Here is a 69,288-nt window from a genome sequence, read left to right as displayed (position 1 = left end):
TTATCGCTCTTGATGTTTCAACAAGAAACATCTACACTTGCCGCTGCCTCGGAAAAGCAGACAGCATAATTAAGCATGTACCCCGGACATACTCTCTTTCATCTTCTTCCGTATGGGAAAAAGCTATATAAATCTGAGAACACGTGCCAACCGACTCAAGAACAGCTTCTTCCCTGCTGCCATCAGACTTTTGAAAGGACTTATCAAATATTAAGCTGAGCTTTCTCTACACCCTATCTGTAATTGCAACACTATATTATGCACCCTCTCCCCTATATACTCTATGAACAGCATTAGTGGGACTTTGCGGCCGTGCTCGTCCCAAAAACGTAAAATCCCGCCCGAGGTTAGCAGACCTTCCCATGCTCCGCCCCTCGCCCGCTCCGATTTCCGTGGAGGGCGGGACAGTAAAATTCGCCCCTATGTTTTTGTCTGTCTAGCGCACAAGAAACAATACTTTTCACTGCATACCAATACATGTGACAATAATAAATCAAATCTAATCAAATCAAAACTGTGACTGTTAATCTTGATCTTTCATAATGTAGTTTGAAGTCAGTCTGTTTCCTTCAACGTATGAAAAGTCCATCGCTACTGAGCCTTTTTTCCAAAAAAATATTCAGAGTAGAAATTACATTCTCTTCTTTCACCGTCTGTCTCATGGAATGTTCAGCTGCTGTCACTGTTGCCAGGATTGAAGTGTAAGAGTAAAGATGTCTTGCTACAATTATATGGGGATCTTGGTGATATCACATCTGGAATATAGTGTACAGTTCTTCTCTCTTTACCTGAAGAAGGATATACTTGTCTTCGAGGGAATGCAATAAGGGTTCACCAGACTGAAACCGCACAACCTTCTGGACTCAACATTAAGTTCACCAGCTTTAGAGTGTGAAATTTCCCCTCCATCTTGACTCTCCCTCCCTCCCCCATTTTGTTTTTCGATCCCCTTGTCTTGCCCCAACAGAACCCCATCCCGCCCCCGCATAAAATTATGAAGAGAAATTGCATCAACGCTTTGAGTTTAGAAGGTTGAGGTTGAGATATTTAAAATAAAACTGAGGTCCGAGCGGGTAGATACAAGATTAATGATTTCCTCCGGTGAGAGTAATTCAGAAGGAGGAATCATCATCAAATTGGAACTCGGTCAATTCAAAGAAAAATCAGAAAGTACCTTTTCACACAAAGGGAGTGGAAATCTGGAACATTCTCTCCCAAGAAACTATAGGTGCTGGGGCAATTAACATTTTCAAGAATAGGATTGATAGACTTTTGTTGTACATATGAATTAGGAGCAAAAGTAGGCCACTCGGCCCCTCAAACCTGTTCCTCCATTCAATAAGATCTTGGCTGATCTGATTGTAACCTCAACCCCACATTCCTGCCTCTCCCCAATAACCTTTCATCCCCTTTGCGAATCAAGAATCTACCCAAGACCGCAAGGAACTGCAAAAGGTCGTGAATGTAGCCCAATCCATCACGCAAACCAGCCTCCCATCCATTGACTCCGTCTACACTTCCCGCTGCCTCGGCAAAGCAGCCAGCATAATTAAGGACCCCACGCACCCCGGACATTCTCTCTTCCACCTTCTTCCTTCGGGATAAAGATACAAATGTCTGAGGTCACGTACCAACCGACTCAAGGACAGCTTCTTCCCTGCTGCTGTCAGACATTTGAATGGACTTACCTTGCATTAAGTTGATCTTTCTCTACACCTTAGCATCCAAAGATGTGCGGGTTAGGTTGATTGGCCAGGTTAAAAATTGCCCCTTAGAGTCCTGGGATGTGTAGGTTAGAGGGATTAGCGGGTAAAATATATGGGGGTAGGGCCTGGGTGGGATTGTGGTCGGTGCAGACTCGATGGGCCGAATGGCCTCCTTCTGCACTGTAGGGTTTCTATGTTTCTATGTTTCTATGACTGTAACACTACATTCTGCACTCTCTTCTTTCCTTCTCTATGAACGATATGCTTTGTCTGTATAGCGCGCAAGAAACAATACTTTTCACTCTACGTTAATACATGTGACAATAATAAATCAAATCAAATCAAATCAAATCAAACCTAGCTTTGCTTTAAAAATATTCAAAGATTCTGCTTCCACTGCCATTTGAAGAAGAGTTCCAGAGACTTACGACTCTCTGAGAGAAAAAGAATTCTCCTAATCCCTGTTGTAAATGAGTGATCCCTTATTTTTAAACAGTGACCCCCCGAGTTCTAGATTCTCCCACAAAAGGAACCATCTCTCCAGATCCACCCTGTCAATACACCTCAGGATCTTAAAGGTTTCAATCAAGTTGCCTCTTACACTTCGAAACTCGAGTGGATACAAACCTAACCTCTCCAATCTTTCCTCACAAGACAACCCACCCATTTCTGATATTTCTCCAGTAAACCTTCTCTGAGCTGCTGCTAATGGATTTACATCTTTCCTTAAATAAGGAAAGCAATATTGCACTCATGAAGGTCGGCACATTTGACCACAGGATGAGGACACACCAAATAAGCTCTTCCTCTGGATTTATTTTCCACTGTTGTGTGGAATATTTTGCTCATTCACAGAGCTGGCAATGGCATATATGTTTGGAATTAGACAAAAAAAAAAAATTTATATAGCATCTTCATGAGTGCTATACTCCAGATGTGGTCTTACCAAAGCATTGTACAACTGGAGAATAACATCACTAGCTTTGTAGTCAATTCCCCTCACAATAAATGATAACATTCTATTAGCTTTCCTAATTACTTGCTGTACCTGTATAGCAGCCTTTTACGATTCATGCACTAGGACACCCAGATCCCTCTGCAATTCAGAGCTCTGTAATCTCTCACCACTTATATAAGAAACTTGTTTTTTGTTCTTACTGCCAAAATGGACAATTTCACCTTTTCCCACATTATACTCTGTTTGCCAGACTTTTGCCCACTCATTAACCCACTTTTATCCCTCAGTAGCCTCCTTATACCCTCTTCACAATTTACTTTCTTACTTATCTTTGTCTCATCAACAAATTTAGCAACTGTACCTTCAATCCCCTCATCCAAGACATTTATAGAAATTGTAAAAAGTTGCCCACACTGATCCCTCACCACTCATTACATCCTGCCAACCAGTAAAAAACCCATTTATGCCAACTTTCTGTATCCTGTTAGCAAGCCAATCTTCAATCCATGCCAATATATTAATTAATTAATTAAATTTACATTTTATGGTGTTTTTTATGTATTTTATTAACTTTACCACCAAGTTGTTCTGTTTTAAACCTTAAGGATGGAGTAGAACTTATCCACTTACCAGAATAAATACATGAAGTTTCAGGACCGACTCCAAGAAGTCCTCTTTTAAAGTTTTAAGTGGCTTTGGCTGCATCCTGAGCCAGACCAGTTGGACGTTCTGACTAAACCGACATGCTTATTCCACCCTCATGTTGCATTCATCTTTTTAAAAAATGCTTACTATGAGCTCTTATGGAGTGGCACGGTGGCACAGTGGTTAGCACTGCTGCCTCACAGCAACAGGGACCCGGGTTCAATTCCAACCTTGGATCTGTGCGGAGTCTGCCCGTTCTCCCCGTGTCTGCGTGGGTTTCCTCCGGGTGCTCCGGTTTCCACCCACAGTCCAAAAGACATGCTGGTTAGGTGCATTGGCCATGCTAAATTCTCCCTCATTGTGCTGGAGTGTGGCAACTAGGAGATTTTCACAGTAACTTCATTGCAGCGTTAATGTAAGCCTACTTGTAACACTAATAAGTAAACATAAATTTGAACACCCAATTAGATCTTTTTCAAATGTAATGTTGCAATGTAAGAAGCTGCAGCAACGAATGTGCACACAGCAAGGTCCCACAAACAGCAGCGAGATAAATGGGCGGCACGATGGCACAGTGGTTAGCACTGCGGCCTCACAGCGACAGGGACCCGGGTTCAATTCCCAGCTTGGGTCACTGTCTATGCTGAGTTTACACAATCAACCCCGTGTCTGCGTGGGTTTCCTCCGGGTGCTCCAGTTTCCTTCCACAGTTCGAAGATGTGCAGCTTAGGTGGATTGGCCATGGTAAATGTGTGGGGTTACGAGGATAGAGCAGGGGAGAGGGCCTGGGTAAGATGTTCTTTCAGAGAATCGGTGTAGACTTGATGGGCTGAATACCCTCCTTCTACACTGCAGGGATTCTATGACTCCAAAAATAAGCCCTAACTATTCTCACCATCCCATTGATGACTCCTACTTGCACACTTACTTTACCATTCCACTGCCAGTCTGACCTCTCTGCCCTTGGCCTCCTACACTGTTTCAATGCATCTCGACAATATTCTCGAGGAATCAATTAGGCACTTAACAGCCTTCCAGACTTAAGACTGGGTTCAACCATTTCAGATCCTATTTTTATTCCTTTCTTTTGCTTTTGGATGGCAGCTGTTGGTGATGATTCTGTTTTTCCCATTTACGCCTCCTCTAAACCCACCTTTATTTATTTACTTGCCCCAGTACCATCTCCTTCTGCCTTGCACCATCATCCCTTTTGTCATTTATTCACTCCCGCCTTCTGCCCCACCTACCCCTTTGTCCTTTCCTCCCCCACCCCTCACCCTTGCCCTGCCTCTGTACCTGTTCAACAACTGTCACGTCCCTGTTTGCAGTGAGAGATTATCAAACCATAGCTCTGTTGTACCTCCACGGTTGCTGTTTGACCTGCACAGTATTTCCAATATTTTCTTCAGGTTTTCAGCATCCACAGTATTTTGTGCTTGTCCTACTTGTACATCACGGTTTCCCTTACCTTAACCATTGTTTGCCATCCAATTAAAGAAATTTAAATGACCATAGTTCATATGAAATAGGAGCAGAAGCAATCCATTCGGCCCCTCGAGCTTGCTTCGTCATTCCATAAGATCTGTTCGTGTTGAGTTCCATATTCTCCACCTACCCCCAGTGACCCTTGATTCCCTTGCCCAACAGAAATCTAGCCACCTCCGCCTTAAAAATATTCAGAGAACCCCGCTTCCACCGCCTTCTGAGGCTTTACACCCTAGCTATGACTGCTACACTACATTCTGCACTCTCTCCTTTCCTATGAATGGTATGCTTTGTCTGTATTGCCATGATGTGGAGTTGCCGGCTTGATGAAGGAGCGGCACTCTGAAAGCTCGTCCTACCAAATAAATCTTTTGGACTTTAACCTGGCGTTGTGAGACTACTTACTTTGTCCGTATAGTGCGAAGAAACAATACTTTTCACTGTATATTAACACGTGGCAATAATAAATCAAATCAAAAGAGTTTCAAAGTAACACAACTTTCTTAGAGAAAAAAAAAATCCTCTTTAACAGGATAGTGGGGACAGCACAGTGGTTAGCACTGCTGCCTCACAGCGCCAGGGGCCCGGGTTCAATTCCCAGCTTGGGTCACTGTCTATGCGGAGTCTGCACGTTCTCCCTGTGTCTGTGTGGATTTCCTCCGGGTGCTCCGGTTTCCTCCGGTTGATTGGCCAGGTTAAAAATTGCCCCTTAGAGTCCTGAGATGTGTAGGTTAGAGGGATTAGCGGGTAAATATGTGGGGATAGGGCCTGGGTGGGATTGTGGTCGGTGCAGACTCGATGGGCCGAATGGCCTCCTTTTGCACTGTAGGGTTTCTATGATTTCTATGATTGCAGTGTTAATGTAAGCCTACTTGTGACACTAATAAATAATTTTAAACTTTAAATAAATCCATCTGCTCCTAAACATGCTGCTAATTTTAGAGCTCTGCATTTAAACATTTATGCTTATTCTGTTCAAGCTCTTCATAAAATATTAATTTGGAATGTTTGTTATTTTTGCATATTTGTACAGTGAAGCAAGTTTCGTTGCAGGTCTAGGTTTTCTTTGTAAAAAGGCAAACATATGATAATTTCATTAACATATGAAATCTGCAGGCTTGTCAGTAATGGTTAAGAGTGCCATCCATTATTCATGGCATCAGAAGTTTGATTCCTCACATTTTTCACTACAGACTGTTTGAAAATGTAATTAGTTGAAACAGATATAGCTGGAGCTTCAAGATATCCCCAAGCTTCTGGTCATTTGACTGCATTATTGATCTACGGGTATGTAGCAGGAAGCCAGCAGTTGCTACATGAGTGTATATTATGTAACATGGTGAAGAAATACAGTAAAAGTTTTTATAGAATCCCTGCAGTACAGGAGGAGGCCATTTGGCCCATCGAGCCTGCACCAACAACTATCCCACTCAGGCCCTAGTCCCGTAACACTGCATATTTATCCTGCAAATTTCCCTGACACTAAGAGGCAATTTAGCCTGGTCAAACAACCTAATCTGCCCACCTTTGGACTGTGGGAGGAAACCGGAGCACCTGGAGGAAACCCATGCAGACACGGGGAGACACAGTAAGTAGTCTCACAACACCAGGGTTAAAGTCCAACAGGTTTATTTGGTGGCACGAGCTTTCGGAGTGCCGTTCCTTCATCAGGTTCCTTCATCACTCACCTGATGAAGGAGCGGCGCTCCGAAAGCTCGTGCTACCAAATAAACCTGTTGGACTTTAACCTGGTGTTGTGAGACTTCTTACTGTGCTTACCCCAGTCCAACACTGGCATCTCCACATCATGGCCACTGGGAGAACATGCGAACTCCACACAAACAATCACCCAAGGCTGGAATTGAACCCAGGTCCCTGGCGCTGTGAAGTAGCAGTGCTAACCCCTGTGCCACTGTGCCGATAATCACGAACTATGACAAACCAGTGATCTTGTTGGCAAGGTTTAGGTGTAGTCTTCCTGAGCAGCTCAAAACATTATTGCCGGAATTTGACCGGCACGGCTGCCCCGGAATTGGGGCAGGTGAGGCTCACTGAACTGTATTCCCCGTTGGCATCGGGCGGCCTCTTACGAGCCTCGGGCGGATGAGGCGGTAAAATTCCGGTATATATCTTCAGCTGAACCTCAGCACAGGATTACAAGCCTTGAAATCACTCCAAGCCTTTAATTTTATATTAATTATTTATTCTGCCAACTATCTGAAAGTCACCTCATCCTTTGGCATATTTTGTTGTTGTTGCAGGCAGTAAGGACAAGCTCAGATCCCGGTGCCATGCATTCCATGGCACTGACACAATTCATCCATTCAAGGATAAACATTTGCATTGTGTAATTTACTGAAAAATTAATAATTGATTGGCATGGTGGCACAGTGGTTAGCACTGCTGTCTCACAGCGCCAGGGACTCGGGTTCAATTCCAGCCTTGGGAGACTGTCTGTTTGGAGTTTGCACATTCTCCCCGTGTCTGCGTGGGTTTCCTCCGGGTGCTCTGGTTTCCTCCCACAGTCCAAAGATGTGCGGGTTACGTGGATTGGCCATTCTAAATTGACCCGAGTGTCAGGGGGAATAGCAAGATAAATATGTGGGGTTATGGGGATAGGGCCTGGGTGGGATTGTGGTCGGTGCAATCTCGATGGGCCAAATGGCCTCCTTCTGCACTGTTGGGATTCTATGATATGATTCTATGGAATATTCAGGAATTTGTCGGGATCTTTGGAAATAGATCAGGGAATAGGGCAGAAAAGTGGCAAATGGATTTAATCTGGAGCAGTGTGAAGTGATGCATTTGTGGAGAACAAAGCAAAGGAATTTTAATGGATGGTAAGATATTGAGAAGTGTGGAAGAACTCAGAGTCATTCAGCACAGAAATAGGCCCTTCAGCCCAACATGAAACAATGCTGCCCAATGTGGGACTTGAACCCATGACCCTGAGTCTCATGCTCTACCGACTGTACTCCTTGGAATGCACGTCCACAGATTCCTGAAAGCGGTTAAGAAATCAAACTGTATATTTTTTTGATTTTTTGTTTTCATTCAGCATTTATTGCCCATCCCTAGTTGCCCTTGGAGGGCAGTTGAGAGTCAACCACGTTGCCATGGCTCTGGAGTCAGTCACATATAGGCCAGACCGGGTAAGGACGGCAGACTTCCTTCCTTAAAGAACATCAATGAACCAGATGGGTTTTTCCGATAAGTGGTTTCACGGGCATCAGTAGATTCTTAATTCCAGATACTTTTTATTGAATTTAAATTCCACCATCTGCTGTGACGGGATTCGAATCTGGATCCCCAGAGCATGAATTGGGTTTCTGGATTAATAGTCTAGCAATAATACCCATTGGCCGTCACCTCCTATCATGCATGGGATGTGGGAATCACTCTCAAGGCCAGCATTTATTGCGCATAGCTGTCTTTCAGTAATTAGTAGTAAGCCGCCTTCCTGAACTGCTGCAGTAGGTAGACCCACAGTGCTGTTAGAGAGAGAGCGAGAATTCCAGGATTTTGACCCACCAACAGTGAAGGAGCGATGTTATGGTTCCAAGTCAAGATGATTGTGATGTGGAGAGGAACTTGCAGGTGGTGGTGTTCCCATGTATCTGCTGCCCTTATCCTTCTACTAGAGGTTGCAGGTTTGGAAGGTGCTGTCGAAGGTGGCTTGACAGTTTGCTGGAAGGTACACACTGCTGCCACTGAGCGCTGGTGGTGGAGAGAGTGAATGTTTAAATTGGTGATTGGGATGCAGATCAAGCAAACTGCTTTGCCATAGATGGTGTTGAGCTTCTTGAGTGTTATTGGAGCTGCACTCGTCAGGCACGTTGAGGGAATTCCATCACACCCTGACTTGTATCTTGGAAAGGTTTTGGCGAGTCAGGAGATGAGTTACTCATTGCAGACTTCCCAGCCTCTGACATGCTCTTTTAGCCACAGTATTTATTTTTTGATTTGATTTGATTTATTATTGTCACATGTATTAGTATACAATGAAAAGTATTGTTTCTTGCACACTAAACAGACAAAACATACCAGACATGGGGAAGGAAAGAAGAGAGTGCAGAATGTAATGTTACAGTCATAGCTAGAGTGTAGAGAAAGATCAACTTAATGCAAGGTATGTCCATTCAAAAGTCTGATGGCAGCAGGGAAGAAGCTGTTCTTGAGTCGGTTGTTACGCGTCCTCAGACTTTTGTATCTTTTTCCTGATGGAAGAAGGTGGAAGAGAGAATGTCCCGGGTGTGTGGGGTCCTTGATTATGCTGGCCGCTTTTCCGAGGCAGCGGGAAGTGTAGACGGAGTCTTTGGATGGAGAGGCTGGTTTGAGTGATGGACTGGGCTTCGTTCATGACTCTGTAAAAGTTTTCCAGGTCTCGCTGCAGACAGGTACAAAGTGCTTCATTATCTGAGAAGTTGTGACTGAATACTGTGCAATGATCACCAAATATCCCACTTGTGACCTTTTATTTATCAACTGAGGCACAGAATATAAGAGCAGGGAGGTTATGGCAAAACAACTCCACGGGCTCGATTCTAAATGCTGGGCGGACTTAAAACTGGGAGTGTTTCAGATCCGACTTTTAGACCCGTTCTCAGGCACCCCCATACGCACTCTGCCTGCAAAAATATCAGCAATTCCAAATCGCGCTGCAGAAGCCTGTGGGCGGGGCTTAACGCGCCCGAAACCCTGCAGCTCCGATCAGCGCCTCCAACAGCACATGCGCAGAAAAAAAATGATAGAATGTGGCTCCCCTGCCACATCGCTCCCGGGTTGGCTAATGCCTCCCCCTGGACCCCACAGACAATGCCCCACCCCCCAACATTACTGATCCCCTTTCCCTCCAGCCCCCCCCGCCACCCAGACCAATCGCCAACCCCTCCCCCTCCTTTCCCCCCCCACTGATTTCAGGCAGAGTGGCAGCGGACCCCCCTCTTCCCCCCACTGATCTCAGGCAGTGTGGCAGTGGACCCCCCTCCTACCCCCGGCTGATCTCAAGCAGAGAGCCGTCGGACACTCAGCACCTATCTCCTCTCTAACTGGAGCACCCGAATTGGACTTCTTTGGAGCATGTCTGTTTCGTGCCGATTCTGGATGGGCGAACGTGGTGGTAAAGGGGGAAGTGCCGGTAAGGTTGGGCGTGCAGCCCATTAAGTCAATTTAAATGCATGCAAATACAGACAATGGCAGTCGCGCCCATTTCAGGGGTGGTCATGATCACGGCCATTTTTGGGCCTTGGTAATGGGGGAACCGACACGGAGGCAGTCATGGATCATGCTACTCACCTCACGCCTGAAAACGGGCACAATGCGATGGTAAAATCGAGCCCTATGAAGCACTAATTAGGCCACAGCTAGGGTACTGCGTAAAGTTTTGCTCAGCGTATTATAGGTAGGATGTGATCAAACGTGAGAGAATTCTGAGTGTTGCCAGGAATGGTAAAGTTTAGCATTAGGAAAGACTGGATAGGTTGAAATTATTTTCTTTAGAACAGAGGTGGCTGAGGAATTTTAATTGAGGCGTATAAAATTCTGAAGACACTGGATAGAGCGGATAGGAAGGATCTATGTCCCTTGGCAAAGAGATTAATAACTAGGGGCACAGTAAGTAATTGGCAGAAAAATTAGGGGGACGTTGAGAATCTTTTTCACCCAGTGGGTGGCAGGATCTGGAACCCTCATAACATTTAAAGAAATACTTGGATATGCACTTGAAGTTCCATAGCCTCTACGGCCATGGACCAAACTGGAATCATAGACTCACAGAATCCCTACAGTACAGAAGAGGCCATTCGGCCCATTGAACCTGCACTGACTCTCTTAGTAAGAAGTTTAACAACACCAGGTTAAAGTCCAACGGGTTTATTTGGTAGCAAAAGCCACACAAGCTTTCGGAGCTCCAAGCCCCTTCTTCCTCTCTTCCCCACCCTATCCCCATAACCCCACACAACTCCCATGGCTAATCCATCTAACCTACACATCTTGGGACATTAAGGGGCAATTTAGCATGGCCAATCCATCTTTGGACTGTGAGAAGAAACGGGAGCACCCGAAGGAAACCTACACGGACATGGGGAGAATGTGCAAACCCCACACAGACAGTCAGCCAAGGCCAGAATTGAACCCGGGTCCCTGAAGCTGTGAGGCAGCAGTGCCACCGTGCAGCCCATGTTGGATCAGGCTGGAGAACTCCTTTACAGCCAGCATAAACAAAATGAGACAATTGATCTCCTCTGGGCCATAAATTTCCTGTTTCTAAACTATAAAATGCATGTTTCTTCCTCCGTTCCTGGAGGCGATATGTGGTGCTGGGGTAAAGTTCTATAAGCATCAGTCACATTTTGGTCCTATTCCTAAGCAGCTGTTCTTCATGTTTCAGCCAAGATAGTGACAATTATTAGATTAGTTCACCATGGGAAGGAATCATCACAGGAATTAATTACTTTGTCCTTGCCGAAGTCCATACAGTTTTCATACAAACATATGATTTAGGAGCAGGAGTAGGCCACTCGGCCCCTCGAGCTTGGTCCCCCATTCAGTAAGATCATGGCTGACCTGATTGTAACCTCAACCCCACATTCCAGCCCCCTCAATAACCTTTCACCCCCCTTGTTCATCAAGAATCTATCTAGCTCTGCCTTAAAATTATTCAAAGACTCTGCCTCCACTGCCTTTTGAGGAAGAGAGTTTCAAAGATTCACGACCATCTGAGAAAACAAAATCTCCTCATCTCTGTTTTAAATGAGGCACTCCTTATTTTTAAACAGTGACCTCCTAGTTCTAGATTCTCTAACAGGAGGCGACATCCACTCCACATCCACCCTGTTAAGAACCCTCAGGATCTTAAGGTTTTGATCAAGTCATATAGTCATAGAGGTTTACAGCATGGAAACAAGCCCTTCAGCCCAACTTGTCCATGCTGCCCAGTTTTACCACTAGTCCCAATTGTCCGCATTTGGCCCATATCTGTCTATACCAATCTAACGGATGAATGAACTCCGCTTGACAATCACCAGGCAAGACTGTTCTCTTCCTGTGGGGGAGCACTTCAGCGGTCACGGGCATTCAGCCTCTGATCTTCGGGTAAGCGTTCTCCAAGGCGGCCTTCACGACACACGACAGCGCAGAGTCGCTGAGCAGAAACTGATAGCCAAGTTCCGCACACATGAGGATGGCCTAAACCGGGATGTTGGGTTTATGTCACACTATCAGTAACCCCCACAGCTTGCCTCCTGGACTTGCAGAATCTCACTGGCTGTCCTGTCTGGAGACAATACACATCTCTTTAACCTGTGCTTAATGCTCCCTCCACTCACATTGTCTGTATCTTTAAGACCTGGTTGGCTGTCGAGATTCACATTCTAATCAGTATTCTGTAACTTGATTTTCATAGAATCATAGAAATGATTCTATGAAAATCAAGTTTTGTGTCTCTGTGCCCTGTTTGAGAGCAGATTTCCACTCCATCTGATGAAGGAGCAGCGCTCCGAAAGCTAATGGCATTTGCTACCAAATAAACCTGGTGTTAAAACTCTTACTGTGTATACCAATCTTACCCATGGCTAAATGCTTTTTAAAAGACAAAATTGTACCCGCATCTACTACTACCTCTGGCAGCTTATTCCAGACACTCACCACTTTCTTTGTGAAAAAATTGCCCCTCTGTACCCTTTTGTATCTCTCCCCTCTCACCTTAAACCTATGCCCTCTAGTTTTCGACTTCTCTACCATTGGGAAAAGATGTTGACCATCTACCTTATCTATGCCCCTCATTATTTTATAGACCTCTGTAAGATCACCCCAAAGCCTCCCACACTCCAGAGAAAAAAATACCAGTTTATCCAGCCTCGCCTTATAACTCAAACCATGAAATCCCATAAATCTTTTCTGCACTCCTTCTAGTTTAATAATATCCTTTTTATGTTAGGGTGACCAGAACTATACACAGAATTCCAAGTGTGGCCTTACCAATGTCTTGTACAACTTCAACAAGATGTCACAACTCCTGTAAGTCCCCTCCTAACTCTTCTAAACTCTAGTGGATACCTCTCCAACTTTTCCTTCTAAACTCTAGTGGATACCTCTCCAACTCATTCCTCTTATTACTCTAAATGGGGAGTTGCCGATGTTGGACTGGGGTAGGCACAGATATGGGGAGAACGCTGCTCCTTCATCAGGTGAGTGCCTGATCGGGTGATCTGGTACCTAGGGGTACTAGCTGATCAGGTACGTAGGCACTCACCTGATGAAGGAGCAGCGCTCCGAAAGCTCGTGCTACTAAATAAAACTGTTGGACTTTAACCTGGTGTTGTGATACTACTAACTGTTATTAGTCTCGTAAATCTTCTAACACATTTGCATCTTTTCAGGAGTGAACATATATAGCAACGAGGGACTGAAAGCTTTGCTGATCGTATCTCCCTCCTTCCCTGGCCATGAATGTGAAGATCAATTGTGGCATTCCTAATTCCATCCTAACTGAGAACAGTTAATTCAGCAAAGACCAAGAGTCACAAGGGCAAGTGAACATTAATGGGAAGAATGTGGCAAGAACAATATTTCTTTTGAATTAAAAGGTTTCCACCAGACCGGCAGTGTAGCATGCACATGGAATGAAACCAATGTGTCCAATTATTCTGTGTAATTGGCATTTGCTCACACAGCATTTGAATTGACTTCAGAGATTGTTAACTTTAAAACATATGCAACAGCTTGGATAGTGATTTGGCTCCGTGAATGCTGTTTTCTCAATGGACTGGCTTCTCATTTCAACACTGATAAACAGTAACAAAAAGCAGCCAAGAAAACATACAAAATATACACCAGAGAGGTAATTACTTACCTACATGTGCAGTAGTCAGCGTTTTATAAAAGGTACCCCATTTATCAAGAACACCATGGCCAACCTAGGCCAAGATACTACTGGGATACTCGTGTCCTGAAAAAACTTGCAAGCCAGAATTATACAGCTTTCCCTTTCTACATATAGCAGTACCAGTGCAAAAAGTTAACAGTAAGGCCTTCAGTCCCTATTTCCCCAGGACTTGAAGTGTGATTTTACTGTTTCAGATACGTAAGACAAAGACTTCTTTGACGTATATAACACAATACATAAGTAAGGAAAAATAAATAATAAAATGAATGCACAATATTTGAGTGCAAAATATTTTTTGCAGGAGGAGGCACATTTTATGTAACTAATCATAAAAATGGGCTTTAGAAGAAGAATCAATACAGTGCAGAAGGGGGCCATTTGGTCCATTGAGCCTGCACTAGCAACAATCTCAACCTGGCCCTATCCCCATAACCCCATGTATTTACCCTACTAATCCCCCTGACATTAATTTAAAGTTTATTTATTTGTGTCATAAGTAGGCTTACATTAACACTGTAATGAAGTTACTGTGAAAATCCCCTAGTCCAGCGCCTGTTCGGCTACACTGAAGGAGAATTTAGCACGGCCAATGCACCTAACCAGCACGCCTTTCAGAGTGTGGGAGGAAACTGGAGCACCTGGAGGAAAGCCATGCAGACACGGGGAGAACGTGCAGACTCAGCACAGACAGCGACCCAAGCTGGGAATTGAACACAGGTCCCTGGCACTACGAGACAGCAGTGCTAACCACTGTGCCGCCATAATTTAGCATAGCCAATCAACCTAAACTGTACACCCTTGGAGTGTGGGAGGAAACCGGCTTTCCAATTGGGTTCATTACAAATGACACAGAGAACTTCACCTTCCCTCATTTTCCTTCTTTTGTAGAAACTTTCAGTTCGGATGCTTCAAGCTAAGGGTCAAAAGGCAATTCGGCACATTTTAGCTGAATTGAAACATTAACTGGGGTGGTAGCTGGCTCCGACAGCACCTTTCCCACCGACTGGAATAGCGAGGTTACACATTGGATTCTGCACATGGAACCTCATTAATTATGCAAAGTCGAGCTCCCCTCTGAATCACCTGACAGGCCAGCAGCTGATTTGTCTGTCAGCTGGTGGGTTCAAAGAAACTGGTGCAATATTTAAACGTCAGTCCAATGCTCTCATATCATTCTCTCCGGTCCACCTGTCTTCACCAGAGTGTGCAGGGTGTCAGAACAAAGTTTACATAATGATGGGCCCACCTGAAATGTTACGACAGTTTCTGGCTCAACCATGCTTTCAGGCAGTGAGTTCCAGACTCCCACCACCCTCAGAGTGAAAATGCTACTCCTCAACTCCCCTCTTAACCTTCTACGGCTTACCTTAAATCTAGTTATTGAACCCTCTATTAATGGAAAATCTGCCTTCCTAGCCACTCCATTTTTGCCCCTCAATCTTATTCCCCTCTATCAGGACCCCTCTCAACTTCTGCTGCTCCAAGGAAAACAACTCCAGCCCAACCAATCTTTCCTCAGAGCTCAAGCCCTCCAGCCCAGGCATCATCCTGGTGAATCTCCTCTGCACCCTCTCCAGTGCAATCAAATTGTTCTTGTAATGTGGTGAGCAGAATGGCACACAGTACTCCAGGTCTGGCCTAACCAGCATTTTGCTCTTGTATTTTATGTCTCAGCTAATAAAGGCAAGTATCCCATATACCTTCTTAACACCTTATCTACTTGCTCTGCCACCTTTAGGAATCTGTGGATATGCACTCCAAGGTCCCTCTGATCTTCAGTACTTTCCAGGATCCTACCGTCTATCGTGTAATCCTTTACTCCTCCCCAAGTAGATTACCTCACACTTTTATGGACTGAATTCCATTTGCCACTGCTCCGCTGATGTGACCAATCCATTGATATCCTCCTGCGGTCTACAGCTATCCTCATCATCATTTCATAGAATCTATAGAATCCCTACAGTGCAGAAGGAGGCCATTCAGTCCTTCAAGTCTGCACCGACCACAATCCCACCTAGGCCCTATTCCCGTAACCCCATATATTTACCCTGCTAATCCCCCTGACCCAGTAAGAAGTCTCACAACACCAGGTTAAAATCCAGCAGGTTTATTTGGTAGCAAAAGCCACTAGCTTTCGGAGCGCTGCTTCTTCATCAGGTGAGTGGGATTTCAGTTCACAAACGGGGCATATAAAGACACAAACTCAATTTATAAAATAATGGTTAGAATAAGACTTGCATAGGGCCTGGTGCGATTGTGGTTGGTGCATACTTGATGGGCTGAATGGCCTCCTTCTGCACTGTATGATTCAATGACTGAAGCAAACAAAGCATGCATAGGATCTCTCAGACATGGATGTAAAATAGCAACTGGATCAGTCAGCCTCATGGAAGAGATAAACTGGGAAAGAACAATAAAAAGCATGTTGTGAAATGGTACCTTCTTATATACCACAGCACTTTTGAACCATGGAGCTCTGATTTGCAATTGCAATGTCATCTAACCACACAATTTATACTTAATCCCTAGATTTATGTAACAACTCATCCCTCAGTTTTTATACTAGACAATTTCCAATTGATACAATCGCACTCAGTGTGGCAGGTGGAAAACCCTCTAAACATTTATTCTGTATCTCTAGTAAATGCTTCATTAGGAGATTGATAGTTTCACAGAGCAGAAAAACAGCAACAATCAACAATGGGCTTGGAGCCACTTTAAGTCTAACAATGTACCAGGCATCATTATATCAAGACATGTGACATAGCGTACCTTGTCTGTTTGTATAAAGATTATTCAGAACACGCTTTATTTGGAGTTTGAGCGCCATCTTATAAATTGCAATTTCCAGTTAATAAAACGTAATGGGATAAAACTGCTTAAAAGTCCAAAACCAGCAAATGAAGCCATTCATTAGTTTCATTTATATTGAACAATGAGATTAGATTTGGCCTAATGGTATGTAAATCAAATGGCGTTACTTCAGTGGACTCTGTGTATATAATGGGAATAGTTAAAATCAGCTGTTTGTTTGGCTGATTCAAATGCAACTCACATACACACACTGCAGAGCAAGATGTCTAAAATGGTTCTGGACTGGATTGTCAATACGCAGCATGAATGCATGATACCAATGCCTGAATTTCAAGGACTCTTTGCAGCAGATATCTTAGGTGATTGTGATTTACAGTTGAACATGATACCATCAATCACAACTATATGTTTGTACTGAGCAGAGGTCCATTCATGGGGAGCATAAAGACAAACAAAATAAGGGGGCTTATAAAATAAAATGTGCTTGTCGTCCCGTATACCCGCTGAAACACTCGAGAGGCCTCAGCAAGTCAGGGTGGTCAGAAAGCAAAATAATAACAGCTCCTTTATTTGAAAAAAGTAAATTGAAGGCATGTATCGGGTATCAATCAGCTTTTCTTCTTTGGAAGAGAGTGGTAGAGTAGTTGCTCCCCACAGGTCAAAGTTAGTGGGACACTCCATCCACAGGAATTAGGGGCGACACGGTAGCACAGTGGTTAGCACTGCTGCCTCACAGCGCCAGGGACCCGGGTTCAATTCCTGGTTTGGGTCACTGTCTGTGCAGAGTCTGCATGTTCTCCCTGTGTCTGCGTGGGTTTCCTCCGGGTGCTCCGGTTTCCTCCCACACTCCAAAAGACACACTGGTTAGGTGAATAAAAATAAATTACTGCAGATGCTGGAATCTGAAACCAAAAGAGAAAATGCTGGAAAATCCCAGCAGGTCTGGCAGCATCTGTAAGGGGAAAAATGAGCTGACGCTTCGAGTCCACATGACCCTTTGTCAAAGCCGTCCCATAGCTTTGACAAAGGATCATCTGGACTCGAAACGTCAGCTCTTTTCTCTCCTTACAGATGCTGCCAGACATGCTGGGATTTTCCAGCATTTTCTCTTCTGGTGCTGGTTAGGTGCATTGGCCGTGCTACATTCTCCCTCAGTGTACCCGAACAGGCACCGGAGTGTGGCGACCAGGGGATTTTCACAATAACTTCATTGCAGTGTTCATGTAAGCCCACTTGTGACACTAATAAATAAACTTTACTTGCCGACCACCTATTGTTTTATGCAATGCAAAGTACCACAACCTGAGAATATCCATGACTAATAACACGGAGAGCTCACTTATATAAACATTTTAATGGTCCGTTCCATCTTCAGTGGTGTAAATTGTTTTGGGGGCAGTGCGACTATTGTGTGTTATCAATAGCTCCAATGTAACAGCTCTGAAACCAGTGGGAATAAATCACCTGGAGAAACAACTGGTGCACAATCCACAGAGGAACTAGATACATGTGGCATCAGTGCCAGGGATTTCATCCTGCTAAAGGCACCATGAGTACCAACGTCAATGTATATTCTCTCCCTGGATGCTGCCTCCGGTATTTTTGTTTTTGTTACAGATTTCCAGCTTCTTGAGTATTTTGTTCTTTTGAGTATATTTTACAATGATTTGTGCTTTGCACAAATGGGAACACTTGTGCCCCCAGCCTAAATTACACTCTTAAACAACATGCAGCACTGATGCTGCATGTATCTAGTTCCTCTGTGAATTGTGTACCAACCAAGAAGGCACAAAGATTGGGACAGGGGTGGAGGGGGGGGGGGGGGCTGATATTGAGATAAAGTGAAGAACAATAGGAACATATTAAAGGGGCAGTCAGATGGGTTAAAAAAAGGGAAGCAGTATGACTGTAGACATAAAATTTAGTACTATTTTTCAGCATTCAGTAAAACGACTGTCAGACAGAAGAAGTGTGAAGTCTATAGAATGGTCCCAGTACAGGAGGCCATTTGGCCCGTTGAGCCTGTGCCGGTTCTTTGCAAGGGTAATTTAGCTTGCCCCACTTCCATAACCTTTTTCCATTACACGGCAATTCTATTCCCCCTTCTGGCGTTTATCCAATTCCCTTTTGAAAGCCACGGTTGAATCTTCCTCCACCAGCCTTTCAGGCAGTACAATCCAGATCCTAACCACTTGCTGGGGAAAAGTGTCCTCCTCGTTTCGACTTTGTATCTAATGCCAATCGTCTTGAAACTGTGTCCTCCTGTTCGCAAACCTTCCACTAATGAGAACAGTTTCTCTCTACCTACTCTGTCTAGATCTGTCATGATTTTAAATACTTCTATCAAATCTCCAATCAACCTTCTGTTCTCCAAGGAGAACAACTTGCATCCAAACCTTTCCATCCTTCCTAAAACGCAGTGCCCAGAATTGGACACAATACTCCACTTGTGGCCAAACCATTGCTTTGTAAAGGTTTATAATAGAATAGAAACCCTACAGTGCAGAAGGAGGCCATTTCACTATTGAACGTGGATTATAAAATTCTGGCCAAGGTCATCGCCAACCGGGTCAAGTCTGCTCTGGGGTCAGTGATCCATCCTGATCAAACCTGTGCTGTACCTGGCAGGAAGATCTCTGATAGCCTCGCGCTACTCAGGGATACGGTCGCCTACGTGCAGGACAGGCAGGTGGACACCTGCCTCATCAGTCTAGACCAGGAGAAGGCGTTTGACAGAATATCGCACAGCTACATGATGGATGTGCTCTCCAAAATGGGCTTTGGGGAGGGAATCCGCAATTGGATCCAACTGCTCTACACAGACATCAGTAGCGCAGTTTCAATCAATGGGTGGGAATCAGATAGGTTTCAGATCAGGTCTGGAGTCAGGCAGGGCTGCCCTTTCTCCTCCGTCCTTTTTGTGTGTTGCATTGAACACTTTGCTGAGGCCCTCAGAAGCGACCCAGGCATCAAAGGGGTTACAATCCCAGGCAGCGGAGGGACGCAAGTCAAAGCCTCCCTCTACATGGATGACGTGGCTGCCTTCTGCTCGGACCCCTCGTCTGTTTGCAGGCTCCTTCGAGTCTGTGAGCAGTTCGAGCTGGCCTCGGGGGCCAAAGTCAACCAGGGTAAGAGTGAGGCCATGTTCTTTGGGAACTGGCCTGACACATCCTTTGTCCCCTTCACCATCAAGGCAGACTACCTCAAGGTGCTGGGGATATGGTTTGGAGCGGCAGGGGCATCCGCCAAAAACTGGGAGGAGCGCATCGCCAAAGCCAGACAAAAATTGGGATTGTGGGAGCAACGCTCCCTCTCCATCACTGGGAAGAACCTTGTGATCCGATGCGAGGTCCTGTCCGTGTTGCTGTACGTGGCGCAGGTGTGGCCTCTCCCCAAGTCCTGCGCAGCAACAGTGACCTGGGCCATCTTCAAGTTTATCTGGAGATCAAAGATGGATCGTGTCCGGAGGGAGGCGATGCACAAATCTCCAGAGAACGGAGGGAAAAACGTTCCCAACGCTTCCCTCATCCTGATGGCCACCTTTGTGTGCGGCTGCATCAAGCTGTGTGTAGATCCTCGGTACACTAACAACAAGTACCACTATTTTTTGAGGTTCTACCTGTCCCAAGTGTTGCGGAGGATGGGTCTGGCCACATTGCCGCGGAACGCTCCAAGTAGTTGGACCGTATCGCAGCACCTGTCCTTCGTGGAGAAATTCTTCCGGAAACACACCTTTGACCACATGGTTATCAAGCAGTGGTCAGCACGTAATGTCCTTGAGGCCCTGAGAGAAAAGGAGACGGCAGATCCTGTCGGATGGTTCCCTGAGCGGACTGTCAATGTCATTTGGCAGAATGCCTCATCACCAGAACTCACAAACAAGCACCAAGACCTGGCTTGCCTGGTGGTGAGAAGGGCACTCCCCGTCAGCTCCTTTATGCACGCCCGAGGGCTCAACCTCACCGCACGCTGTCCTCGAAGTGGCTGCGGGGCTGATGAGACGGTCGCACACCTCCTTGGGGAATGTGCCTTTGCAAAGAAGGTCTGGAGTGAGATGCAGTGGTATTTGTCGTGGTTCGTCCCGGGCAGCTCGGTGACGCAGGACTCTGTGCTCTACGGGCTGTTTCCGGGGACGCACACCGAGACAAATATCAACTGCTGCTGGAGGGTCATCAACTCGGTGAAGGACGCGCTTTGGTCCGCCCGAAACTTGCTGATCTTCCAGCTGAAAGAATTGTCCTCGACCGAGTGTTGCAGACTGGCACATTCCAAGGTCCAGGACTCCGTGCTGAGGGACGCGCTCAAGCTTGGGGCAGCCGCCGCAAAGGTACAATGGGGAAAGGCCACCGTGTAAAGCGTCTCGACCGAGGGCCAGGTAACTGCAGAATACCCTCGGCCTGCGTAACTGTGTGCCAATCTGAAAAATAACGGCACACAGTAAACTCGGATGACGTATGTACATAGTTTTAAGTAATGAAATGTAATGAATGTAATGTTTTGTAAATAAGCACTGTATTGTAGGGTAAAAATGATTCATTTATTGGACTGTTTGTAAGTATTGAATCTGTCATTTGAAATGTCTTATTTGAGAGTTTTCTTTGTGAATAAAGTATATTTTTGAAATAAAAAAAATAAAAAAACGGTGGTGGGATTAGATTTGATTGTCACATGTATTAGTATACAGTGAAAAGTATTGTTTCTTGTGCATGAGACAGACAAAAGCATACTGTTCATAGAGAAGGAAAGGAGAGAGAGCAGAATGTAATGTTACAGTCATAGCTAGGGTGTAGAGAAAGATCAACTTAATGCGAGGTAGGTCCATTCAAAAGTCTGATGGCAGCAGGGAAGAAACTGTTCTTGAGTCGGTTGGTACGTGACCTCAGACTTTTGTATTTTTTCCCCGATGGAAGAAGATGGAAGAGAAAATGTCCAGGGTGCGTGGGGTCCTTAATTATGTTGGCTGCTTTGCTGAGACCGTGGGAAGTGTAGACAGAGTTAATGGATGGGAAGCTAGTTTGAGTGATGGATTAGGCTACATTCATGACCTTTTGTAGTTTCTTGCGGTCTTGCGCAGAGCAGGAGCCATACCAAGCTGTGATACAACCAGAAAGAATGCTTTCTATGGTGCATCTGTAAAAGTTGGTGAGAGTCGTAGCTGAAATGTCAAATTTCCTTAGTCTTTTGCAGAGAATGGAATGGGCTGAAAGCAGCTAAACGTAACTGTAGGTTTGATAACTGAACATTTGCATTCAGCATTTGAAATGAACTTCCTGTTATGGTATTGGAAACTTACACTCAGGAATAATTTAAGCAGCAGCTGAACGCTATTATTGATGATGGGTGAGCTCCAGTAAGTGAAATGGTCTTAGTCAACTCTATTTTTTTATATAAAGATGCTTAGTTGAAATTTACTGTTAGTAAGGTTATGCGGAGTATATTAGTCAATGAATTTTCACTTGGAGATAAGGCTAGTTTTAAATATCAACCTAGTTATTGGGGAAAAGAAGTTACAGATTGGAGCCAACAGTGGGAGTTTCTTTTATCTTCCATGGGATGTGAGAATTGTTGGCAAGGTCAGCATTTGTTACCCATCCCTAATTGCCCTTGAACGGAATGGCTTGCCTGGCCATTGTAGAGCGCTGTTAAAAGTCAACCACATTTTTGTGGGTCTGGAGTCGCATGTGGACCAGACCAGATAAGGATGGCAGATTTCCTTAATGAACCAGATGGGTTTTTATGACAATTGATGGTAGTTTCATGGTCACCATTACTGAGACTAACTCTCAATTCCAAAATTATTAGTTGAAGTTTAATTCACCAGCTGCCATGGTGGGATTTAAACCCAGGTCCTCAGAGTATTAACCATGGCCTCTGGATTACCAGTCCAGTGAATTTACCACTAAAACACCATCTCCTCCCAATTTAACTGCAGTACCTCCATCTTAATTGATCAAAGGAGACTAAATTTATTTCATTTACAATTAATTGAATATTTTCAAAGAAACTCTTGCATCGAGTACATACTCATCACACCTTAGCTGTCACTTTTTTTAAGGATCGTTTTGGATCCAAGAGATGTATGTCATGTGAAGTCTCTCTCTCTCAACCTTTCTGCACCTAGAAGGTGCATAGGTCAGACTTTGATCCGTTTCTGTAGCTAATTATTCCTGGAACAGGTTACTAGTCTGTCGCTAGGGGTTTATAGACACATACACACAAACTAAGGGACAGTTCAGTCTGGCCAATCCGCCAAACCTGCACATCTTTGGACTGGGAGGAAACCAGAGTACTCGGTGTAAATCCATGCAGACAAGGGGAGAACTCCACACAGACACCAAGACCAGGTCCCTGGCATTGTAAGCAGCAGTGCTATCCACTGTGCCATCTCATGTGAAGCCTGAAGTTTACGAATAATTACATCTGTCCTTTGATTGACACAGGAGGCACAGGTTAGTTTAGCCACGAAATACTGCCACCTGAGAAAACCCATGAATAATATCATGGAAAGCTCACTTATCATAGAATCATACAATGCAGAAGAGGCCCTTCGGCCCATTGAGTCTGTGTCGACACATAAGAAACACCTGACCTCCTACATAACCCCATTTACCAGCACTTGCCTTAAATGTTATGTCGTGCCAAGTGTTCATCCAGGTGCTTTTAAAGGACATGAGGCAATCCGCCTCTATCACCCTCCCAGGCAGCGCATTCCAGACTGTCACCACCCTCTGGGTAAAGATTTTTCCTCAGATCCCCCCTAAACCTCCTACCCCTCAATTTGAACCTATGTTCCCTCGTGGCTGACCCTTCAACTAAGGGGAACAGTTGCTCCTTATCCTCTCAGTCCATGCCCCTCATAATCTTGTACATCTCAATCAGGTCAACACCCCCCAGTCTTCTCTGCCCCAACGAAAACAACCCAAGCCTACCCAACTTCTCTTTATAACTTAAATGTTCCATCCTGGTGTATTTCCTCTACGTCCCCTCTAGTGCAAGCATATCCTATGTATAATGTGGCAACCAGAACTGCACACATAAAATTATTAATGGTCAGATTAACCTTCACTTCATTATATATTTTACCATGCACTCATTCAGCCAGTGAAACCATTACTGATCTGATGGACCACACCCTGTTGGGAGATATGAAATCAACTGCAAACTGGAGGTGCTCATCATTTTAAACCATTTTCTGTACAATCTTAGGATGGAGGTCAGGAAGAGATGTAAGTATGCGTACCAAGGAATCCCAATACAGGACAAACATTTCAAAACAAGATGACTAAAGGGCGACACAGTGGTTAGCAGTGCGCCCTCACAGCACCAGTGATCCGGGTTCGATTCCCGGCTTGGGTAGCTGTCTGTGTGGAGTTTGTATGTTCTCCCCGTGTCTGCGTGGGCTTCCTCCAGGTTCCTCCCAGACTCCAAAGATGTGCAGGTTAGGTTGATCGGCCATGCTAAATTGCCCCTTAGTGTCAGGGGGACCAGCTAGGGTAAATGCATGGGGTTATGGGGATAGGATCTGGGTGGGATTGTGGTCGGTGCAGACTCGATGGGCCGAATGGCTTACTTCTGTACTGTAAGATTTTATGATTCTAAACGGACTTAAAATAACTCATCTGGCAACTAGGGACTGAGGCTATGTCAGATTTTGGACAAGATTCCTTTGCACAGATTTTGCAAGGACAGAGAGAAACAGTTGACTTCTGATCTACTCACCTGAAAGCAGCTGGGAATGTTGCAGTTGGTTATGTTCCCACTGGTGGAACAGGCAGCTTTGTGTCGAGAGAATAGGGAAGGCTGGAAGGGAGGCAGATCTTAAATCACTGCAATGGACTCAGGTCCTGTGTGTGCACAGCTCACCTCGATTCCATCCTCTGAGATGAGCCTCTTCATTCCCATGCTTACTCTGTTCTGGCAGCAACGTCCAACAGAAAACTGTCCGGTTTTTGGATAGCCGGATTTGAGACACTGTACCTGTACTGCACCCGATTTAAGATGGTCTGAAAAAAGCCACAGATTTCTACAAGTGTGATGTGATTTGTAGCTGCAATTTTCCAGAAGGCTTGGAGCCAATGGAGATGCCAGGCTGAGTGGATTGGACTGTTAACGCTTGCCCTGGATATGCTATGCCAAATTTCAGATAAATTCACATAATAACAGAGTCATTATGCCTAAGCAGCTGTAAAGGAAAAGTCTTCAAGAGCTGCACTCAATCCCTGGTGCAGGATAGCTGAATGAGCATGAAGATTAAGTTGAAATATTTTGGAATTAATGGAAATCTCAATTGATATTTATTTCCTTCACATTACCGTGCTCAGAAATTCGTTGGAGGTAGTCAGAATGTGGACAATTTGGCAATCCACATTTATTTTTCATCCCTACAGTATGGTGATGGGCTCTTTCTTACTGTTGTTACAAAAAGAAATGGCTTGCAAAGCCAAGTCATAAAACATTGTCAACCATTGAATGTGGTCTAGACTCACCAATAGACCAGGTCGGGTGACACAATACACAGGGAGGCCATTGGGCCCAAAACACTGGTGCCAACTCTTTAAGCTACTCAATTAATTCAACACCCCTGTACTTTCATCACAGCCCAACAAAGAATTTCTTGTCAAGTATATAACGTTTTAAGTTACGGCATGGTGGCACAGTGGTTAGCACTGCTGCCTCACAGTGCCAGGGACCCGGGTTCAATTCCAGCCACAGGTCACTGTCTGTGTGGAGTTTGCACTTTCTCCACAGCTGTGTGTGGGTTTCCTCCGGGTGCTCCGGTTTCCTCCCACAGTCCAAAGATGTGCGGGTTAGGTTAATTGGCCATGTTGAATTGATCATAATGTCAGGGGATTAGTAAATGAGGGTTACGGGAATAGAGCTTGGGTGGGATTATGGTTGGTACAGACTCGATGGGCTGAATGGCCTCCTTCTGTACTGTCGGGGTTCTATGATATGATTCTGTGATATTTATTTGTGTCACAAGTAGGCTTACATTAACACTGCAATGAAGTTACTGTGAAATTCCCCTAGTCGCCACACTCTGGCACCTGTTCGGGTACACGGAGGGAGAATTTAGCACGGCCAATGCACCTAACTAGCACGTCTTTCAGACTGTGGGAGGAAACCAGAGCGCCCGAAGGAAACCCACGCTGACACGACGAGAACGTGCAGACCCCACACAGACAGTCACCCAAGCCGGGAATCGAACCCAGGTCCCTGGCACTGTGAGGCAGCAGTGCTAACCACTGTGCCACCGTGCCCCAAATTTCTGTTGAATCTGCTTCCACGACCCTTCCAGATCATACCAACTTACTCTTACAAAAGAAAAAAGTGCCTCATCTCCATCGTGGGTTCCAACCACTAAAGGACATTAATGAGCTAGTTGGGATTTTAGTGGCAATGCAGTAATCTGTCAATTATCCAAGGTACTGAACTGTCTTTAGTGGGGTTTGAGCTCAGTCTCATGATTGCTAGCTGCAGTATTATAGCTGCTACATGATTGCACACCCTCCCTATGGCTCATCATTTCAACTAAATTCCCATTCTGATACATTTCTAATTTTGATCTCCTGCGTTGTTCCAGTGCAATGCTCAATTTAAAATGTGGGACGGGTACCTCACCTTCCTCCTAAACAATGCAGAGTGGTGTGTTTCAAACACTGACAGTAACAATTTAAAATCTTCTGCATTTCCAATCAGTTTCCTCTTTTCATGTTCCACTTTCATCCCTTCTATTTTGGTACAGCTTTAACCTTTCCAAAGCCTTTTTTTTACAGATTACCTGGGGTCGTCTATTTGTTTTTTAAAAACCATTGCAATCGTCCCATCAGCTTCTTGCTGTACAGTTCCACAGGCCTCATTCCGCTCCCAACTGCTCACCCCATTGACTGGTCAGGCTAAAGACAGGACCATGGGTGTCAGACTTTTTGAATTGAGAGAGAATCACAGCATACTCTATCATCCCCCAACATCCACATGTATACAATAGGCAAACAGTGGGTCATTATTTTTCACTTGTTCCCCAGCCATGGGGCGCAAATGGTTCATTATTTTTCACTTGTTCCCTAGCCATGGGGCATGAAAGACAATTGTAGCAGCTCTACCCTCAAGGTATGAAGATTGGGTATCCAGGAAACCATTTTGTCTGTATAGCATAATTCCAGGCTAGGCAATAGGTTTAACAACCAAGTGGCCCCCATGTCTACAAGATGTAATATACTATAATTACAGTACTGAGGGAGTGCTACTGTGTCAAAAGTGCCATTTTTGACATTCAACATTAAACCAGGTCCCATCTGCATGTTTGGGTGGTTGTAAGAGATCCAAAGGCATTACAAAGAAGAGTGGGGGATTTATCCCCAGTTTCCTGGCCAGCTTTTAATCCCTCAGTCAACATCACAAAAAGAGATTATCTGGCCATTATCACACTGCTGTTGTGGGAGTTTGCTGTGTGCAAATTGGCTGCTACATTTCCTACATCACAAAAGTGACTACATTTCAAAGAGGGATTACATTGGCTGGAAAGCTTTGAAAAGCTCCGTGGTCACGAAAGACACTGGAAGGAAAGAGGTAAGATAGAAGCAAGGAGGTTGTTTCCACTGGCGGGTGAAACTAGAATTAGGCGGCATGGCCTCAAAATAAAGGGGGAGCAGATTTCGGACTGAGTTAAGGAGGAACTTCTTAACCCGAAGGGTTGTGAATCTGTGGAATTCCCAGCCCAGTGAAGCAGTTGAGGCTACCTCATTGAATGTTTTTAAGACAAAGATAGATAGATTTTTGAACAGTAAAGGAATTAAGGGTTATGGTGAGCGGGCGGGTAAGTGGAGCTGAGTCCACAAAAAGATCAGCCATGATCTTATTAAATGGCGGAGCAGGCTCGAGGGGCCAGATGGCCTACTCCAGCTCCTAGTTCTTATGTTAGGTGAATGCAAGTCTTTCTTTTGTATAACAAAGTGAAGATTAGATACAATGAGCTAGGGGTGGGGGGAAGGCGGGGGGGGAAAAGGGAAAGAGAGAGAGAGGGGACAATCCTCGACTTATAGGGCGGACTGTGGGAGAAAACTGGAGCACCCGGAGGAAACCCACGCAGACACGGGGAGAGCGTGCAGACTCCACACAGTCAGTGACCCAAGCCGGGAACTGAACCTGGGTCCCTGGCTCTGTGAGGCAGCAGTGCTAACCGCTGTGCCATCGTGCCACCCATTACGGGGTAGGGCCTGGGTAGGATTGTTGTAAAAGCAGGCTCGGTGGGCCGAATGGCATCCTTCCGCACTGTAGGGATTCTTATAGATTTCAAATTAAGTACAAAGAAGCAAATAAATCTTTTTGCAGGATTGTAAACAATATATTTTACATTGTAATGCTCAAAACTGTTTCTTTTCACATGCACTCTTATTTACATATCAACAAATACCATAAAACACCAGCCCAGTCCTCCAACTAGCAGCATGGTCACATGGATCCCATAGATAAAGAGTTCATTGATTGTGTTGAAATCAACACGCCTGCGCCCCAGCAGCAGGAGCACTATGGAGAGCTTGTACTGAAAGCGCAGGGACACACGTATGGAGAAGTACTGGATGCAGAAGAGGATGGAGAGTGCCACCCAGAGTATGGACGTAAAGAGGCTGCAGCTGAAGTACAGCAGAAAGCGGATGAAGCCGTACATCCACCGAGATTTCAAGTAAAGGTCGAAGTTGTTGTACTTGGTCCGGACAAGGTGAGTGGTCCGTACGGGGCCGCATGCCGAGTGCAGACACGTGGTGTGGGGGCCATGGAAGGAACGCACCCGGCGGGGGATCGGGATCACAGGCATCAAGGCAGGTTGCTGCAATGTCCCCTCGATGATTGGAGCCCCAGGAAAAGTGACTTTGCTAACAGAAAACTAATCATCGTCTATTACTGGTCAACAGCTCCCCATTGATTCCTGTTCATCTGTGGTCTATGATCTGCCATGTCTCCTCTGAAGGCTATTCCTGCAAGAGAAAAGTAAAAAGATTAAATCAAATTAAAACATGGCACGAAGTTTAATTATTTATGGTTCACACTGCAATGAAGTTACTATGAAAAATTCCCTAGCCCCCACACTCCGGCGCCTGTTCGGGTACACTGAGGGAGAATTTAGCATGGCCAATGCACTTAACCAGCACGACATTCGGACTGTGGGAGGAAACCCAGATGCACCACGGGCAGAATGTGCAGCCTCTACACAGACAGTCACCCAAGGCCAGAATTGAACCCGGGTCCCTGGCGCTGTGAGGCAGCAGTGCTAACCACTGTGCCACCGTGCTACCCAAAGTTTTCTTCGGTTCTACTGTAAGGTTTTCTATCGTTCTCCCAATCCCTCCTGAAGATACTGACTTGTGCAATGCACAGTAGTAGAACATCAGTCCTCAAGCCCACATGGGAATTCTTTACATATGGGTGCATCAATCTGAGATCAAGATCAGATTTTTCCTGTACACTTTCCTCTCCTTTTTTATGCCAGTCTTGTGAAATTGTACTGCAGTTAATAATCAGCAATCTAGATTGGCACAAAAACAAGAGTCTGATGAAGTGAAAGTGGCCACATGCTGGCAAAGGTGATTGCACTTACAGAGGTGAGGAATCTGAGTTACCATTCACAGTCAAAGCTAATCTTATATTGTCCTGAGATTTCAATGCTCTCAATACTTGGCTCATTTAGCGCCAAGACAGTTGAATTCAATAACTGCGTCCAAGACAGTACCCCCTGATCACGTCATCACAACCTACTGTTTACCAAAATATAAATGGAAATAATTATTTCCAACGAGCTGAAGTTTTAAATAGGGAGTGAAGGAGGGGAATCTCCCTCTTTGGGTTTTCACAATTGACTCTTAACTGCCCTCTGAAATGGTCTAGCAAGCCACTCAGTTCACTTATAATTAGGTATAGGCAACAAACACTAGCCAGGCCAAGATTCCCACAGCCCATCACAGAATAAATTTTTCAAAAACTCATTTGATCCACATGACCTCTCTCTATTGTCACCTTGCATCAGTAGATTCGTTTTTTTCCCTGTCGCAATTGGTTTCAGTCAGATTTTATTTTATTTTCTGGTTTAGAGTCATAGAATTCCTACAGTGCCATTCGGTCCATCGAGACTGCACCGACAACAATCCTACCAAGGCCACTACGACTCTCACCAACCTTTACAGATGCACCATAGAAAGCACTCTTTCTGGTCGTATCACAGCTTGGTTATGGCTCCTCCTCTGTCCAAGACCGCAAGAAACTACAAAGAGTTGTGAACAAAGTGCAGTCCATCATGCAAACCAGCCTCCCATCCATTGACTCTGCCTACATTTCCCGCTGCCTCGGAAAAGCAGCCAGCATAATCAAGGATCCCACGCACCCCGGACATACTTCCACCTTCTTCCGTTGGGAAATAGATACAAAAGACTGAGGTCACGTTTTGATTTGATTTGATTTATTGTCACATGTATTAGCATAAAATGAAAAGTATTGTTTCTTGCACACTATACAGACAAAGCATATCGTTCATAGAGAAGGAAAGGAGAGAGTGCAGAATGTAAGTGGTACAGTCATAGCTAGGGTGTAGAGAAAGATCAACTTAATGCAGGGTAGGTCCATTCAAAAGTCTGACAGCAGCAGGGAAGAAGCTGTTCTTGTGTTGGTTGGTACGCAACCTCAGACTTTTGTATCTTTTTCCTGACGGAAGAAGGTGGAAGAGAGTACACCCAGGATGCGTGGGGGCTCCTTAATTATGCTGGCTGCTTTGCCGAGGCAGCGGGAAGTGTAGACAGAGTCAATAAATGGGAGACTGGTTTGCGTGATGGACTGGGCTACATTCACAACTTTTTGTAGTTCCTTGTGGTCTTGGGCAGAGCAGAAGCCATACCAAGCTGTGATACAATCAGAAAGAATGCTTTCTATGGTGCATCTGTAAAAGTTGGTGAGAGTCGTAGCGGACATGCCAAATTTCCTTAGTCTTCTGAGAAATCAACGTATCAACCAACTCAAGAATAGTTTCTTCCCTGCTGCCATCAGACTTCTGAATGGACCAACCTCATATTAAGTTGATCTTTCTCTATACCTTAGCTATGACTGTAACACTACATTCTGCACCCTCTCCTTTCCTTCTCTATGAACTGTATGCTTTGTCTGTATAGCATGCAAAAACCAATACTTTTCACTGTATACTAATACATATGGCAATAATAAATCAAATCAAATCCCCGTGACCCCATCTATTTACCCTGCTAATCCCCCCGACACTAAGGGGCAATTTAGGATGGCCAATCAACCTAACCCGCACATCTTGGGACAGAGAGGAAACCAGAGCACCCGAATGAAACCCACACAGACACGGGGAGAACGTGCAGACTCTGCACAGACAGTGACCCAAGCCGGGAATTGAATCCGGGTCTCTAGTGCTGTGAGGCAGCAGTGTCATCGTACCAGCTCAATTTGTGGCTTATACTGTTGGCCTAATTTATAACGTGACAATTCATTTGAATCCAATTATTCCTGGAATTGGTGGGTGAGAGGGGGAGGCAGGGAGGAATGGAGGTAAACATTCATGCCTAATTTATCCAATCGCTCAGAAGCAAGGTGGCCTTTCGGGGCATTGAGAGAAGGAAGGCGAGCTATTTGTTCAACCAGAGGGCAGCGCTCCCGTATACGTTACATTTTTTGTCCTATTTCCATCCATCTCAAATACTGCAATAATTTCTAAAGCGTGCGACTGGTTCACAATTTCTATTCTTGCTGTTCACTTCTGGCAAAATTCCATTTATAAAAACAGAAACCTATACGATGGGGGCATCAAAGTGAAGGGCATCGCTAATATTGCAAAGAGTAGGTGAGAAGACAAGGCAAGCCATAAAGTCGAGATTAGAAAAGACCATTATACAGGACAACAGGCACAGAAACAGGCCATTCAGCCCAACCAACCCACTGCACTCATCCCATCTTTCCTCACTAAATCTATCAGTCACCCTCTATTACCTTCTCCCTTATATGCTTATATTAAATGCTTCTATACTATTTGTTTCAACCACTCCATGTGGCAGCGAATTCCAGGAAATGTCCCAGATTAGTAACAACTTACACTCACACAGCAGTTGGAAAGCACAGCCAGACATTCCATATGCTTTGAAAACCAGGAGAAGGAACTTGGATGCTGGATAGGAACTGGGAGGAAAACCAAGAGGTTCATTCATGGCTGAAAGTCAAAGTCAAAACCATCCTGAAATCATGGCCTCAACCCCTTTGGAGATCAATTTTTACAAGTTGGAACAGGTACATGTGATAAATTAACCTTACAAATGAATGACAGTGTAACGAATATTTTTGTAATAGTAAGTTCACACATATTTCAGTCCAATTGCGGGTGTTGAAGGAGGTCTGATTTAGATAGTTTACAGAGTGGCACATTATTAGTCCTATTTACTTGCACAGACCTAGCTGTATTTTATGGCATTATTATACCTACTGCCTGGGTCAATATTGCCTCCGTGCTGATAATCTGTGTCAAGTGAAATTTCCAACACCACACTAATAACATCAGTTATTCACACCGGGAACTGAGCTGCTAAAGACATTGCACTCACTCCCAATATCCTCGCCAAAAGCAGTTATTATTTTGCAAGTTCACCTCGCTGACAAATTATCACGGTTACAGAAAACAGCTACGTGATTCACAGAGGTTCTGGAGCATAAAATCGGCACTGAGGTGCTGGTTAAAAGCGACACCACGGTAGGCAAAACTACTGAGCAACCATCAATTGCAGGTGGCTCCATTTTTATCAGAGCAATCTTGCAAAAATCAGAGGAGTCAGTAGATTTTGGAATGGAATTTCTACAAACAGAGATTCCAGAAACGGGAGCAATGACGACTCAAACTATTTTCTCCAAAAAAGCCCACAAAAAGTAGGCCAAATGCAGTAATAGCCCTTTGCTGTTAAAACATAATACCCAGCAAAAAGATTCTGATGGGGATTTGGTCTTCCTTTTAAAAGTTTTGCGGACAAATTTGTTTGTTAAGTTTTAAACATAGTAGAACATAAGAAATAGGAGCAGGAGTAGGCCATCTAGCCCCTCGAGCCTGCCCCGCCATTCAACAAGATCATGGCTGACCTGAAGCGAATCAGTTCCACTTACCCGCCTGCTCCCCATATCCCTTAATTCCCTTATTGATCAGAAATCTATCTACCCGTGATTTAAACATATTCAACAAGGTAGCCTCCACCACTTCAATGGGCAGAGAATTCCAGAGATTCACTACCCTCTGAGAGAAGAAGTTCCCCCTCGACTCTGTTCTGAACCGGCCCCCACTTATTTTGAGGCTGTGCCCTCTAGTTCTGGTTTCCCTTCTAAGTGGAAAGAATCTCTCTACCTCTACCCTATCCAGCCCCTTCATTATCTTATATGTCTCTATAAAATCACCCCTCAGCCTTCTAAACTCCAACGAGTACAGACTCAATCTGTTCAATCTCTCCTCATAAGCTATACCCCTCATCTCCGGTATCAACCTGGTGAACCTTCTCTGCACTCCCTCCAAGGCCAATATATCCTTTCGCAAATAAGGGGACCAAAACTGCACACACTACTCCAGTAGAAACTTCAGCTCAAGAACAGGATCAGTTGGAGCTGTGCCAAATCTTGCCCAATATAGCAGTACTGCCAAGACACTGATTCCAGTACTTAAGATTCAGTTTCCACCATCTTGGAAGGAACTCAAGATTGAAATTGAAAGAAAATACCCATGAAAATGTCAAATATAAAACACTGTGTTCATCCCGTTTAAATAGAAAGATTTAGACTTGTCGCAGGATGCCGCACAATAACACTTAAGCACCAGTTCTATTTATTGGCCAACTTTCATATACATCTCACATCAGTGTAAAACCACCTCGACTCCTGAGACTAATGGTTCAGTTTAGCTGGAATGTGAAGCCATCCAGAATGCATTTAAGCAAGAGGTTCAATTTCAGCCTGTGTGGATTTTGCACATTCTCCCCGTGTCTGCGTGGGTTTCCTCCAGGTGCTCCAGTTTCCTCCCACAGTCCAAAGATGTGCAGTTTAGGTTGTCTGGCCATGTTAAATTGCCCCTTAATGTCAGGGAGATTAGCAGGGTAAATATGTGGGATTACGGGGATAGGGCCTGGGTGGGATTGCTGTCGGTGCAGACTCAATGGGCTGAATGGCCTCTTTCTGCACTGTTGGAATTCTACGATTCTAGGTGCACAATACTCTTCAGGAGGTAATGCCTCACCACTTGACTTTCACACCAACTGCAGCATAACAAGTAATTTAACAACACCCATGATGATTCTCCTCAGCCAAAAACTGGTTTATCAGAACTAAAGAGAGGGAATATGTGTTGGATATTGCACTGTAGCTGGGAGAGATTGCAATAAGATGTAGCAAACTAAAGAACAAGAGATGTATTTGGTTGGTTGGTGAGTGAATCTAAGATTAAGGAGAAAGGTCATGGACTCAGTGTTCAATCCTGAGGGCTGTTATGTGCCTAATTGGAAGATGAGATGCTGTTCCTCCAGTTTGTGCTGGGCTTCACTGCAGCATTGCAGCAGGCCAGAGACGGACATGTGGGCATGAGAGCAAGGTGCAGAGTTAAAATGGCAGCAACAGGAAGGTTGGGGGTCATGCTTGCGGACAGAGTGCAGATGTCCTGTAAAGCTGTCACCCAGAATGCATTTAGTCTCTCCAGTGTAGAGGAGACTTCACTGGGAGCAGCCAATACAGTAGACCACAGAAACACTGCTAACCCTGAAACAAGTGTTTGGGGCTTCGAGGAGGGAGGAGATAAAGGGGCAGGTATTGCACCTTTTGTGATTGCAAGGCAAGGTGCCGTGGGAAGGGGATAGGCAGCTGGGCGTGATGGAAGAGTGGCTGGTGGGATGCAAAGTGAGGACAAAGAGGACCCTATTATGGTTCTGGACGGGGTAGGGAAAGGGGTGAGGGCAGTGGTGCAGAAAATGGGTCAAACACAGTTGAGTTCCCTGTCAACCACAGGTGGGAGAACCTCTGTTAAGCTAAAAGGAAGACATGTCAGAAGCACCATTTTTGAAGGTCGCATCATTAGAACAGATGTGATAGATGTGGAGAATCTGGGAGAATAGGATGTAGTTCTTCAGGAAGCAGTGTGAGAAGCTGTAGTCAAGTTGGCTGCGGGAGTCAATGGGTATGTAATGAGTATAGATGGCCAGTCTAACACCAGAAATGGAGGCAGAGAGACCAAAGAAAGGAAGTGTCGGAGATGGGCCATGCGAAGGTGAGAGAGGGGTCGAAATTGGAAGCAAAAATTGATAAATCTTTCTAGGTCCAGATGAGAGCATGAAGCAGCACCAATACAGTCATCGATGTAACGGGAAAAGAGTTGCGGCAATGAGCCTGAGTAGGACTGGAACAAACAGTGTTCCACATAACCCACAAAAAGACAGGCTTAACTGAGGCCCATGTGGGTGCCCACTGCCACACCTTTTATTTGCAGGAAATGAGACAAGTTAAGGAGAAATTATTTAGCGACAGAACAAGTTCAGCCAGGTGGAGAGTGGTGACATATGGGGATTGTTAAAAGGCTGTGAAGGGAAGATCTCCAGAGGCAATGAGGTCAGTGACAGTCTGGAAACAATGTCTTGTGGGGCTATTCTCCCAAAAAGGTTCTAAGTGCTGAATTCAGGGAAAACAATTCCCGATTGTTTTTTCAGTGGGAGTTCAGACTCGAATCTCCCAGACTCTGTGCAATGCAGAGGTCACAATATTAAAGGGGGGGGGGGGGGGGGAGGGGGGAGGGGGGAGGGGGGGGGAGGAGGAGGAGGAGAGAGAGAGACGGGACGGGACTTATTCACACCGGAGCCTGACAGATACGGTACTCAGCACACACGCAGTGGTCCCGAACTGCCAGCCTGCAGTTTGCTGGTCAGCTCGATCACTGGCCAGCCCGGGACCCTCGCAGTGCTGCCCCTCCACCCCACCTACCATGGCCTGATCGCAGCTCCCATTGCAGCTCCCCCGTCCATTCCCGGGCCAGCCCCAAACTCCTCCCTCACCCCACAGCCCAGGAGCGTCCTGATCTCCAGCCCATGCCCCAGTAGTGACAAACCCCTCAACCTCGGCAGGCCCCTCCATGGGAGGCAGACCCCCAACCCCCCACCCTAGCAGATCACCCCCCCCAGCCCGCTCCAATCGCTGGCCTTACTCCAGCCTCGATCGACCCCAATGCAGAGTGGCAGTGGATCCCCACCCCCACCAATTGCCCCCAGCTGACCCTCCCATTGGCCCCCCCCTTGGCACCACCCCATGCCCGATGGGCAGTGCCAAGGTGCCATCTGGGCATAGATACTTTGCCCCGGGCAGTACCAGGGGTCATAGGCTGGCACCACCTGGGTGCCCATGCCCAGTGGGCACCAGCCCCCTGCCACCCAACCCCCTGGGGCCCCAATTGTCCCCCCCATTCACTCCAGCGGGGTGTTCCCTGAAAGTGGAGAGCTACTCTGAACCCCACTGGAGTGAACTTGTACTGGCGGGGTGGGAGATGCTATCGGGGCCTGGAGAATTCAGTCCCAGGCCCGATAATTACAATTAACTATTAAAATAAGATTAAAATAACTTACCTGCTGGTCCCAGCATGGTCCCGATCGCGCAGGATACCTGATGCTGCGAGTTGCACGGGTGTGGGAAATGCATGTACGAATCTCATGAATTGGCGCACATGCGAATCTCCCGCCCAACGTGCTAAAAAATTAGCGCGTCGGGATGGGAGAATTGCCCCATTGATGTTTGGTAGCAGGGTCATGGTTCAGGGGGAGGTCGGAGGAAGCCCCCAACTCCATTATCCCCCCAACACTGCACGGCCCATTTCTACCTCCCTCCCAAAATCCACCAACAGGACTGCCCTGGTTGGCCCATCATATCAGCCGGTTCCTGTCCCACGGAACTCATTTCTTCCGATCTTGACATCATCCTCTCTCCCCTTGTCCAGTCTTTCCGCCTGCATTCATGATTCTTCTGATGCCCTAGGTCATATCAACAATTTCCAGTTGCCTGGCCATAACCTTCTCTTCACTATGGATGTCCAGTCCTTCTATACGTCCATCTCCACCAAGAGTGTCTGAGGACTCTCTGCTTCTTCCTTGAGCAGAGGGGAGGGTAATGCAGTGAGGCATTACCTATGAAGAGTGTTCTGCATCTTGTGTTTAAATGCATTCTGTGTGGTTTCATATTCAAGCTAGACTGAACCATTAGCTCTAAGAGTCAAGGTGGGTTTACATCGATACGGGATACGTATGAAAGTTGTCCAATTCATTCTCAGTTCCTGTTTCGGATTTCAGCATCCACAGTACTTTGCTTATTGCTGTTACTTTAATATCGACTCTTGAACAGGTGTGAACTAATCACACTTTCCTTACTTGTAAGTAGAATGAACATGGTCTTGGAGAAGGAAGAATCAGTTGGGCTGACAAGTGGCAAGTAACATTCGCGCCACACAAATGCCAAGCAATGCCAAGAAACATTAAGGTAGACAAGTCCCCAGGGCCTGATGGGATTTACCCCAGAATACTGAGAGAGGCAAAGGTGGAAATTGCTGGGGCCTTGTGAGAAATCTTTGTATCCTCACTGGCTACAGGGGAGGTCCCAGAGGATTGGAGAATAGCCAATGTTGTTCCTTTGTTTAAGAAGGGTAGCAAGAATAATCCAGGTAATTACAGGCCGGTGAGCCTTACATCAGTGGTAGGGAAATTATTGGAGAGGATTCTTCGAGACAGGATTTATTCCCACTTGGAAATAAGTGGACTATTAGAGAGAGGCAACATGGTTTTGTGAAGGGGAGCTCGTGTCTCACGAACTTGATCGAGTTTTTCGAGGAAGTGGCAAAGATGATTGATGAGAGAGGGTAGGGCAGTGGATGTTGTCTACAAGGACTTCAGTAAGGCCTTTGACAAGGTCCCTCATGGCAGACTGATGCAGAAGGTGAAGTCACATGGGATCAGAGGTGAGCTGGCAAGGTGGATACAAAACTGGCTCAGTCAAAGAAGTCAGAGGGTAGCAGTGGAAGGGTGGGTTTCTGAATGGAGGGCTGTGACAAGTGGTGTTTCTCAGGGATCAGTGCTGGGACCTTTGCTGTTTGTAATATATATAAATGATTTGAAGGAAAATGTAACTGGTTTGATTAGTAAGTTTGCGGACGACACAAATGTTGATGGATTTGCGGATAGCGATGAGGACCATCAGAGGATACAGATCAGTTGGAGACTTGGGCGGAGAGATGGCAGATGGAGTTTGTGAGGTAATGCATTTTGGAATGTCTAATACAGATAGGAAATATACAGTAAATGGCAGAACCCTTAAGAGTATTGATAGGCAAAAGGATCTGGGTGTACAGGTGCACAGGTCACTGAAAGTGGCAATGCAGGTAGAGAAGGTAGTCAAGAAGGCATACGGCATGCTTCCCTTCATCGGCTGGGGCATTGAGTTTAAAAATTGGCAAGTCATGTTGCAGCTTTATAGAACCTTAGTTAGGCTGCACTTGGAATATAGTGTTCAATTCTGCTCGCCACACTACCAGAAGGATGTGGAGGCTTTGGAGAGGGTACAGAAAAGATTTACCAGGATGTTGCCTGGTATGGAGGACATTAGCTAGGAGGAGAAGTTGGAGAAATTTGGTTTGTTCTCACTGGAACGACAGAGGTTGAGGGACAACCTGATAGAAGTCTACAAGATTATGAGGGGCATGGACAGAGTGGATAGTCAGAAGCTTTTTCCCAGGGTGCAAGAGTCAATTACTAGGGGGCATAGGTTTAGGGTGCGAGGGGCAAGGTTTAAAGGAGCTGTATGAGGCAGATTTTTTACACAGAGAGTAGTGAGTGCCTGGAACTCGTTGCCGGGGGAGGTAGTGGAAGCGGATACGGTAGTGACTTTTAAGGGGCGTCTTGACAAATACATGAATAGGATGGGAATAGAGGGATATGGTCCCCGGAAGGGTAGGGGGTTTTAGTTCAGTCAGGCAGCATGGTCGGTGCAGGCTTGGAGGGCCGAAGGGCCTGTTCCTGTGCTGTAATTTTCCTTGTTCTTTGTTCAATGACCATCACCAATAAGAGACAATCCAACCACTGCCCCTTGACATTCAATGGTGTAACCATCACTGAATCCCCCACTGTCAACATCCCTGGGGTTACCATTGACCAGAAACGCAACTGGATTCGTCATATAAACACAGTGGCTACAAGAGCAGGTCAGAGGTTAGGAATACTGTGGCGAGTAATTCACCTTCTGACTCCCCAAATTCTGTCCACCATCCACAAGGCACACGTCAGGAGTGTGATGGAATACTCCCCACTTGCCTGAATGAGTACAGCTCCATCAACACTTAAGAAGCTTGACACCATCCAATCATCCAGGACAAAGCAACCCACTTGATTGGCACCACATCCACAAACACCCGCTTCCTCCAATACCAACGCACAGTAGCAGCAGCGTGTACGGTCTACAAGATGCACTGCAGCAATTCACCAAAGATCCTTAGACAGCATCTTCCAAGCCCATGACGGCTACCATCTAGAAGGACAAGGCAGCAGATAAATGGGAACACCACCAGCTGCAAGTTCCCCTCCAAGCCATTCACCATCTTGACTTGGAAATATATCACCGTTCCTTCGCAGTCGCTGGGCCAACATCCTGGAATTGCCTCCCTAACGGCATTGTGGGTCAACCCACAGCACGTGGACTGCAGCGATTCAAGGAGGCAGCTCACCACCACCTTCTCAAGGGCAAATAGGGATGGGTAATAAATGCTGTAAGAAGTCTCACAACACCAGGTTAAAGTCCAACAGGTTTATTTGGTAGCAAATACCATAAGCTTTCGGAGCGCTGCTCCTTCGTCAGATGGAGTGGAAATGTGCTCTCAAACAGTGCACAGCGACAAGACCTGGCTGGCTGTAGGGATTCGCATTCTAATCAGTATTCTGTAACTTGATTTTGTGTCTCTGTGCACTGTTTGAGAGCACATTTCCACTCCATCTGACGAAGGAGCAGCGCTCCGAAAGCTTATGGTATTTGCTACCAAATAAACCTGTTGGAATTTAACCTGGTGTTGTGAGACGTCTTACTGTGTCCACCCCAGTCCAACGCCGGCATCTCCACATCATAATAAACGCTGGCCAGCCAGCACCCCCATGTGTCACAACTGAACTAAAAAAATTATGAAGGCTAATAAGGTGGATAGACTGCTAAGCACTCGAAATATGGGCGAAACAGTTATACACTTTGGCCATCAATAGTGTAATTTTAGGCAATTAGCTTTTTGTTTGGAAGAGCATACTTTTTTTCTGGTTAGCCATGGTCTCTCATGTTCCCTTTGAATTTCCCTCCCATTTAAATAACTTTTGAACAAATCGCTGGCAGATTTGCATTTAGCACAGTACAGGATTTTGTTTTAGGATTGTGACTCTGACGCCAAGATCAGGCTGCACACCTGATTCTGCTCGATATTGGAAATAGTCACTCATTTTCCAAAGAATGGCCAAATTATGGTCAGAGGGCGTGCTCACCATCCAGTTAGGGTCAATGGGCAGGTTGCTGATGCTGGAAAATCAATAGGAGTTCCTCCAGCACTGACAGAATGGCAGCCTGCCAATGCAGAAACAGAGAGAATCTCAAAATGGGATATGGGACTGGGTGGAGAAATGGGTTAGACACAAACCTTTCTCGGACCCGAGCTTGACTTCAGGCCAGTCTGGAAGGATTAAAACCCGTTCTGACATGAAGTACGAAATAAGTCTGGACAGTTTGCACGGTTTCCAAAGGGTATGTGCTTAATTTAGTACAAAATTGACCTTAATTGCACACTAAATTGGCAATCCCACCTGATTTACAATTAATTGAGGCTCAATTTATTTTCATAGGTCAGTGATCCAAAGCTGGAAATATGTTTGTGTCGTTTTTACCATCTCCAATGGCACATTTAAACTCCAAGTCTAAGAGGTCCTCTCTAAGGTTAAAATTTCAATGCTTAGAGAAAGCAAGCAGGTGTACCTGTATTTGCTAAAGTGTTCAAATCAATTTGAGTCCACTTTAAAAAGCTGCTCAGAAGCGTGAACTTTATTATGTCAAATCTAAGCCTCTCCTTGGAGAGTCTCATACCTTCCTGCTCTAGAGTCAAATCTAACCTTTATTCTGGAGATTTACACTGCACCATCTCAGTCCAAAACCAGGGGTCACAGTCTGAGGATTCAGGGTAGGCCATTTAGGATGGAGGTGAGGGGGACCCAAAGAGTGGCGAGCCTGTGGAATTCATTACCACAGGAAGTAGTTGATGCCAAAACGTTGAATGTATTCAAGAGGTGGCTGGATATAGCACTTGGGGTGAATGGGATCAAAGGTTATGGGGAAAAAGCAGGATTAGGCTATTGAGTTGGACGATCAGCCATGATCGTGATGAATGGCGGAGCAGGCTTGAGGAGCCAAATGGCCTCCTCCTGCTCCTATCTTCTTTGTTTCTATATTCAACATAAATGAATATGTGAAACTACATCACAGAGATGCAACAGATGAAGTGTTAATGTAGTCATAAATGCACCAGTATCACTGTCTTGAACATATATTCTACAGAATGTCTACTATGTCAGCTAAGAATTTGAGGTAGGGTAGTATTCATGGCAGGATCCATGGCAAACAGTCTATTTCACTACAGCAAACAGTCTACAGAGTCTATTTAAAGGACTTCTATGAATTACTGCAAAACATAACTCATGACCAAACCTACAGCAAGATCTGATAAAAGCAGGGTGACTTTTTCCAGATGAAAACAGTGAGTGGAAGATAGCTACATAATATAAATAGTGTAATTAAAATCAACCGCAATCAATTCCAGCACTGCAGACACCAGGCACAAGTGACAGGGAAATTCTCCACTCATTTCCATTTTGAGCAGGAATAATGGCGCCTATTTAGAGAGCCGACATACCACGGGTTTACATACTCCAGGGCATTGAAGCAGAGTGAAAGAAAGAACTCTAATCTCAATCTGATTTCCTTTGCAAAGGCAACATTTACATTTCAGTAGAGAAGGCCATTTACTAGAAGTGAGAGTTCCCTGAATGATCTGACTACACTTTCCCTCGTTGATTCTTCACACTGCCATTAGAAGAGATCGGGATGGGGCAAGGGCAAGAATATAGCTAAAGACATGAGAGATGGGCAACAAGTGTACTTATTATTCATTGAAATATTGCGTCTATTTGAGGTAAATGCACTCTCCGGAACCTAAAATCACCTGGCATTACAGGCTGGAGACAGCAGTAAGAATGCAAAAGATAGCCAGGGAGTTCCATGATATTACTGAGGGCTGCAAACTGACAACAGTCCACCAGTAGGGAACTCTCTGGATATGCCACCCTGCTCCTCAGCTGGTACATCTTTAACAATTCCATAGTCCAACACTTCTGAAGTGCTCAGGAGATTCCACCTGAGCACCTTTCGATTTGATTTATCATCGCATGTACTGGAATACAGTGAAAAGTATTGTTTCTTGTGCACTATGCTGACAAATTACGATTTACATAGATGATTTGGAGTTGGGGCCAAAATTCGCAGATGACACCAAGATGGGTGGAAGAGCAAAGTGTGCAGAGGACGCTGAAAGTCTGCAAAGGGATATAGATAATCTAAGTGAGTGGGCGAGGGTCTGGCAAATGGAGTATAATGTTGGTAAATGTGAGGTCATCCATTTTGGTGGGAATAACAGCAAAATGGAAATCATAGAAATCATAGAAACCCTACAGTACAGAAAGAGGCCACTCGGCCCATCGAGTCTGCACCGACCACAATCCCACCCAGGCCCTACCCCCATATCCCTACACATTTACCCACTAATCCCTCTAACCTACGCATCTCAGGACACTAACGGGCAATTTTTAGCATGGCCAATCAACCTAACCCGCACATCTTTGGACTATGGGAGGAAACCGGAGCACCCGGAGGAAACCCATGCAGACACGAGGAGAATGTGCAAACTCCACACAGACAGTGACCCAAGCCGGGAATCGAACCCAGGGCCCTGGAGCTGTGAAGCAGCAGTGCTAACCACTGTGCTACCGTGCCGCCCCAACTATTATTTAAATGGTAAAAAATTGCAGCATGCTGCTGTGCAGAGGGACCTGGGTGTCCTTGTGCTGGAATCTCAAGGAGTTGGTTTGCAGATGCAGCAGGTAATTAAGAAGGCAAATGGAATTTGGTCCTTCATTGCTAGAGGGATGGAGTTTAAAAACAGCGAGATTATGTTGCAGCTGTATAAGGTGCTGGTGAGGCGACACCAGGAGTACTGTGTACAGTTTTGGTCTCCTTACTTGAGAAAGGATATACTGGCACTGGAGGGGGTGCAGAGGAGATTCACTAGGTTGATTCCGGAGTTGAGAGGGTTGGCTTATGAGGAGAGACTGAGTAGACTGGGGCTATACTCACTGGAATTCAGAAGAATGAGGGGAGATCTTATAGAAACATATAAGATTATGAAGGGAATAGATAAGATAGAAGCAGGGAAGTTGTTTCCACTGGCGGGTGAAACTAGAATTAGGGGGCATAGCCTCAAAATAAGGGGAAGCACTTTGAGAACACAAACATAACAGTATTGAACCTGTCTGAACAATGTACCCAACAGGGAAGCGCATTTAACTCAAAAAGACACAATGTTACAACAAACAATAAACACATCAAACATATTTGTTTGAAGATTTGAATATAAGTTTTGTGTTTGCTTCAGAGGTGTCAAGAAAAAGAAAGGGTTGGAGTGAGCGAAGTTATTGCCCAGTAAATAACATGACAGATTCAAAGATGTGCAGGTTAGGCTGATTGACCATGGTAAATTACCCCTCAGTGTCAAGGGGATTAGCAGGGCAAATACGTGAAGTTATGGGGATAGGGGCTGGGAGGGATTGTTGTTGGTGCAGACTTGATGGGCCAAATGGCCTCCTTCTGCACTGTAGTGATTCTATGATAAAAAATGATGATCTTTGGTACCGTGTATCCCTGTCCCAGCACCCAACAGTTTCTTCCACTACCCTGAACCTGAGAAATATCCCCAGGTGCTTCACAGGAGAGGTTACCAGACCAGCCAGCTTTCAACCTTCTTAAAGTTTGAGCTCATATTCTAACCTGCACCAGGTCTGGCTCACCCATCATCACACGTGTGTGGGCTGTGGGCGTCGCTGGCTGGCCAGCATTTCTTGCCCATTCCAAATTGCCCTTGAACTGAGTGGCTTGCTGGGCCAATTCGAAGGGCAGTTGAGAGTCAACCACATTGCTGTGGCTCTGAACTACTGTGTAGGGTTAAACCAGGTAAAGGCAGCAGAATTCCTTCCCTCAAGTGGCATCAGCGAATCAGATGGGTTTTTATGACAATCAACCATAGTTGTCATCATCACCATTACCAAAACTGGCTTCAATTCCAGATTTATTAAATGAATTCAAATTCCATCAGCTGCTGTGTTGGGATTTAAAACCAGTTACGGATTTTTCCCATCCCACCTGCCACAGATATCATAGCGGACGGACGGGTGGACGGGTGGGACCATGCGAAAGTCCATTGACCTCGGGCAGGATTTTCCGGCTTGGGGCGACAGGGATCGGAAGATCCCACCCCATGTCTCCACAGCATTAGCCCGGGCCTCTGGATTACTGGTCCCGTGACATTCCCACTACACCACCATCGCCCCCTCCCTCCAGGGATGAGCAAGAGGATAGTAGCAATTTGACAAAATCAGTTGAAATATGGTCTTAATCGTACTGACAAATTTATCAGAGGTGAAGGTGGAGAGACCAGGAGAGGGTTTAAGGAGACAATTGGAAATGCAAAAAAGAACCATGGGCATGTTTTCTTCCCTTCAGATGTATTGATGGCATTCAAAGAACAAAGAAAATTACAGCACAGGAACAGGCCCTTCGGCCCTCCAAGCCTGCACCGACCATGCTGCCCGACTGAACTAAAACCCCCTACCCTTCCAGGGAGCATATCCCTCTATTCCCATCCTATTCACGTACTTGTCAAGACGCCCCTTAAAAGTCACTACTGTATCCGTTTCCACTACCTCCCTCGGCAACGAGTTCCAGGCACCCACTACCCTCGGTGTAAAAAATCTGCCTCGTACATCTCCTTTAAACCTTGCCCCTCGCACCTTAAACCAATTCCCCCTAGTAATTGACTCTTCCTCCCTGGGAAAAAGCTTCTGACTATCCACTATGTCCATGCCTCTCATAATCTTGTAGACTTCTATCAGGTCACCTCTCAACCTCCGTTGTTCCAGTGAGAACAAACCAAGTTTCTCTAACCTCCCCTCATAGCTAATGCCCTCCATACCAGGCAACATCCTGGTAAATCTTTTCTGTACCCTCTCCAAAGTCTCCACATCCTTCTGGTAGTGTGGCAACCAGAATTGAACACTATATTCCAAGTGCAGCCTAACTACGGTTCTATAAAGCTGCAACATGATTTGCCAATTTTTAAACTCAATGCCCCGGCCGATGAAGGCAAGCACGCCGTATGCCTTCTTGACTACCTTCTCCACCTGCATTGCCATTTTCAGTGACCAGTGTACCTGTACACACAGATCCCTTTGCCTATCAATACTCTTAAGAGTCCTGCCATTTACTGTATATTTCCTATCTGTATTAGACCTTCCAAAATGCATTACCTCACATTTGTCCGGATTAAACTCCATCTGCCATCTCTCCGCCCAAGTCTCCAACTGATCTATATCCTGCTGTATCCTCTGATGGTCCTCATCACTATCCGCAAATCCACCAACCTTTGTGTTATCCACAAACTTATTAATCAAACCAGTTACATTTTCCTCCAAATCATTTATATATATATTACAAACAGCAAAGGTCCCAGCACTGATCCCTGAGAAATACCACTTGTCATAGCCCTCCATTCAGAAACGCACCCTTCCACTGCTACCCTCTGACTTCTTTGACCGAGCCAGTTCTGTGTCCACCTTGCCAGCTCACCTCTGATCCCATGCGACTTCACCTTCTGCATCAGTCTGCCATGAGGGACCTTGTCAAAGGCCTTACTGAAGTCCATGTAGACAACATCCACTGCCCTACCCTCATCAATCATCTTTGTCACTTTCTCAAAAAACTCGATCAGGTCCGTGAGACACGACCTCCCCTTCACAAAACCATGTTGCCTCTCACTAATACATCCACTTATTTCCAAGTGGGAATAAATCCTGTCTCAAAGAATCCTCTCCAATAATTTCCCTACCACGGATGCAAAATAATTTTTAGAAAATGCGAGTACCATTTGCAAAGGAACGTATAGAGGGAAATCAATGGTGTTGAAGGTGAGTGCTCAGGGAAAGGACTAGGAATCTTCAGAACTAATAAAAGACATTACTATAAGGATATGACATTAAGTGAGATGAAGAAATTACATCTGAAAAATGACTTTCGGACACGCCAAGATGTTAGAAAAGCTCAAGGACGTGAAGGGTAAACTTAACGTTGATGCCAAGGAGTGTTACAGTTAAGCAGATTTCAAAGAAGGCTGCTGAAACTGCTCACTTCTCCAGGATTATCCTGGGGAGCATCTTTTTTAGGGTGTATGGTCCCTTCATCCCACTTGGCATTGTATCCTAGACAGGACTCTTTTTGGGGATGAAGAATCCCAGCTTGATCAATCTTAAAGTTTGTTTATTTATTAGTGTCACAAGTAGGCTGACATTCACACTGCAATGAAGCTACTGTGAAAATCCCCGAGTCGCCACATTCCGGCACCTGTTCAGGTACACTGAGGGAGAATTTAGCATGGCCAACGCATCTAACCAGCACGTCTTTCGGACTGAAGGAGGAAACCGGAGCACCCGGAGGAAACCCAGGCAGACACGGGAAGAATGTGCAAACTCCACACAAACAGTGACCCGAGGCCGGAATTGAACCCGGGTCCCTGCCGCCGTGAGGCAGCAGTGCTAACCACTGTGTTGCAATCTTTCCTCATAGCATACCCTTCCAACACCTGGATATTCCTTTACACCACTTTTTTAAAAAAAATATCAGTGTCCCAAGTAGGTTTACATTAACACTGCAATGCGGTTACTGTGATGAAGGGTTTTTGGTCCCTCACCCAATAATCTACATTATTTAAATTATTATATTTTTTAAAAAAGGGAATGCTGTCAACACCTTTGGAGAGATGAACAGTGTTGTAACATTGGCCATGGGGGGGCAACAAAAGAAAACAACAAAATGTCACATGAATTATCCTTTCACAATATTTGGAAGGAGGGGGAGAGATCCATCCAGTGTGCTTCAAGCACCAAGGAAATGTTGAGGAAAAGAAGAAATCAGTTTTAAATAGAAAAAGGTCAAACTATTTATCAGGGTGATGATTGTGGTTGAGAGGGAGAACACACTGCAAATGAAGGGAGGTGGAATTGAATTAAATACAATTAAAGGTCGCCTTGTTGTTACTGAATAAGGAGTTTTTAAACTGCTTGCTGGCTGACTGTTTGCTGGGGCGGTCTGTGCAGGGACAGGCTCTGAGTGGGGAGTCTGGTGAGGGGGGTGGGTGGCTGTGCAAATTGGGGGGAGAGCCCCAGGCCTCAGGCCCAGGCTCTTCCCTTCCCTCCACTCCATCCCACATCCAGCAATCCGCTCCTTCCCCACCCCCGCCCGCCACCAACGGCAGACAGAAGATTACTGAGAGACAGACAGAGTGAAAAACCCATCGCCTTTTACTCACATGTTGCGCCCAATATTCAGTAATAACATTCGCGCTGTTTAAAAGAGAGAGAGAGAGAGAGAGGGGGGGTGGGGAGGCTTCTTCCCGTCTCCTCAGTGACCGCTCACATTTTGCGGCATGTCGCAAACAGCAGCAGCTTGGCCCCACAGGGAGAAGTAAAGAGGCTTCATTCAGATCCTGTGCAGACATGCACACACATACATACATACACACATATATATATGTACATATATTGCATATACACACATATATTGCAAATGCACTTGTGCACATATCACATAAACATATAGGTGTATTGTGTATGTAAACATACCCGTTCATTCATATTTGCACACACATGTACATATATTGCAAATACACATATTGCAAATGAACTTGTGCACATATCACATAGACATGTAGATGTATTATGTATACAAACATACATGTTCATTCATATTTGCATACGTATACATATTGCAAATAAATATGTGCATATATTGCACATACATGTAGGTATATTGCATATGCGCACACACATATACATACATGTACATATATTGCAAAAACACACATATATTGCAGGTACAGAAATCACACATGTATGTAACTATGTAGCATATGTAAGTATACGTATGCTCATATATTGCATTTATACACTTATATAATATGTACACAAATATATACATGTGCATATATTGCATATTCATAGACACACATATATTCATACACATCTACAGCATATGCAAACATATATATGCCCAAATGTTGCATACAGAGATATACTCATGTACATACATTTCAATAAGAAGTTTAACAACACCAGGTTAAAGTCCAACAGGTTTATTTGGTAGCAAAAGCCACACAAGCTTTCGAGGCTCTGAGCCCCTTCTTCAGGTGAGTGGGAATTCTGTTCACAAACAGAACTTATAAGACACAGACTCAATTTACATGAATAATGGTTGGAATGCGAATACTTACAACTAATCCAGTCTTTAAGAAACAAAACAATGGGAGTGGGGAGAGCATCAAGACAGGCTAAAAAGATGTGTATTGTCTCCAGACAAGACAGCCAGTGAAACTCTGCAGGTCCATGCAACTGTGGGAGTTACAAATAGTGTGACATAAATTCTGATTCTAGGATCGCATGATAAAGACTCAGGAGGAAAAAAGCAGAAATATTTATGTGAAATAGTGTGACATAAACCCAATATCCCGGTTGAGGCCGTCCTTGTGTGTGCGGAACCTGGCTATCAGTTTCTGCTCCGCGACTCTGCGCTGTCGTGTGTCGCGAAGGCCGCCTTGGAGAACGCTTACCCGAATATCAGAGGCCGAATGCCCGTGACCGCTGAAGTGCTCCCCAACAGGAAGAGAACAGTCTTGCCTGGTGATTGTCGAGCGGTGTTCATTCATCCGTTGTCGCAGCGTCTGCATAGTTTCCCCAATGTACCATGCCTCGGGACATTTCAATGTCATTTCAATGACAGACATATACATAGAAACATAGAACATAGAAACATAGAAAAACGACAGCACAAAACAGGCCCTTCGGCCCCACAAGTTGTGCCGAACATATCCCTACCTTTTAGGCCTACCTATAACCCTCCATCCTATTAAGTCCCATGTACTCATCCAGGAGTCTCTTAAAAGACTCTATTGAGCTTGCCTCCACCACCAGTGACGGCAACCGATTCCACTCGCCCACCACCCTCCGTGTGAAAAACTTCCCCCTAACATTTCCCCTGTACCTACCCCCCAGCACCTTAAACCCGTGTCCTCTCGTAGCAGCCATTTCCACCCTGGGAAAAAGCCTCTGAGAGTCCACCCGATCTATGCCTCTCAACATCTTATATACCTCTATTAGGTCTCCTCTCATCCTACGTCTCTCCAAGGAGAAAAGACCGACCTCCCTCAGCCTATCCTCATAAGGCATGCCACTCAATCCAGGCAACATCCTTGTAAATCGCCTCTGCACCCTTTCAATCTTTTCCACATCCTTCCTGTAATGAGGCGACCAGAACTGAGCACAGTACTCCAAGTGGGGTCTGACGAGGGTCTTATATAGCTGCATCATTATCCCCGGACTCCTAAACTCAATCCCTCGATTGATAAAGGCCAGCACACCATACGCCTTCTTAACCACCTCCTCCACCTGCGGGGCCGATTTTAGAGTCCTATGGACCCAGACCCCAAGGTCCTTCTGATCCTCTACAGTACTCAGAGTCTTTCCCTTTATATTGTACTCCTTCATCCCATTTGACCTGCCAAAATGGACCACTACGCATTTATCTGGGTTGAAGTCCATCTGCCACTTCTCCGCCCAGTCTTGCATCCTATCCATGTCCCTCTGTAACTTCAGACATCCCTCCAGACTATCCACAACCCCACCAACCTTCGTGTCTTCGGCAAACTTACCAACCCATCCCTCCGCTTCCTCATCCAGGTCATTTATGAAAATGACAAACAGCAAGGGTCCCAGAACAGATCCCTGGGGCACACCACTGGTGACCGACCTCCATTTAGAAAAAGACCCATCTATACCCACTCTCTGCCTCCTTTGGGCAAGCCAGTTCTGGATCCACAGGGCAGCATATATTTATATACAGATATTTATATATAGTATATTTTATATAAAATTTAAAAATCAAACTGCTTTTATTATAAGAAGCAATTTACTTTAGATTGCCATACAGGTACAATCGCAATACCACTACACCACCGACACTGTCCTTTCAAAAGAGTGGCCATGCATCTTTTACATCCACCCAAGAGGGCAAACAGAGCCTCAGTTTAATATCTCATCTGAAAGACAGCAGCTTCAACAGTGCAGTACTCCCTCTGTATTGTACTGGAATGTCAGCCTTAGTTTTTGTGCTTAAGTCCAGGAGTGGGATTGAACCCATATGGCAATCGAAAATAAATTGCTCCTTATGATATGGGTGGGGTTACAGAGATAGGGCGGGGATGAGGGCCGGGGTAAGATACTCTGTCAGAGAGTCGGTGCAGATTCGATGGGCCGAATGTAAGGATTCTATGATTCTATCACAATGTTTATGTTCCAGACAAGCTTCCTTCCGCCCGTCTTCATCTAACCCTATTAGCATATCCTTCTTTGCTCAACAACTCCCTGTCATGATGAATTCCGTATTCTTTAGGTAGATGAGCCGCTCCTGAGTTCCTTTCTGTTTTTAGCAGCGACTGTTAAATTATGGCCCCTAGTTTTAGACTCCCTTCCCCAACTCCCAAGTGGAAACATTTTCTCTTCTTTCAACCTACCAAACATTTTCATAATTTGAAAAACCTTGAACAGGTCACCTTCCCTTTTCCCAATCGTAATAACCTCTCAGTTCTGTTATCATCCTTATAAACCGTTTCCTCCCCCTCAATTTTCATTTTTTTTTAACACGGAGACCAAAACTGTGCACCAAGTTGTAAGTAGATCTATGTAACTTTCAAAGAACAAAGAACAAAGAAAATTACAGCACAGGAACAGGCCCTTCGGCCTTCTAGGCTTGCACCGACCATGTTGCCCATGTGAACTAAAACCCTCTACCCTTCCGGGACCATATCCCTCTATTCCCATCCAATTCATATATTTGTCAAGATGCCCCTTAAGTGTCATTATCGTATCTGCTTCCACTACCTCTCCCGGCAGCGAGTTCCAGGCACCCACCACCCTCTGTGTAAAAAACTTGCATCATACATCTCCTTTAAACCTTGCCCCTCACACCTTAAACCTGTGCCCCCTAGTAATTGACTCTTCCAACCTGGGAAAAAGCTTCTGACTATCCTGCTCTTCAATCCTCTAGAATTCCTCTAGAAATGAATCCCCAAGTAAAATGCACAGTGGCACAGTGGTTAGCACTGCTGTCTCAAAGTGGCAGGGACCCGGGTTCAATTCCCAGCTTGGTGCACTGTCCGTATGGAGTTTGCGTGTTCTCCCCTTTTCTGTGTGGGCTTCCTCGGGTGCTCCAGTTTCTTCCCACAGTCCAAAGATGTTGAGGGCAGGTGGATTGGCCATGCTAAATTGCCCCTCAGTGTCAGGGGATTAGCAGGGTGGGGTTACAAGGATAGAGCCTGGTTGAGACTTTGGTCGGTGCAGACTCAATGGGCTAAATGGCCTCCTTCTGCACTGTAGGGATTCCATGATGATTTCTAAAAAATAAAAATTTGCACCTGGGACATCTAAGTTAGAAACAATACTTTCTTCTAAAATTTTTTTTTGAAGTTAATTTATTAGTCACAAGTAGGCATACATGCACACTGTAATGAAGTTACTGTGAAAATCCCCTAGTTGCCACACTCCAGCGCCAGTTTGGGTACACTGAGGGAGAATTTAGCATGACCAATGCACCTAACCAGCACGTCTTTGGACTGTGGGAGGAAACCGGAGCACCTAGAGGAAACCCATGCAGACACGGGGAGAACGTGCTGACTGCACATAGACAGTGACCCAAGCCAGGAATCGAGCCCAGGTCATTGGCGCTGGGAGGCAGCAGTGCTGACCACTGTGCCACCGTAATAGTTTGAAAGTTCTAATCTACCTGAGCCGGAGTTACCATCAGTTACCTTGGCAACTTTCTCTACAATGCATTCATGTTGGAAGGAAAGTTGACTCCATTTTCATCATTGCTCAATACATGAAAACAAACTATTTTAAGTGGGAAGTAGGAGCAACATCTGATGCATGAATCTATGATGGGAGAGCGACACAGGGTCACTCTCACTTTTGCTTTCAAAATGCTTTATTTAGACTCCTTTCCATGGTGCTGTGCATGGAGAGATTAACAAAACAGTTCTGCCAGATGGGAGGAGACAAATACAGCTCAGAGATAAAAGACATCTCTATGCATCATCGTGAAAATTTAATATGAGCAGCTTGAAACCAGGCAATTGCTGTGCTTTCATGATGCCTTTGGATTGGCAAACAACAAAATAATAATGAGAATGCAGATGCTTCCTCCACTCTTAGTAAAGTCATTTGAAGGTCACAGTTCAAAATTAGGTTCTTCTTCGAATTGAATGAGCAACTCTATTTATTGTACAACTCTTCACCATTAAAACAGTAAATATTAATCTCATTAATCCCATCATGTGCTTTCATTACTGGCATACTTTGATTTGATTTATTATTGCCCCATGTATTCGTATACGCACGGTGGCACAGTGGTTAGCACTGCTGCCTCACAGCGTCAGGGAACCGGATTTGATTCCTGCCCTGGGTCAGTGTCTCTGTGGGGTTTGCAAGTTCTCCCCGTGATTGTGTGTGTTTACTTTGTGTTCTCTGGTTTCCTCCCACACTCCGAAAGACGTGAAGGTTAGGTGGATTGGCCATGCTAAATTCTCCCTCAGTGTACCCGAACAGGTGCTGGAGTGTGGCGACTAGGGGATTTTCACAGTAACTTCATTGCAGTGTTAATGTAAGCCTACTTGTGACTAATAAATAAACATTTAACTTTATACAGTGAAAAGTATTGTTTCTTGCGCGCTGTACAAACAAAGCATACTGTTCATAGAAAAGGAAAGGAGAGAATGCAGGATGTAGTGTTGCAGTCATAGCTAGGGTGTAGAGAAAGATTAACTTAATGCAAGGTAAGTCCATTCAAAAGTCTGATGGCAGCAGGGAAGAAGCTGTTCTTGAGTCAGTTGGCACGTGTCCTCAGACTTTTGTATTTTTTTCTGACGGAAGAAGGTGGAAGAGAGAATGTCCGGGGTGCTTTTTTTGTTAACAGAAGAGCAATTAACGTAACCTAACCATCTGTTGAAAACTCATGCAAATTCATGACTTAAAAACTTCTTTCTTTAACTCTTCATTTATTCAATGTGAATGTTGAATTAAGTATTTGAAGTAAATTTATGTCACGCTTTCCCTGTTGATGCAGACCAGTTATAATTTCTGCTGTTAATTTATAAGTTTACGGAGCACTTAAAGAGCAAGTGGAGAAGATGATCTAGTGGTATTATTGCGAGACTATTAATCCAGAAACTCAGCTGATGTTCTGGGGACCCGGATTTGAATCCCACCACGGCAGATGGTGGAATTTGAATTCAATAAAAATATCTGGAATCAAGAATCTACTGATGACCATGAAACCATTGTCGATTGTCGGAAAAGTCCAACTGGTTCACCAATGTCCTTAAGGGAAGGAAATCTGCTGTCCTTACCCGGTCTGGCCTACATGTGACTCCAGAGCCACAGCAACGTGGTAAACTCTCAACTGCCCTCGGGCAACTAGGGATGGGAAATAAATGTTGGCCCAGCCACGATGCCCAAGTCCCACAAATGAATAAAGAAAAGGCCATTTTGATAATCAAGTCAATTCCTCACCTATATTTGCACCAATGGTGACCAAAGGACCCCAGAGACTTGGAGGGCCAGATACACAGTTTGTTAAAATGTCTTCAACAGGCTCATAAAATACTCAAAAAGGTTAATGGAATGCTGGTCTTTATACCTCGAGGACAAGAATAAAGGGGGTCAAATTCATGCTTTAGCTATACAAAGCACTGGTAGACCACACCAGGTGTAAATGAGGGGTTCTGGGCAGCTCAACTTAGAACATGCATGTGGTCTTGAGGGGAGTGCCCTGGAGATTTACTGGAATAATACCTGGATTTAAGAGGATAGATTAAACAAAGTGAAATTGCATTCCCTGAAGATTAAGGGGTGATCTGATCGAAGTATTATCTAAAAATTGGTTGTAGTGTTTCTTACAATGCACTAATGGCTACTGTTCAAAAGTAGGGTGGCACAGTGGTTAGCACTACTGCCTCACAGTGCCAGGGACCCAGGTTCGATTCCCGGCTTGGGTCACTGACTGTGCGGAGTCGGCATGTTCTCCCCATGTCTGCGTGGATTTCCTCCGTTTTCCAGTCCGAAAATGTGCTGGTTAGGCGCATTGGTCATGCTAAATTCTCCCTCAGTACCCGAACAGGCGCCGGAGTATGGCGATTTGCACAGTAACTTCATTGCAGTGTTAATGTAAGCCTACTTGTGACACTTAATAAATAAACTAAACTTTGCTTCATTGGCTGTAACACAAAAGCAAAATACCGCGGATGTTAGAAATCTGAAATAAAAACAAAAAATGCTGGAATAACTCAGCACATGAAGGGAGGAACCGAGTTAATGTTTCAGATTAAGTGACCTTTCACCAGAACTGAAGAAAGATAGAAATGTCAGAGTTTGTAAACCAATAGAATGGGGAAAGGGACAGGATAGAACGAAGGGGATAGGGTGGGGGGCAGGATAGATTAAACAACACAAGATTTCAAGATGCAATAGACAAAGAAAGTGGTAATAGAAGATATAAAGGCTGTGTCCAAACATAGAACATAGAACAGTACAGCACAGAACAGGCCCTTCGGCCCACAATGTTGCGCCGAGCTTTATCTGAAACCAAGATCAAGCTATCCCACTCCCTATCATCCTGGTGTGCTCCATGTGCCTATCCAATAACCGCTTAAATGTTCCTAAAGTGTCTGACTCCACTATCACTGCAGGCAGTCCATTCCACACCCCAACCACTCTCTGCGTAAAGAACCTACCTCTGATTCCTTCCTGTATCTCCCACCACGAACCCTATAGTTATGCCCCCTTGTAATAGCTCCATCCACCCGAGGAAATAGTCTTTGAACGTTCACTCGATCTATCCCCTTCATCATTTTATAAACCTCTATTAAGTCTCCCCTCAACCTCCTCCACTCCAGAGAGAACAGCCCTAGCTCCCTCAACCACTCCTCATAAGACCTACCCTCCAAACCAGGCAGCATCCTGGTAAATCTCCTCTGCACTCTTTCCAGCGCTTCCACATCCTTCTTATAGTGAGGTGACCAGAACTGCACACAATATTCCAAATGTGGTCTCACCAAGGTCCTGTACAGTTGCAGCATAACCCCACGGCTCTTAAACTCCAACCCCCTGTTAATAAAAGCTAACACAGGCCTTCTTCACAGCTCTATCCACTTGAGTGGCAACCTTTAGAGATCTGTGGATATGAACCCCAAGATCTCTCTGTTCCTCCACAGTCTTCAGAACCCTACCTTTGACCCTGTAATCCACATTTAAATTAGTCCTACCAAAATGAATCACCTCACACTTATCAGGGTTAAACTCCATTTGCCATTTTTCAGCCCAGCTTTGCATCCTATCTATGTCTCTTTGCAGCCTACAACAGCCCTCCACCTCATCCACTACTCCACCAATCTTGGTGTCATCAGCAAATTTACTGATCCACCCTTCAGCCCCCTCCTCTAAGTCATTAATAAAAATCACAAAGAGCAGAGGACTCCCTGCGGCACTCCGCTAGCAACCTGCCTCCAATCCGAAAATTTTCCATCCACCACCACCCTCTGTCTTCGATCAGACAGCCAGTTACCTATCCAATCGGCCAACTTTCCCTCTATCCCACACCTCCTTACTTTCATCATAAGCCGACCATGGGGGACCTTATCAAACGCCTTACTAAAATCCATGTATATGACATCAACTGCCCTACCTTCATCAACACACTTAGTTACCTCCTCAAAAAATTCTATCAAATTTGTGAGGCACGACTTGCCCTTCACGAATCCGTGCTGACTATCCCAGATGAATCCGCATCTTTCTAAATGGTCGTAAATCCCATCTCTAAGGACCTTTTCCATCAATTTACCAACCACCGAAGAAAGACTAACCGGTCTATAATTACCAGGGTCATTTCTATTCCCTTTCTTAAACAGAGAAACAACATTCGCCATTCTCCAGTCTTCTGGCACCATCCCCGTGGACAGCGAGGACCCAAAGATCAAAGCCAAAGGCTCTGCAATCTCATCCCTTGCCTCCCAAAGAATCCTAGGATACATTTCATCAGGCCCAGGGGACTTAACGACCTTCAGTTTATTCAAAACTGCCAGGACATCCTCCCTCCGAACATCTATTTCCTCCAGCCTATTAGCCAAACGAAGCATAAATGGCTATATAAAAGCTATCTGGTTGTAACATGAGGGGATAGACAGAGAAACAAACCAAGACGGGACCCAGGTTCGATTCCCGGCTTGGGTCACTGTCTGTGTGGAGTCTGCATGTTCTCCCCGTCTCTGCCTGGGTTTCCTCCGGATGCTCCGGTTTCCTTCCACCGTCCGAATATGTGTGGGTTAGGTGCTTTTCACAATCTAACTTTATTGTTTGATGCTTTTAAAATAAATATTGAGTTAAACAGGGTTCGGAGATGAGAAGCAAGGATGATCAATGCAGAAGAGCAAATGGAGTTTGAGGATATGGTTATGGTGGAGTCGTGATCTTTAGCATTCTGAGCAGCAATGGTTTTACACCAATAGAAGGGCATTTACTTGAACTCTGAGTCTTCTTCCCATGTTCTTGATGAGGAACAGTATACATATGAAACATGAGCTTTTCCATTTGCTCCAGAAGTATTACTTGACTTTCTGAGTTTTCCCAACATTTTCTGTTCTCTTTTGATTTTTCCAGCTTCTGCAGTCTTTGTGATGGAGTTATGGGGCAAAGAGTCAGTGCAGACTCGATGGGCCGAATGGCCTCCTTCTGCACCATAGGGATTCTATGAGTCTATGATTTTTGCATGTATTGGATATATAGTTGGTCGTGGGATGTCAGAGAGAAGATGTTTCAGAGTGAAACTAGTGAGTATTCCCTAAGACACAATGGTCTCTGTACTGTTGATGGACAAGGGTAAACACTAATGAGAGGTTTGCACAGAGGGTATTAGTTCAGGTTTAAAAGTGTGAGAACAATTTGTATTTTGGGGTTATTTTTGATTACCTTTTTGATCAGGGAATATTTATTTATGCAAATCTCCTTCGGAAGATTCAGAGGGCAGGATAAAGTCCATAACTAGCTAGATTATACAATCATAGAATCCCTACAGTGCAGAAGGAGGCCATCCGGCCCATCGAGTCTGCACCGACTCTCCAACGGAGCATCTTACCCAGGCCCTATTCCTTTTAACCCACATAGTTACCCCACTAATTCCCCTAACCTAACCACCTTGGGACAATTTAACATGGCCAATCCACATAACTTGCACATTTTTGGAGTGTGGGAGGAAACCGGAGCACCCGGAGGAAACCCACACAGACATGGGGAGAACATGCAGACTCCGCACAGAGAGTCACTCGAGGCCGGAATTGAACCAGGATCCCTGGTGCTGTGAGGCAGCAGTGCTAACCACTGTGCCACCGTGCTGCCCCAAGATTGTGCATGGTCGACGGAAGAGGTTGAGTTGATCGGCGAAACGTATCTTTTTACCCCTCATTTGTAACTGTAGCCCAAGAGAGGCACAGCTCAGATGCTGTACTGATGGCGTTCTCTGAACATGAGGTCAAAAGAATGTCAACAGGAACAGTCCCGGCATCTTGCTCCGGTCCAAGTTGTTTAAATGCAGCAGCACTAAAATGCAGAGCAGTAAAACATTTTGTGCTCTGTACCAACAGACCAACACTTTTAAGGCCCTTTACAACTTTGGGAGCTTGAGGCCTGACCTCAGTCATTGATTGGTCTTAAGAATTGAAAGTTGACATCAGGTTTCAGTAATTGAAAACTAAACTTTGCGTCATCTGTCGAGGGCAAGAACTCCACCGGGTCATTGACCCAGGACTCAGTGTAGCACTAAACCTGTCGAAAATTCTTCTTCTGAAGCCTGATGTCAGCTATGGCTAAGGTAACTCATTGATGTGTGTGTTAGATCAATAGGTTGTAACATATGGAGGTATATGGGTTCATGATTGAAACGTTCTTAAGTGGAATGAGTTCATTGGTATTCTTACTCCAGTTTGTCGTCACATGATCCCCAAGCCCAAAATCACCGAGGATTCAATAATATTTACAATTAAATCGGGAGCCTCATTCAGAGCGGCTGTAATCGAAGTCAGACTTACCTTTATGCAGTTCCTTTCATGACATCGAGATGTCCCACGGCGGCACAGTGGTTAGCACTGCTGCCTCACAAAATGAGGGACCCGTGTTCGATTCCCGGCTTGGGTCACTGTCTGTGTGGAGTTTGCACGTTCTCCCCATGTCTGCGTGGGTTTCCTCTGGTTTCCTCCCACACTAAGAAGTTTAACAACACCAGGTTAAAGTCCAACAGGTTTATTTGGTAGCAAAAGCCACACAAGCTTTCGAGGCTCTGAGCCCCTTCTTCAGGTGAGTGGGAATTCTGTTCACAAACAGAACTTATAAGACACAGACTCAATTTACATGAATAATGGTTGGAATGCGAATACTTACAACTAATCCAGTCTTTAAGAAACAAAACAATGGGAGTGGAGAGAGCATCAAGACAGGCTAAAAAGATGTGTATTGTCTCCAGACAAGACAGCCAGTGAAACTCTGCAGGTCCACGCAACTGTGGGAGTTACAAATAGTGTGACATAAATTCTGATTCTAGGATCGCATGATAAAGACTCAGGAGGAAAAAAGCAGAAAGACATCTTTTTAGCCTGTCTTGATGCTCTCTCCACTCCCATTGTTTTGTTTCTTAAAGACTGGATTAGTTGTAAGTATTCGCATTCCAACCATTATTCATGTAAATTGAGTCTGTGTCTTATAAGTTCTGTTGTGAACAGAATTCCCACTCACCTGAAGAAGGGGCTCAGAGCCTCGAAAGCTTGTGTGGCTTTTGCTACCAAATAAACCTGTTGGACTTTAACCTGGTGTTGTTAAACTTCTTACTGTGTTTACCCCAGTCCAACGCCGGCATCTCCACATCATTCCTCCCACACTCCAAAGATGTGCGGGTTAGGTTGATTGGCCATGTTAAATTGCCCCTTAGTGTTAGGGGACGAGCAGGGTAAATACATAGGGTTACAGGGCCTGGGTGGGATTGTTGTCGGTGCAGACGCAATGGGCCAAATGGTCTCCATCTGCACTGTAGGGATCCTATGTGACAAGGTAGACTTGCAAGGTCATGACTTTCTCTAGGAGGTCTGATCATGTTCCGATCATACTGAAGAGCATTCGTTTCCAATCTAATTTTATTTTGGATGCTTGTGGGTTTTGCGCTAGTGTCCTCTACCCTGATGCTGATCGTCAATTTCAGTCCACCCCTTACACCTTTGCCAGAGCATTAGCTCAGAGACTCTTACTGACTGACGCTTAATAAAGCTTGCAGAGGGAAATGAGGGATAGCCGTGTGTCTCGGCTTGTGATGTAGATGGTCAATTTTTACTTGTTTTTTAAAAATTTGAATGAGTTGTAGCCACTTGGAGAGATTTATGGGTTGATTGCAGGAGCAAAAAATATTGCCCTGAGCAAATTTGTCACTGACACAAATGCAAATACTAATAAAAAAAAGGAATATAAAAAAATAAAAGGACATTACACGACAAAATAAATCAGAAATATGTGCATATTAAAAGGGTTTACGCCTGTCGTTAAATGGCCTGATTGGCTCTGGCGACAGGATTTAAAGTTAAATTATGCAGAATCAAAAACAAACCTTATAACACTTAATCAAGCATGCGTTAAAACGTCAAAGCCTAAATACATCTTCTCAATTAACTTGCTTGAGATTGTGATTGCTCTTACTAATTTAATCAACACTGGAATAATTCTGGGACTCTGCGATGATGAACGACAGATCTTGCCCACGCAGATATGTTATAAGTCTACGCTGATGGAAGGAAATGGACAAAACTGGCATGATACTCAGTGTCAGATTTGCCGGTGATTTATCCCGATATGAGTGAGCACAAACTCCGGCACAAAGCCCAACCAAATACATTTATTTATTATGAGAAGCGGAGAGAAAAGAAAGCTGAAGAGAGAAGAAGAACGACTAGTGCCACTCACAACCGCAGCACTTCATAGAATCATAGAATCTCTACAGTGCAGAAGGAGGCAATTTGGCCCATCGAGTCTGCACCGACAACAATCCCACTCATATCCTATCCTCGTAACCCTTTGTATTTACCCTGCTAATCTCCTTAACACTAAGGGGCAATTTAGTCTGGCCAATCAACCTAACCCGCACACCTTTGGAGTGTGGGAGAAAACTGGAGCACCCGGAGGAAACCCACGCAGACACGAGGAGAACATGCAAACTCCACACAGTCATCCAAGACAGGGATCGAACTCGGGTCCCGGATTCTGTGAGGCACCAGTGCTAACCACTGTGCCATAACTTTGTGGTAGCATGGCCGAGCTGTCTAAGGCGCTGGATTAAGGCTCCAGTCTCTGCAGGGACGTGGGTTCGAATCCTACCACTGCCAAATCTGGAGGCGGCACGGTGGCACAGTGGTTAGCACTGCTGCATAGCAGCACCAGGGACCCGGGTTCGATTCCCGGCTTGGGTCACTTTTCGCCCCATGTCTGCGTGGGTTTCCTCCGGGTGCTCTGGTTTCCTCCCACACACCAAAAGACGTGCTGGTTAGGTGCATTGGCTATGCTAAATTCTCCCTCAATGTACCCGAACAGGTGCCGGAGTGTAGCGACTAGGGGATTTTCACAGTAACTTCATTGCAGTGTTGAAATAAGCCTACTTGTGACACTAATAAATAAACTTTAAACCATACTGCCCCTTTACAGTGCCATTTCATTTTATAGCCATTTGAAGTGTAGTCACTGTTGTACTGTAGGAAACACAGTAAGAAGTTTAACAACACCAGGTTAAAGTCCAACAGGTTTATTTGGTAGCAAAAGCCACAAGCTTTTGGAGTCTTAAGCTCCTTCTTCAGGTGAGTGGGAATTAAGACACAACCCAATTTACAGAATAATGGTTGGAATGCGAATACTTACAGCTAATCAAGTCTTAAAGGTACAAACAATGTGAGTGGAGAGAGCATTAAGACAGGTTAAAGAGATGTGTATTGTCTCCAAACAGGACAGCCAGTGAAATTAGTGGAGAGAGCATTAAGACAGGTTAAAGAGTGGAAGCCAATTTGCACACAGCAAGCTCCTTGCAACAACATTGTGATAATGACCAGATGGTGTATTTTTGGTAATGTTGGTTGAGGGATGAATGTTGATTACGATGCTGGGGTGAACTCCTTTGCTCTTCTCCGCTTCGTGATCTCTTACATTAACCTGAGGCATCCATTTAATGTTTTGTTTGGAAAACGCCACCTCTGAAGCCTCACTGAACCGTTGTACAGGAACCCTCAACATGAAAAAACAACACATTGAGGTCAGTGGTTACACTGTCACCTTTCACTCCAGTATTTGAGGGTTCAAGCACCATTGGAGTTCGTATAACCCAGGTTGACATTCCAGTGCAGCATTGAGGGAGGGCTGCCTTGTCAGAGGTGTCAAATTCCAGAAAGGAGCTGGTCATAGAGTCATAGGGGTTTACAGCATGGAAACAGGCCCTTCGGCCCAACTTGTCCATGCTATCCAGTTTTTAACCTCTAAGCTAGTCTCAATTGCCCGCGTTTCACTCATATCCCCCTATACCCATCTTACCCATGTGACTGTCTAAATGCTTTTTAAAAGACAAAATTGTACCCGCCTCTACTACTACCTGAGGCAGCTCGTTCCAGACACCCACCACCCTGTGTGTGAAGAAATTGCCCCTCTGGACTCTTTTGTATCTGTCCCCTCTCACTTTAAACCTATGCCTCTAGTTTTAGACTTCCCTAACTTTGGGGAAAAGATGTTGACCATCTAACTGATCTATGCCCCTCATTATTTTATAGTCCTTTATAAAATCACCCCTAAGCCTCCTACGCTCCAGGGAAAAAAGTCCCAGTCTATCCAGCCTCTCCTTATAACTCAAACCATCAAGTCCCGCTGGCATCCTACTAAATCATATCACACTTACCTACACAATAACAGTGAATGCAGTTTAACAAAAGGTAACTAATTGGCTGTAGAATAAGTTGGGAAGTTGTGAGTCTGTTGGTGTGGATCCAACAAACTCAACACCAACCACAAAACCACCCTGCAGTGCTTTAATGGAAAAGCACAGATCCCAAAGCCTTGGATCCCCAGAGTAGGTAAGGTTAGTGAGTAAGGTTAGATTATTGTCACTGGATACCAATACATGTGACAATAATGAATCAAATCAAATCAAAATGTTATTGCTATGATTGAGTAGAGCACAGGGCAGAGTATAACTTGGGACTTTCTGCTTGTACTGCACTGTGTTCAGATCCTGCTGATACAGCTCGCAACTATCTGCCTTTTTTTTGCATTTAAAAAAAAAAGTTTTACCCCATTCTTAAAGTTACAAAGCCAATACGCAGAGTGAACCGGACAGACACGAATCCATCTCCTTGCTTGCTCCAAAAACCAAATTCAAATTGAATCCAATTCACGGTGGCACTGCTGCCTCAACAGTGCCAGGGACCCGGGTTCAATTCCGACCTCAGGTGACTTTGTGGAGTTTGCACATTTTCCCCGTGTCTGTGTGGGTTAGGGGGATCCGCCATGCTAAATTGCCCCTTAATGTCAGGAGCATTAGCAAAGTAAATATGTGGGGTTACAGGAATAGGGCCTGGGTGGTATTGCTCGGTGCAGGCTCGTTGGGCCGAATGGTCTCCTTCTACATTGTAGGGATTCTAATGAAAAGACACAAACAAGATCCAAGCTGACATGATAAGGCATTGCATCCCATCTGGGGCTTGATCTGGTGCTTGATCTTAGCCAATACACTGAGAAGCCAGGTGGTTATGGTTTCAACCCTACCAGGTACAAAAGTAAAAGCCTTTTTTTTGAATTTGATAAGAAGTCAAAGTAAGGATGGCAGATTTCCTCCCCTAAAAGGGACATTAGGTGAGCCAGATGGGTTTTTATGACAATCGATGATAGTTCTTATGGTCGCCATCACTGAGACAGTTTGTTCAATTCCAGAATCATTAATTAATTGAATTTAGATTTCACCAACCATTGTGGTGAGATTTGAACCCATATCCCTACAGCCTGGACCTCTGGGTTACCAGTCTAGTGACATTAGGGGCACGATGGCACAGTGGTTAGCACTGCTGCCTCACAGCGCCAGGGACCTGGGTTCAATTCCAGCCTCTGGTCACTGTCTGTTTGCATGTTCTCCTCATGCCTACGTGGGTTTCCTCCGGGTGCTCCGGTTTCCTCCCACAGTCCAAAAATGTGCGGGTTAGGTTGATTGGCCATGCGAAATTGACCCTAGCTTTGGGGGATTAGCAGGGTAAATATGTGGGGTTATGGGTTTAGGGTGGGATTGTTGTCGGTGCAGACTCAATGGGCCGGGTGGCCTCCTTCTGTACTGTAGGCATTCTATGATTAGAGGTGGCACGATGGCACGGTGGTTAGCACTGCTGCCTCACAGCACCAGGGACCTAGGTTCTATTCTGGCCTGTGAGAAGTTTGCATGTTCTCCCCGTGTCTGCGTTGGGTTTCCTCTGGGTGCTCCGGTTTCCTCCCACAATCTAAAAGACGTGCTGGTCAGGTGCATTGGCCATGCTAAATTGCCCCTTAGTGTCCCAAGATTTATAGGTGAGATGGATTTGCTGTGGTAAATATGTGGGGTTATGGCTTCTCGGCCTTTTGGCTAAGATCAAGTGTAGTTTCGACATGCTGTACTTGGTTGAAGTCATTAGGTTACATTTTAGCTTCATTTGAAGCAATTTTTAAAAGCGGCATCCCGGCCTTTTGGCTAATGAGATCAAGCCTTGGAGGAGGTGCAATGCCTACTCCAATCAACTTGGATCATGTAGATCAAGCCCAAGACAGGAGGTGAGAGCCCTGTCTTGTCAGCTTGGATCGGGAATGTCTCAACTTGTTGAGACTCTGAATTGGACTTGATTGGATTGAATTGGATTAAAAAAACTTTTTTAAAAAAATGTGTGGGGTTATGGGGATAGGATTGGGGAAAGGGCCTGGATAAGATACACCATCAGTGAGCTGGTACAGAATCGATGGGCCTAAAGACCTCCTTCTGCACTGTAGGGATTTTATGATTACCACTACACCACTATCTCCCGCTGCCAAGGTATTTGCATACTATTTGTTACACTATCTGTACCATGCAAATATACTGCATACATTAGACATGAGATTTGTTTTACATGATTATCTGATGAACGGCTCAGAGTGAGGAGCAGGCGGGGACACAATGTGAAGGAATACGTCCTATGCATTTATTCAGCATAGTCAGTCTTCATGTCTTGAACGCTCTGAGCTCACATTTTTACTCACACTTAGCCCGGCAAAGTCTGACAGGATACACTGTGTTCTTCCACTTTATATTGAGGATATGATCCTCATTGGCAAGGCCAGCATTTGGCAAAGGGTCATCTGGACTCGAAACGTCAGCTCTTTTCTCTCCTTACAGATGCTGACAGACCTGCTGAGATTTTCCAGCATTTTCTCTTTTGGTTTGAGATTCCAGCATCCGCAGTAATTTGCTTTTATCCAGCATTTATTGCCCATCTCTAGATGCCCTTGGCGATTGGCCACCTTCTGGCACTGCTGCAGTCTGTGTGGTGCGGGTACGCACGCTATTAAGGGGTAGAATTCCAGAATTATGCTACAAATTATTTCAAGGAATTCTCCTGTCTGGGAAGCTTGGAAATGGTGTGCACAGCCTGAGAAACAAACACACACACCAGGAAACAAAGAAAGTTCTTCATATATTTTTAAAATGTCAGACTGGAGCTCACTACTGCCCTCCACTGGCTACTGCTAAGAATGGGGCTTATGAAGAAAGCTTTGGACAAAATACCTGAGTTTGAAGGATACGTCAACAGTTTTCATAGAAATCATTGAATCCCTACAGTACAGAAGGAGGCCATTCAGCCCATCGAGTCTGCACTGACAACAATCCCACCCAGGCCCTATCCTCGCTTAGTTACCTTGCTAATCCCTCTAACCTATCACATCCCAGGACACTAAGGGCATGTCCAATTTAACATGTCCAATCAACCTAACCCGCACATCTTTGGACTGTGGGAGGAAACCGGAGCATCCAGAGGAATCCCATGCAGACATGGAGAGAATGTGCAAACTCCACACAGACTTACTTTTAGTGTTTCTTGTACATTGGCTAAACATTGATAGATTTCCGACTATGCCTTCTTTCTGTGCATCTAAGATAAAAACACACCAAGCAAAGTGCAGAGAGAATGAAACCGTTATAACAGATATTACATTTTCATAAAAGCAAAAGGCTGCAGATGCTGGAATCTGAAACAAAAAGAGAAAATGCTGGAAAATCTCAGCAGGTCTGACAGCGTCTGTGGAGAGAGAATAGAGTCAACATTGCTCCGTTCTCTGTTCTCTCTATGGGTGGCATGGTGGCACAGTGGTTAGCACTGCTGCCTCACAGCAACAAGGACCCGGGTTTGATTCCCGGCGTGGGTGACTGTCTGTGTGGAGTTTGCACATTCTCCCCGTGTCTGTGTGGGTTTCCTCGAGGTGCTCCAGTTTTCTCCCACAGCCCATAGATGTGGGGTTGATTGGCCATGCTAAATTGCCACCTAGTGTCAGGGGGATTAGCAGGGTATATATGTGGGGTTACAGGGAATAGGGCCTGGGTGGGATTGTGGTCGGTGCAGACTTGATGGGTCAAATGGCCTCCTTCAGCACTGTAGGGATTCTATGATGCTGTCAGATCTGCCGAGATTTTCTGCTTTTGGATTAAATTTTCACCTTCATTTTCAAACCCTTCCCTAGCTTCACCCCTCCCTATCTGCATAACCTCCTCCAAACTCTCAGCCAGCGTCACCTCCTTGATCCAAGATTCGGAATGGGAATCACCACAGCAAAGCAGGGGGATCAATAGACTCACCATGTTCTATAAAATATGGAATGGACTGATGGGTATTGACAGAGACAGTTACCCAGTGCCCTCTGGAAATGACAGGACGCAAGGTAGCCATTCACTACAGACTATAAAGATCATTCCTTTTCAAGACAGAGCATTAACAATCTTTCTTCCCAAGGACAATCCCACAGTGCAACAAGCTGCCAAAGGAAATAGTCATAGACCTGCCCTAAACTCTTGGAATTCCCTCCCTAAACCTCTTCCCCCGTCTCCTCCTCTCTTCCCCCTTAAAGCCTCTGACCAAACTTTTTGATTTGATTTGATTTGGTTTATTATTGTCACATGTATTTGTATACAGTGAAAAGTATTTCTTGTGTGCTATACAGATAAAGCATACCGTTCATAGAGAAGGAAACAAGAGAGTGCAGAATGTAGTATTGCAGTCATAGCTAGGGTGTAGAGAAAGATCAAATTAATCTTTGTCACCTCTCTCACCTGTATGTAGCTTGGTGACAAATGTTGTTTGATGACTGACATTCCAGAAACTCAGTTGGTGTGGGTTGGAACGAGAGCCAATCGTTACACATTTCTGTATTTATTTACAGAGTTACATGCTACAAGCATACATCTCCGAACCCAACAACCACAGTTTTTTGTCTGTATTTATTTATAGGGCTCTAGTGAATGCCCAGTTAACACCCAGCACCTGCATACAATTAATATACAATTAACAATAACACTTCAGTGAAGCATCTTCGGATGTTTTACTCCACTGAAGGCACCGTGTGAATGCAAGTTGTTGTTGTATACAATTGTGATGACTATCATACCTCATCAATCTGTGGGTTATGTCCACAGGAGGTTCCCGAATTTTGCAAATTTCTCGAGATAAGACACAACATTCCATCTTTTTGATTTGATTTGGTTTATTATTGTCATATGTATTGGGATACAGTGAAAAGTATTGTTTCTTGCGCGCTATACAGACAAAGCATACCTTTCATATAGTGGGTTTCCTCCGGGTGCTCCGGTTTCCTCCCACATTCTGAAAGACGTGCTGGTTAGGGTGCATTGACCTGAACAGGCCCCGGACTGTGGCGACTAGGGGAATTTCACCGTAACTTCATTGCAGTGTTAATGTAAGCCTTATTTGTGACTAATAAATAAACTTTAAACTTTAAAACTTTAAACTTTAAACTTAATGTACACAGGGAGAAGGAAAGGAGAGGGTGCAGAATGTAGTGTTACAGCCAGGAATGTGATTTGATTTATTATTGTCACATGTATTAGTATACAGTGAAAGGTATTGTTTCCTGCGTGCTATACAGACAAAGCATACCGTACATAGAGAAGGAAAGGAGAGGGTGCAGAATGTAGTGTTACAGTCATAGCTAGGGTGGAGAGAAAGATCAATTTATGTGAGGTAGGTCCATTCAAAAGTCTGATGGCAGCAGGGAAGAAGCTGTTCTTGAGTCGGTTGGGATGTGGCCTCAGACTTTTGTATCTTTTTCCCAATGGAAGAAGGTGGAAGAGAGAATGTCCAGGGTGCGTGGGGTCCTTAATTAGATGGCTGCTTTTCCGAGGCAGCGGGAAGTGTAGACAGAGTCAATGGATGGGAGGCTGGTTTGCGTGATGGACTGGGCTTCGTTCACAACCCTTCGTAGTTTCTTGCGGTCTTGGGCAGAGCAGGAGCCGTACCAAGCTGTGATACAACCAGAAAGAATGCTTTCTACTGTGCATCTGTAGAAGTTGGTGAGAGTTGTAGTGGACATGCCAAATTTCTTTCGTCTCCTGAGAAAGTAGAGGCATTGGTGGACTTTCTTAACTATAGTGTCGGCACTGGGGGGAGCAGGACAGGTTGTTGGTGATCTGGACACCTAAAAACTTGAAGCTCTTGACCCTTTCTACTTTGGCCCCGTTGATATAGACAAGGGCATGTTCTCCACTGCGCTTCCTGAAGTCAATGACTATCTCCTTCGTTTTGTTGACATTCAACAACTGAAAATGTTCGATTGTCACAGCGGGTGAGTTAGCACCTGAGAGAGAGACCTGTGTTCCGTAGACACTGACCAGAAGACTAAAGGAGTGCTTTAGACTCAATGTTTCATTTCTTTGTGTCACGATTTACTTCACAATTGGTTGCTCTCTGTTAAAAGAAGTGGGATGCTTTTGTTAACTTCTCGTTTGATGGAACTGAGGCAGTTTTATTCAGAAAAAATATCTCCAAGATGCCAGTTCTGTGCAAGGTCATCAACCTGGAAAATGGGGCGGCACGGTGGCACGGTGGTTGGCACTGCTGCCTCACAGCACTAGGGACCTGGGTTCAATTCTGGCCTGTGTGGAGTCTGCACTTTCTCCCCGTGTCTGCGTGGGTTTTCTCCGGGTGCTCCAGTTTCCTCCCACAGTCTGAAAGACGTGCTGATTAGGTTGATTGGCCATGCTAAATTTCCCCTTAGTGTCAGGGGATCAGCAGGATAAATACTTGGGGTCAAGAGGATAGGGCCTAGGTGGGATTGTGGTTGGTGCAGACCTGATGGGCCGAATGGCCTCCTTCTGCACTGTCGGGATTCTATGAATTTTCCCAGTCCTGGGATGGCAGGGAAAAGGAGTGACATCACATTGAAATAAGGCATACAGCCAATTTAAACAATTGATCATTTCAAACACTTGGTGGAATTTTTCTAGCGGCAGAATTGACCCCCATGGTACCGACCCCACCCCCACCCCCACCCCACCCCACCCATACCCCAACCCCCCCAAGCACATGCAGATACCAAAGCACCCTGGATACCACCCCCCTCCCTGCAGCAGTCTAGGCGGCCATTAGAAGCTCTATGCCTTGGGGAGACAGCTCCCACAGCGCCAATGAGCCATGAAGTGTTTCTCCTTTAATCTAAGGGGCCTGCTTGTTTGGCCCTTCTGATTTTTATTTCAAACTTACTCCTCTGAGGGCTCCTTCATGTTGTGGAACCCTCTTGGACACCCACCTATCCCAGCAGCACCCAGTGGGGATGCCAAGATCCAAAGCTACTGACTGGGAATCTGTCCTATGTCCTTATAGAACCATAGAACCCTACAGTGCAGAAGGTGGCCATTCAGCCCATCGAGTCTGCACCAACCACAATCCTACCCAGGTCCTATCCTCACTGTTATGTTGCAGCTGTATGAGGTGCTGGTGAGGCCACACCTGGAGTACTGTGTACAGTTTTGGTCTCCTTACTTGAGAAAGGATAAACTGGCACTGGAGGGGATGCAGAGGAGATTCACTAGGTTGATTCCGGAGTTGAGAGGGTTGGCTTATGAGGAGAGACTGAGTAGCCTGGGGCTATACTCATTGGAATTCTGAAGAATGAGGGGAGATCTTATAGAAACATATAAGA

General features: G+C 45.1%; 1 protein-coding gene across 1 annotated transcript; it reads right to left on the bottom strand.

The window, feature by feature from the left end:
* Positions 1 to 26,914: 26,914 nt before the first annotated feature.
* Positions 26,915 to 28,457, bottom strand: tmem250 (transmembrane protein 250). The gene has a single exon (XM_078227576.1). The coding sequence runs from the start codon at positions 28,305 to 28,307 to the stop codon at positions 27,888 to 27,890; it is 420 nt and encodes a 139-aa protein (XP_078083702.1). The 5' UTR covers positions 28,308 to 28,457; the 3' UTR covers positions 26,915 to 27,887.
* Positions 28,458 to 69,288: the final 40,831 nt, after the last annotated feature.

This window comes from Mustelus asterias, chromosome 13, assembly GCF_964213995.1.
Source record: "Mustelus asterias chromosome 13, sMusAst1.hap1.1, whole genome shotgun sequence".
Classification (NCBI taxonomy): Eukaryota; Metazoa; Chordata; class Chondrichthyes; order Carcharhiniformes; family Triakidae; genus Mustelus; species Mustelus asterias.
The sequence above is the reverse complement of the archived record's forward strand: the minus strand, read 5'-3'. Positions and strand labels throughout refer to the sequence as shown.

Bases quoted from the DNA above. Each gene is read 5' to 3' on its own strand.
- tmem250 (XM_078227576.1), bottom strand. From the start codon at position 28,307: ATGCCTGTGATCCCGATCCCCCGCCGGGTGCGTTCCTTCCATGGCCCC.